Here is a 71,299-nt window from a genome sequence, read left to right on the forward strand (position 1 = left end):
AGCTAAAGGTACTGGTCATGGCTCCTAGCTGGGGACACAGTGGTCGCCACAGCCCGGCTATGCCATCCTGCTATGTGTTGGCCATGCCTCCCCACCCCCTGACTGCTGTGGGCTAGGCCATCATGCCCTGCACTGGCCAAGCCATCTCATGGCCTGGGCTGTATCAAAAGATGCATTGCTAGCAGGTCCAGAGAGGTGATTCTTCCGCTTTACTCTGCTCTGGTGAGACCTCACCTGGAGTATTGTGTGCAGGTCTGGAGCCCTCAATATAGGAAGGACATGGACCTGGTGGAGCGGTTCCAAAGGAGGGCCACGAGGATGATCAGGGGGTTGGAGCACCTCTGCTACGAGGACTGAGGGAGCTGGGGTTGTTCAGCCTGGAGAAGAGGAGGCTCTGGGGAGACCTAACAGCAGCCTTCCAGTACCTGAAGGGGGCCTACAGGAAGGCTGGGGAGAGCCTGTTTACAAAGGCCTGTAGTGATAGGATGAGGGACAATGGCTTTAAGCTGGAGAAAAGCAGATTTAGATTGGATATTAGGAGAAAGTTCTTTACTGTGAGGGTGGTGGAGCACTGGAACAGGTTGCCCAGGGAGGTGATTGAGGCCCCTTCCCTGGAGATATTCAAGGTGAGGCTCGATGAAGCCCTGGGCAACCTGGTCTAGTTGGGGGTGTCCCTGCTGACTGCGAGGGGGTCAGACTAGATGACCTTTGGAGGTCCCTTCTGACCTGGACCATTCTATGATTCTGTGGCATGTTGGCTGTGCCCCTGACTGCTGTTCTCTCCCAGTGCCAGAAGGGCTGTCAGGTGCCTGCCACACAGTCTTTTAAATGGCATCATTTCTTAAGGAACTTCGTCTCCAGTCTTGGCTCTGCTTATCAGCTGCAGCATTTAGTCTCTGCTCACGTTGTGCTCTGAGTGTACCTGGTCAAAGTGCCACCTCCTCCTTGGTCCAGGTTGCTTTTCCAGGCAAGCAGTGGCTGTCCTTATGCGGAGAAGTTGGGGGCTCATGAACAGGAGGGAGGGTGCTCCTGCAGGTCTGCTGCCTGCTACAAAAAGACTTACAGCTCCTGAAAGTGACACTTCTCTGGTATTTCTGCAGGCTGTGAAATCCAAGACGGGCCCTGGTGAGCACCTCCGCAACTCCCTGTGGCACACGGGGGACACCAATGATCAGGTCAGGCTGCTGTGGAAGGACCCCCGAAATGTAGGGTGGAAAGACAAAGTATCCTACCGCTGGTTCTTGCAGCACAGACCCCAGATTGGTTATATCAGGTAAGAGAGGAAAAGGGTAGATAAAGTCTGCCTAAACTGTTGTTTCACGACACCTAATTCAGATGATAATCTGAGAATTTATAATGTGTCTGGGATTTGCACTGATGAAGCTTTATAACAGCTTGGATTTTTGAAATTCAGCCTGTGATTCTTTTCCTAGGAAAGACAATTCCAAGCTAAGCCTGTTTGTAACTGAAGTCTTCTACCACCTGGCTGTTGTCACTATGCCCTACTCTAATAAGCCTTTTTCTGGCTTTTAATACCTTGTTTTCCAAGCTACTGGTGGCCACTGATCTGAAAACCAATGCATTTCCAAATTTCTTAATTTTAAATCTTTTAGAATATTTTTGTTGGAATTGTGATAGTTCATTTACATATTCTGGGATAACAGAATTAATGAAAGTTGTCCACTTAAAGGTTGTGATCCTAACTAAGATCAGTAATTATTCTGATGTGATAGATTTGAGATTACATAGCATATATTCAGAAAGTTTGTCAAAGTTATGTAATGTATGTTATCTATTCTTATTTTGTTATTTTTGGGGAAAAAAGAAGTTATTTTAAAAACAAATTGACCGTTAAGGAGGAAAGGTTTCACTCTGCAACCTTTCTGGATCAGCAGGAATTATACTTGCAGAGGAAGGTTGATGTTAAAATGCAAAAAGTAAACTGCTTTGGCATCATCAGCTCAGGTTTTGCAACCTTGTAATAGTACGGAAATACAGGTAAAAATCAGTTTTCTTCAAAAAATCACCACCTTGCTCTTGAGATGCAGAACATCATCTTCAGCGGTAATTGGAGTGAGCATGTTTGACTGTATGCTAAAATGGATTAAGAACATTTATACTGTCAGTTGTTGTGTCCCGGCCACGGGGCAGTAGTGAGTAGATCCTGGGTGGCAACCTTTCTTGAGACCAAGCTGTTTGTGAAGCTGCTTCATGAGTAAACATCTGCCCAATGTTGCAGTCTCTCTAGCCGGCCAAATTAATGCCTCCTGCAACTGGGAAAGTTAACGAAGTCAGTGTCACAAAATCCTTCAAAAACTAAAGGCAGCCAGGCCTAGAACGAACCCCTGCCAGCTCTCTGTCCACATCTTGCTGTGGTCTGTTCAGGCCCAGTGCCACAGACCATGATGTGTCTCGCAAAGGTTTTCCGAGGCTTCAAGGAAGCCTAGGAAATGTCAGCTTCTCCCATGGAAATTTGAAAGACAACAAGTTCTATTCATTGTACAGATGCTTTTGAACTGCCTCAGCAAATCAGGAAATAAACTCGGGAACATAACAGGAATTGGCTTTGTTTTTTTCTAATTTTATGAAAAGACACAGGAACTTTCTTTCTCTTCACAATTTGCTGTTTCCTTCCATGTCAGACCAGCAGCATGTCCTCATCCAAAACAGAGCCCTCCAGGCTCATCATCCTCTAAGTTGCTTGCCCAATACCCCAGGGGCTGAGGACTTGGTGTCGTTGGTGCTGTAGCAGCTCAGCAGGCTCCAGCCCTCAGCCCTCACTACGGGGCACAGGATGGGGAGATGGAAGGGTGCAGCCATTCCCACAGCTATTTGGGAATTTGCTGATGGCTTTTCTAAGATGCTAAATCATCAAAACTGTTCCTGGATTTAATCATGTTCGCATTTTTTAAAGAAATCTCACAGTCAAGCTTAAGATTCCAAATGGTTTGTTTGAAACTTTTCCTACTAAAAATAAAAAAAAAAAGAAAAAATGTTTAGCTTCAAACTGTGTGAGACGATATCCATCTGGCCTTCTTCAGCCCATCTAATCTGGTTCTCCCTTTCTCCTATAACCACCGACTGTAGAAATTTTCAAGAGTCAAAGCTCTCAGCCTGACTGACAGCAGGGGAAAAAAATCCAAGGCTTTTGTAGGATGTGTGAAAAAAAAACAACCAACCAACCAAAAACCAAAACCCAACCACTAAACAACCCACCTACCCTCCCTGCCCAGCTCTCACCAGTGTCCAGCGTTGCTCCAGCCCCCAGCCCACAGAGGAATTATCTTAACTGCTGCTTCTCCCCTGGGCTAGGAGGGAGATAGCATGTCCAAGGCTAGAGTCACCATGGATAATGAAATTACTTTTATGAATGTTGCAGTCCCAGAAAAGACTTAACAGAGCTTCTGTTTGCTTTCGTTAAGGGCAAGATTCTATGAAGGCTCTGACCTCGTGGCAGACTCTGGTGTCACTATAGACACCACCATGCGTGGAGGACGGCTTGGAGTTTTCTGCTTCTCTCAGGAAAACATTATTTGGTCCAACCTGAAATATCGCTGCAATGGTAACGTTGCTTTTATGTCATTTTAGCTAACAGCTAGCAAGGGACCATGAAGAACAGGTAGTGTGGCTGTCGGATTAAGCCATTTTGCGTCCTTTCCTTTGCTTTTCATTTACAAGTTATTCACAGCTGTGAAACACCTCCCCCGACACCAGCATCACGTTGCAGCCCAGCCAGACGGGAGCTCACACCTCACAACTGCTCCTCCCAGAGCAGCCACTCTGCTGCAGGGACTGTGCCAACTAAGCAGTATAGCTGTCATCAGAGAATTAGAAACGATATTTAAAACCAACCAACTGTGAGAGCTCTACACACACAATACACTGAGGCCATCGTGTGTGCAGGATGCCTCGAGCTCTGAATACAAGGAGGAATAAATCTGCCAGTGGGATCAGTCGCCAGGTCTCAGTGTCACCCACGCGCTTGCTGGTTGCTCCTGTCAGTGGTAGGAAAAGGTGCCCTTCCTCCCGTGGAGTGTCCCTTCTCAGGCTCTGTGGGAGCAGTTCCTCTTGGGCTAAGAGCCACTCAGCTTAGCCCTGATCTCCCAGTATATAGAATAACTCAAACCTTGGTGGCTCACACAGAAGCTGATTGTGTCAGGGTATTTCTGCCCTGGCAGCTAGCTTGAAGTAGGGCTGGAGGGGCTGCCCCCCTCCTCTCAGCATCACCCCCAGCTGACCAAGGCAGCCTTAGGAAAATGTTACCTGTCAAGTTGGAATAGTTTCCTTTTCTGCTCTCTGTGGATCCAGGAAGCCCATCCGAAGTCTGCAGTGGGCACAGGCGCTGCACAGCCAGACCCTGGCTCTGTGGATGCTTCTGGTGATGGACCCTGGTTCTTGGGCACTTGGTACACCCAGGCTGGTGCTGGCAGGTCATGGTTAAACAGGGGAACTCCTAGACGATGGCGCTTACACGTAAAAATTATAAGTCTCAAACAGTATGTAGTTTCCCAGAAAGCCTTTCTCAAAGCTGCCACTGAAGCCACAGATACTTTCCAGGCTGTGAGCAGGCAGTGGCTTTGCTGCCGGTGCTGCAGGAAGTCAATGAAACCCACTCGAAGTGGGAGCCCCCAAGTACCCCTGCTTTCATTTCGGACAAGTTCCTACATTTGCAGAAAAAGCTTGAACAGAATTTTCAAGCCTTAAAAAAAGAAATGATCAACAAAAAGTGAAGGATTTACCCCTTTTTTTTTCTACATACTGTATGTATTTATATAGTTATTTCTTTTTTTTTTTGAGTTTGGAGTTGCATTAGGGTGGACATAATCAGAGTAAAGCTGAGGTCACACAGTTGAGCTTCATTCCTGTGGCTCCATCTTTGGTTTCAGCTTGAGCTCTACGGTTTGTGGCTCTCCAGATAAAATGTTCTGGGAGCTGGCAAAGGCACACCGCAAGCTCAATGCTTCGGACAAACAGAACTGTAGTTACTCTGATGACATTCACCCATCTCCATTTCTGCCAATTCTGAAGTTTTTCTACCAGTTTCTGGTGGCCCTTGGGTTAGCGTTTCTGTCCCTTCTTGTGTCGTGGGAAACCATGACAAGGAAGTTGGATTAGGTTATGTGAGAAAGAGAGATGCTGATGCTACAAATGTGTCTGGGGCGCAGAGCGAGACAACCACCTTTATCTGCCTTTCTGGTCTGTGTTTATAAATAAAAACATAAGGGTGGAAGCCACAAAGCTTTTGGTTGGAAATGTAATTTGAATATGGGCAGTGCTGCATTATGGGCTGGCACTGCAGCACTTGCTGTCTTGGCCTCTCTGTGCTTTCCAGTATAGCTAAAACTAAAAACATTCCCAGTTCATTCACAGTGTTTAGACAAAGGGGAAAGTATGTTACCTTCAAAAAAAAAAAAAAAAGAGTACGTGGGTAATTCATTAATTTAAGTGCTCCTTGATTTTGTCAGAAGAGACTAAACTTTTGCATATTTTCCTGTTTTCAGACACCATCCCAGAGGACTTTCAAGAATTTCAAGCTCAGCAGTTTGGTGTTGGGGATATTTAAGAAGTAACGCCAAACTAACATTGCTATTGCAAACAATATATTTTAAATCCTTATATGATTGTTGTTGTAAGAGTGCACACCGCAGCTTGTTCTCATTGATGTGACTATGTCAGACTTTTTTTTTGTATAAAAGTGAAAATTAAAAGGAGACAAAATAGACTGGGGCTCCACTTGTTTTCAAATTTGCCCTAAAAACTAGGGAGCAGCATGTAATGGAGTGACAGTTGCTTAAAATATGCTCAGGAAAAGTTTGAATCTATTGCCATTTTGGGCTCAGTATTAAGCAGAGTGGGGAAGACAGTGCAATTTTGTCCCTCTGGAACGAGTCAGAAACAACAGGTTGCATCCAGGCATGAAGCAGTTGGGCGCTGCCTGGCCAAGCCAAGAGCTTCTTAATGCCTTTCCAGTCCTGCTAGGAAAAAGTTTTATCTCCTTCAGAACAGCAAACTCCTTTGGAGACCTTGTTACCTCTGGCAGACCCTCCTCTAAGAACTCTATTAGACCTCCCTGCCCTACCACTCCCAGAAAATGAGTAATGCTATCACATCCTGTTAAAAACAGAAAAGCTGACTGCAGGGCATTGCTAGTCACGTCTTATGACTTGCACGTGACTAAAACCAAGAAAGACACATGGAGAGAAATGCAGAATCACCAACAGAGAGAAAATAATCCTGACTCTCTCACACACAAAGCTTGGCTTTGACCCGCTGTCCCCACTCAGAGCACGTACTGCAATCTTAGGAAAATAAGTCATCAAGTTAAAAACCCGAAACACTGAATTAAGCCTTAGTAGCCATGGGGAAGGGACAGGAAAACAAAAAGCCAAAAAAAAAATTGCGTCACAATGTACTCCATAATTCAAAGTATAGAAAGGCGTTGGATGCTGTGTGGGTTTCTACTTCATTCTTTTTGAAAATGGAGCTAGGAAAGGAAGGGAGGACGAGCTCCAAGGGCAGCTGAAGAGAAGAATATTGCAGCCCTTAGGATAATTACTTTAAAAAGGACAATGGGAAACAGTACTTCAGCCTGGGGGAAGGGGGAGGGAGGAAACGCACAGAGGGGGAGTACAGCGAGGGTTTTAAAAATCAGAAGTAACCCTGAGAAAATGAACAGCCATGGCTGTTTCCCAGCACGAGAATACAGGGGAAATGCTGAGATAAATTATCAGGTGAGAGCATCAAAACAAAAAAAACCTCAAGTTTCCTGTTCTCAGTACAATAAAAATACCCTTAAAGTTTATGGTACTATCAGAGGCTTGGGCTACGGGAAGAGGCCTCACCCTGGGTTTGTCCACCATTGTCAAGGCTTCTGGGAGCAGCACGGCCTGGGACCTGTCCCACAAGGGGGAGTCCCACGGCAAAGAGTGTGAGGCAGGAGCAGACTTCTGGCACAGCTCGTCATCATGAAAGGTCCTCCGGTTTCACAGAATCACAGAATCACAGAATTGTCCAGGTTGGAAGGGACCTTTCAGATCATGTAGTCCAACCATTAACTTAACATTGACAAAATCATCACTAAAACATGTCCTTCAGCACAACATGTACCCATCTTTTAAATGCCTCCAGCGATGGTGACTGAACCACTTCCCTGAGCAGCCTGTTCCCATGTTTGACAACACTTTCAGTGAACTATTTTTTCTTAATACCCAGTCTAAACCTCCCCTGGTGCAACTTGAGGACATTTCCTCTAGTCTATTGCTTGTTACTGGGGAGAAAAGTCTGACCCCTGCCTCACTACACCCTCCTTTCAGGTAGTTGTAGAGCGCGGTAAGGTCTCCCCTCGGCCCCCTTTTCTCCAGGCTGAACAACCCCAGCTCCCTCAGCCTCTCCTCATAAGACTTGTGCTCCAGACCCCTCACAAGTTTTGCTGCCCTTCTCTGGATCTGCTCCAGCACCTCAATGTCTTTCCTCTAGTGAGGGGCCCAAAACTGGACACAGTGCTTGAGGTGGCACCTCACCAGTGCTGAGTGCAGGGCCTGGTCATTTCCCAGCTCCTGCTGGCCACGCCATTCCCGATAGAGGCCAGGATGCTCCTGGCCTTGATTTTGCAGTGATTCCTTTTCTGCAATAGTTGTCTTTACGCCCTCGTAGCTCCCTGGTGAAGAAATTCCTTTAGTCTCTCCTAATTTTCCTCCTCTCAAGGTGTCTACCATGGCGTTGACTTCAGGTTGTGGCAGCCTGGGAGGGCCAAGCTCCCTCCAGCAGCTCTGGCCACCCCAGCCAGGGACCTGTTGTGTTGCTCCAGGGCAGTGCCTGCTCCTCAGACACCCGCTTCTCCCCACCCGGAGTCGCCCACCCCGGCAGCCATCAAGCCCACGGCGGTCTGGGGTGGGCTGGGTTCTGCTGTGGAAGTGCCAGCGCCCGGGACACCCTCTGCTCTGGTCTTGCAGCTGAAGAAAGAAAGCTGGTTTCTCCTCTCACCCCCTGCACGTTGCTCCACGGGACACCCCTCTTCCTGGAGCTTCCTTACCACAACCTCGGCCTTAAGCTTGGAGCGGACCAGCCTCCTTTCCCCTTGGCATCACCAAATCCAACTCCACTCAGCAGGTTTCCAACAGAGGCTAGTTACTTTGGAGCAACACAGAGGTTGTTGTCAAACTACGCTTAAAAAAAATGAGAAAAACCCCACCATCTTTCCTCCACACTGTGGGCACACCACGGCTGGGGTAGACTTGGCCTGCAGTGCATGCGTTTTGCACCAGGGGGACGTGGCTCACAGAATGATAGGGGGTTGGGTTGACAGGGACCTCTGGAGATGATCTAGTCCAACCCCTCTGCCAGAGCAGGTCCACCTAGAGCAGGTTGCACAGGAACCTGTCGGGGCTGGTTTTGAACATCTCGAGAGATTAAGACTCCACCACCTCTCTGGGCAGCCTGTTCCAGTGCTCTGACACCCTCAAAGTGAAGAAGTTCCTCCTCAGATGGAACTTCTTATGTTCAAGTTTGTGCCCGTTTCCTCTTGTCCTGCCACAGGGCACCACTGAAAAAAGACTGGCCCCATCCTGCTGGCACCCACCCTGTAAGTATTTATAGGTGTGGATGCAACAGGCCTGGTCCACCCTGACCTGCCTGTGGCTTGTGCTGGTCACAGCTCGACATCATACACCAGCTCCATCAGGCAACATGACCACAGCTGGCCTCTGAACCCCTGCCAGCCTCCAAACCCACCCACCCCCACCCTCCCCTCTGTCCATTTGCCACCTTCAAGCGTCCCCATTTCCAGGCTCCCTCCTGCTGTACACCACAGCCACTGGCCGCTGGAGGCTCTGGCTCTTGTGCTGTCAAAGGTAATTGCACGAAGCAGTGAGCTTCTAACCACCCCCAACAGAAAACCTACTGCTTGCTCAACTGGCGGCTGCAGAAACCAGTCCCAGCTCAGCCAGCCAGAACTTTTGTTTCAGAGGGTGCTGTTGGACCTTAGACTGGGAGGCTGGAGCTCACTATGTCTGTTGTGTTGCCACACCAACTGCCTGGAAGCCTGCAAGTTCAGGAACAGGAAAGTCTGGTTGTTGCAGACCAAGATTAGCCACAGGGTCATAGTCCAGCCTCGGGAAACCTCCTGCCCCTCATGTTTCCATCAGAGACCGTGCAGTCCCTGTATGTGTGTGTTTAAACAAGCTCCTCTTGCACCACCACCTCTTTCTAGACTATTGTGCAAGACAGACAGAGCTCCATGTGTGGTCTCTGGCAAGTGAGGAGGCTGCAATCCCACATCTTTGAAACCCAGCGTGTAGTTCTCTCTTGCCCCCACCGCCTGCACAGCTGGGCTGCGCTCAGCTGGAGCACCAGCTGCATCTGCTTTGGAGTTTAGAGCCCTGGGGCTCCTGCAAACGTCTCACCACAGGTTAACTCTTTCCTGGGGGCTACAAACACCACAACAAACACACTTCAAATGCTTCTGTTCCCTGAAGTGGAATAGAATAGAGTATTTCAGTTGGAAGGGACCTACAGTGATCATCTAGTCCAACTGCCTGACCACTCCGGGGCTGACCAGAAGTTAAAGCACCTTGTTAAGGGCATTGTCCAAATGCCTCCTAAACACTGACAGGCCTGGGGCACCGACCACCCCTCTAGGAAGCCTGTGCCAGTGTTTGACCACCCTCTTGGTAAAGAAATGCTTCCTCATGTCCAGTCTTAACCTCCCCTAGTGCTGCTTTGAACCATTCCATGTGTCCTCTCACTGGATCCCAGGGAGATGAGCTCAGCACCTCCTGTTCCACTTCCTCTCCACAGGAAGCTAGAAAGAGCTCCTCACAGGACATACCTTCCAGCCCTTTCACCAGCTTTGTTGTCCTCTGGATCCATTCAAGGACCTTTGCATCCTTCTTAAATGGTGGGGCCCAGAACTGCACACAGCACTGCAGGTGAGGCTGCACCAACACTGAATACAGTGGGATAATCACCTCTTTTGACCAGCTGGTGATGCTGTGTTTGATGCACTCCAGGACGTGGTTTGCCCTCTTGGCTGCCAGGGCCCACTGTGACTCCTGTTGAGCCTGCTGGCCCCAAGCACCCCCAGGTCCCTCTATGTAGAGCTGCTCTCCCACCACTTCTCTCCTAGTTTATACTTGGGCCTGCCGTTACTGCATCCCAGTCGCAGGATCAGCATTTGGACTTGTTAGATTTCATCCCATTAATCACTGCCCAATGCTCCAATCTCTCTAGATCCCCCTGCAAGGCCTCTTGTCTCTCAAGAGAGCCAACAGCACCTCCCAGTTTGGTACCATCAGCAAACTTGCTAACGGGGCATTCAACTCCCTCATCCAGATCGCTGATAAATACATTGAACAGAACTGGCCCTAAAACTGAGCCCTGAGGAGCACCTCTGCTGACCCCCTTCACTACAACCCTTTGAGCCCGGCCACCCGCCAGTTCTTTGCCCAGCTCACTCTGAACCTGCTCATCTCCGGGCTTGACCACCTCTTGGTTTGAAACACCAGAAGAGCAGATCCCGCTGGGATGCTGCAGGGTGGGGTGAAGGCAGGGGTGGGCAGAGGGGTGGGAGGCTGCTGGGTGAAGCCGTTTGGCTTTTGCAGTCCCTCAGCGAGTTCCCTCACCCCTCAGAAACTGCTCTCTGCCTTGCACCTCGGCCAAAAGGCACGGCCTCCCAGCTTGGTGCACCAGAGCTGCGTGGAGAGGAGCAGCCACCATTCATTCAACCCTTTGGAACTCAGTCAGCAGTTTCTCGTGACCACAAGGAACCCGTGTCCTGGTGGGTCTGGTCAGTGCAACCAGCGCCGGCAGCCAGAGCAGGGCAGAGCAGCTGGCAGGGGATAGAACAGGACTCCATCACAGCCCGAAGGAGGATGGTGAGAAGCAAGAGACCAGGACCCATGGAGACACAGTGCTTCTGACTAGGTGTCAAGTTCAGCAGCTGCCTGCTCCACCATCTGGGCAAATGAGGAAGGGAAAAAAAGAAAAAAGAAAAAGATCAGAGACCCTTGTTTCAAACAACTGCACGGGCTGCAGGGCTATACTTGGCCTGGAAAATACTTTACTTGCACTGTCAGAGGCATCTGACACATCTCAGAGGCCTGGGCTGGACTGTACAGAGTAGACGACGCCACAGACAAATCTGTGCAACCTGCCATCTTCTGAGATCATGCTCTGGAGGAGTACAAAAATAGCATGGACAGGGAAGCCATGTAATGTTCCACAGGCCAACATTTTTTTTTGGTAAACACATACAAATGTAGAGAACAAAAAAGGTCAACCAACTTAGTTTTACTGGCTCAGTAACTGCTTAGCTCATATATTGATGTATTTCTGAAGTTCCTCCTAGAATGAGTCGACTTTCAACTTTTAAATATCACAACAGTTCATTTTAAATGTAAGAAAATCTTTATTGGTCCATTAAACATTAAATCTGTAACAATACATTCACTCAGTATACAAAAGGAAGTATCTATAAAAACCATTAACATGCTTCAAAAAGGCAAAGCTGTTGACTATTTAACAACTAAGATCTTACAATTCTGAAATCTTTACCAATCCTTAAAAGTCAAAGTGTTACAGTTACTACAGATCACAACACTCGCAGAAAATGTTAAATAAACTAGCAAACCGCCACTTCACTGGGCTACAGCTTAATAAAATAAAACCACACAAACACACCAAAAAGCTCCCTTGAGATATTAAGAACCTTGAAAAAGACTAATTAAAAACCCCTCACCATTACAAAAAAGTGTCTACATTTTGACTACTTTGCATCCAGTTTTCAAACATGGCATATACAAGACCAAACACCACCCATTGGTGGTAAACAAAAAGCTGTCAGTGAACCTACATGTTCCTAGTAGGTATTTTCTCATCTTGTATATGACAAGTTGAACAGTTTTCTCTCAGAGTTAATTTTTCTCTCTAAGTTTGCACGGATGTCCAACGACACCTAAGCACCCGGACATCTATCAATAAGAGGAAAAATAGAGCTACAGTATCAGTAACAAGACATATATCCCCATAGGTTTCCAAAATTCTTCTTGGCTTCACAGCGAGGCTTCTTTGGCAAAAGCGCGGCGGCGGCGATGCACCCCGCGGCTCTGGCGAGCAAAAGCCCTGGAAGCTTTAAGCTGCTGGAGCAGCTTCAAAGCTGACGACTGTGGCGCTGAAGAACTTTGTGCAAATGGCTGTACGCTACAGCCCTGGCAGCTATCAGACACTGGCAATCAGGGGGAAGCCAACGTGGCTTATATCTGAAATAAATTCCAACTTAAAAAAACATACCATTATTGAACAGGTGTGGAATGAGTCAAAACCAGATTTGAGAAAAGAAAAAAAAAAAAACAAAACAAAACCAAAACTGGATTTTTAAGATCTACTTGAAACCTGCTGAGTTTATTTGGGCATTAGAAAGCAGCCGTCATGCCAGTCTCCCAAAGTTTCGCCTTCACACCCTGGCCAGTGAGTCTGCATCCCCATCCGGGGGCACCCCGGCACTCTGCTGCAGTCAGGATGTTGAAAAAGCAGAGACAGACCAGTTCCCAAGCTACACATATCCTGTTACAAGCACAGAAAGCCAAAGCTTTCTAAGCACTTGACCCCTGGCGTTCCCTCGTGCAGTCATGTGAGACACTCAGTTCAAACTACTGTTTACAAAACTGAAAACACAATGTAAAATGTCAGGGCGCTGATTATGTGTTTTCCTCCCACAAGAACTTGTAGGCCACTTCAGCAAACAAAGAAGCAGTTTTCACAGAGGAAAACTGATCCATGTAAGAAATTACGATCCTTGACTTTGCTTCAACACTGCAGGTTGTCCTGCTATAAAAAGGCAAGGATTGACAAGACCTGGCAAAGAAGTCTTTGCTAGCTTCTAGCACCAAAGACATCCAGCTTGACAGGAAGCAGAATGGGAGCGAAGCAGGTTTGAATGCCTTTAAGAAACAAATCCAAGGAGAAAAAGGCAAATAAGAGGAGGAGGTACAGCCCACAAGCACAAGACATTGCTTCTAAAGCCCAGAAGGAAAGATGAGAGCAAAATTTTAGCTGCAGATATTCTTGTTCATCTATCCACACAGGTGGTATCTTGCTTCATCAACTTATTTAGGAGAAAAGCCCAATAGTTTATAGCACAAATTCTTTACATCATGTTTGAAAAGCAGTGGGTTATTTTGTTACCAATCTGTTCAGAGACGCCTGTGATAGTGCGGGCTGCTAGCCAAAGTTCAAGCAGCGCTACCTTGAGTTCCACAATTTTCCCAATGCATTGGTCAACACCACTGAACTGTTAAAAAACAGCTTTTTTCACAAATGCAATGGTTGCTTCATTAATAGCAACGTTCTAGCCCAGAAATGGCTGCACCAGTGGCTGATGAAGCAGTTATATGTGCATACCTTATAATCTCAAAGCGCTTCTAGATTTGTAAAAAGGTGCTGAAACACAAAATAAATAAATAAATAGACATGCAGTGTTTACGATCCTGGGAGGGGATAAAGCCCTCTCTCTGGACTACGCAGACATTAGCAACACTGAATTACCCGTTTCAGACAAAAGTGGCCCAACCCAGCCAGGATTTACCGAATTAGCCAGGCAAGTATGAGATTTTTGAACCCCATGGAAATGCTTGAAGTACAAAGCTAAGAGTAACCACGGACGCGCAATAACTCTGATGTGTGATCACAGTGGAGTTCCTTCGTTGGCACCCAGCTGCCAGGGCTGCCTGCATGCTTTGAGGAACTAGGTGATAAACAGCAAACGAGCATAACCATCTGCTGTCCACACATTCTTCCTAAGGGTTTGTGGTCTCATTCATTAGTCCAGCTATTTGGATTCAGAGCCTTGCTCTCTGAGTCCATCCTATTGATCTTACCCCAAACGAGAACCAGTCATGATTGTGGCTCCCAGTTGCCTTTATAAGAAAAACTAGAATTGTTCCAGCCTCAGACAGCAGTGCAGCAGAGAGGTTCCAAATAAGCTTTCTTGTGATAGCAAATTTGAAAAACTAGGAAAATGCCAATAAAATTGTTTCACCTTCGCAGCAGAACTAACTTCTGCTAACAAGGTCTCTTTCTCCAAGAATTCATTAAAGGATAGCGTTAGTTTGAATTCAAGTTTAACTACAGGAAACTTAGTAGAGGACAGAGGGCTTGTTACAAAGACAGGAAGAGTAGAGAACAACAGCTTCCTCACATCAAACAGCCCAAAAATACTCGGAGCCAGAAACGCTGCACCGCTCACTTAGGCCTGGGGACAAACTCAGAGAAGAACTGTGGCACAAGGCGGCACAGACACCGCACAGCCAACCACCACCTCACGCAGAGCAGTCGCCTGCGCCGTCAGGAACGGGGACGGACAGCTAACCCTTCACAGCTGAAATGTAAATGTCAGCAACAATTAGTCACTTATTTACCGAAGCATCAGGCCATGTGTGAGTTTTCCCAGTTCATCTTCCACTGTGCCGTAGTAACTGAATCAGCCTCCTCCCCAGAGGTTTGTCACGCACAGATGATTTGGTCTGACCGTGCCTTGCACACACCGGTGTAACGTACAAGGCAGCAACACCCAGTCACAGGCTCCCTCCACGTTTTCCAGTTCCAGTGCCACCTGGATTATTAGCTGTCACAGCAGTGGGTATGAAGGCACTTCTGAATAAAAAGGTTTTAAAAGCTCATTTGCCTGAGCTGTTTGTAATCTATGAACTGGGCACTGAATCCTAGACCTCAGTGGAGGATTTTACTAAGCAATTGCACGTGGAAGTTTACAGTACAGATTTTACAGTGAATGCTAAGGCTGTGACATTTGCCTGGCCAGCAGGAAGCCGTGCCTCACTGAGGAACTAGAGGCTTTGCACACCCAGGTGCCACCAGTTACTGATTCCTTACACAGGAATCCTGTGATCCTCCCAGATCCATATCTGGATCTAGGGCCACAGCATGGAACATAGGTCCTCCAAGTAATTGTTAGGGTCTTCTCCCACAATGTTTGCTCAGAAGCAGACAAAGCAGTGTGGTCAGGCACTGCCTCATTCCACCCTATGTACACCCACAGACCTAGATGCTTAAGGTCAAAAGTTGGTGGAGGAGAAGGAAGGAGCAGCTCGGTGAGGCAAGTGCTGTGTATGAAGAACGGACTCATGTCTCATTGTGGACCTTCCTCTTACAACCCTGTTTTCCTCTGTGCAAAACCTATCTCCATAAATACAAACTATAAAAAAGTGAGTACAAGGAGGCGCAGAAAGTCCCTATGCAGGCAGATAATGCCTACACAAAATAAGTGTTTTTGTAAACAAGTGTGAACATCCATAGGCCAACGTAAGTATTAAGATTAGTTAGAAGAAAGGATGCAGCCAGAAACTGACGTATAATGCTAATCAACTTCTGGCTTCGTGGCTGGTGCCATCATGAGGGTTTCGTCTTTTATGACAATGGGAGATTCTTCAATGACTACAGCCTGCTAAGTAGGGATGGGATCCACCTGCCTAGAAGGAATAGGACTGGACAGCTTGGTGAGATGGGCTTTAAACTAAAGGACTCAGGGGAGCGGGATCCAAAGTGGCAACGCTCACACCATTGCAAGCAACTGAGGAAGAAGCCAGACCAACCAGAGCAGCAACAAATGGGTCACTTAAGCAAGATTCAGATCAAAAGAACCTGGTTCTTATGGGTAACTTCAACTACACAGACATTTGTTTGAAGAAAGATACAGCAGCCCTCATGTCATCCATCAAGTTCCTGGAACATGTAGAGGACTGCTTCTTCATACAAGTGTTTGATGTGCCAACCAGGAATGAGGCTGGACTTGCTACTCACAAACCAAGAAAACCTGCTTTTTAATATCTGGGTTAGCGATAGCCTTGGCAGCCATCACAATATTGCAGAGTTTGGGATCCTGCTGAGCATGCTGAAGGTTAGTAAAAAGAAACAGATTTACGTTTTAGAAGAGCAAACTTCGGCTTGCTCAGAGCTCATCTGGCAAGGATTCTGTGGGAAGCTTCCATGGAGGATAAAGAAGACAGTGAGCGCTAGGAGTTTTTCAATAACCCTCTCCTGGGAGCACAAAAAGAGTCCCTCCCCTTTGGAGGTAAGGGAAGTAGGTGGAGCAAGAGACCCCCTTGGCTAGTTACACAGTTAACTCACAGTTAACTAGTTACTCAGTTAACTCACAGTTAACTGTGAGCTTCTCAAAACCAAAAGAGAAGCATACCAGAGATGGAAAAGCAGACCAGTACCTGTGGAGAACTACAATGGCATTGTGAGGACCTGCAGAGATGCAGCTGGAAAAGCAAAAGCTCATCTTGAATTGGAATAGGCCAGAGATGTCAAAAACTCCAGAAACAGAAGGAAAGTACTGGCCCGCTGTTGATGGGAGAGTCACCAACAATGCTGAAACAGCATAGGTTCTCAACACTTTCGTCACCTCCGTCTTTACCAGCACTGTTGGGCCCCAGGCCTTGGAAACAACAATCCAGGTTGATGCAAACACAGACTCACCACCAGCTGCTGCGTGAACTATTACAGGAGATTGACCTCTACAAATTGATGGGCCCTGACAATACCCACCTAAGTGTGTTAAGAGAACTGGCTGATGTTGTTGTGAGGCCGCTCTCCATAATCTTTGAGAAGCGATGGAGATCTGGGGACATCACAGAAGACTGAAAAAAGGCTAATGTCACCCCCATCTACAAGAAGGGCTTAAAGGAGGGTCCTTTAAACTATAGGCCCATCAGTGTCACTTCAGTCCATGGGAAAGTTACAGATCCAATCCTCCTGGGGGCTATCACAAGTCAAGTAAAGCAGGCGATCGGGAAAAGTCAGCACAACTAATCAAGGGCAAATCATGCTTGACAAACCTGATCACCTTCTATGGCAAAGTAACCTGCTTGGTTGATGCAGGGGACATTGTCTACCTGGATTTCTCCAAGGCTTTCCATTTGGTTCCCCACAGCCTCCTCCTAAAGAAATTGATGCCTTATGGTATAGACCAAGTGGTCTGTGCAGTGGGCGGGGAGCTGGCTGACAGGCAGCACCCATGGGGTGGTGGTAAATGGCTGCTTTTCAGACCAGCAACCTGTCACAAGTGGGGTTTCCCAAGGATCGATATTGGGCCCAATACTGTTTAATACCTTCATAAGTGATCTGGATGATGCAATGAAGGGTACCCTGATGAAGTTTGCTGATGACACCAAACTGAGTGGGGAAGTAGACTCCTTGGAAGGGCGAGCCACCCTGCAGGAAGACCTGGATAGGGTGGAAGAGTGGGTGAACAAGAACCTTATGAAGTCAAAGACACGTGTAAGGTATGGCACTTGGGAAAACATAATCCAGGACTGCAGCACAGGCTGGGATCTACCCAGCTGGGGAGCAGCTCTGTGGCAAGGGACCTGGAGATTCTGGTGGACAACAAGCTCAATATGAGTGAACAGTGTGCTGCTGCGGCTAAGAAAGCCAACAGGATGATGGGTTGCCTCAACAAGGGAGTCACCATCAGAGATAAAGAAGTCATTATCCCACTCTTCTCAGCCATTCTCAGGCCACACCTGGACCACTGTGTTCAGTTTTGGTCCGGGCTATGCAAAAAAAGATGTGGACAGGCAGGAGAGGGTCCAAAGAAGGGCCACAGAGATGATCAAAGGACTGGGAAGCCCGCCACATGAGGAAAGGCTGAGAGAAATGGCTTTGCTCAGATTTGAGAAAAGAAGGCTTAGGAGAGACCTTATCACCATGTTCCAGTATTTAAAGGGAAGCTACAAAGAAGATGGAGACTCCTGTTTTACAAGGAGTCACATGGGAAAGATGAGGGGTAATGGGTACAAGTTACTCCTGGGGACATTCCAATTGGACACAAAAGGAAAATTTTCCACAAAGAAAACAATCAGCTGTTGGAATAATTTCCCCAGGGAATTGGTGGATTCCTCAACATTGGACGCTGGGTGCTGGGCCATCTTGTCTAGGTGATTTTAGCCAAGAAAGGTTTGACCAGATCCTCCTTGAGGTTCCTTCCTCAAGGTATTCTGTGATCATCCACACTTGTGATTGGGATGCCTGCTATCAGAACCAGAGAACAGTTACCATTCCCCGCCTTATCACTTGACATAGTGCATGCCTTCTTCTTTAGAGCTTCTTGCCCAGATTTATGTTATAAAAAACATGCTTGGTTTCTCACAGTACGACACATACAGCACTAGAAAGCAACTCCTGTAAGCCTCTATACTTTAGGGAACAGCATTCACCAAGGCAGGAACAAGAGCCTGGACTATCTCAACTGCAGCTCACAGCTCTAGCTCTGGATTGAGATTGTTTGTTAGAATTGCTGCTATGAGTTAGGTGGGACAACTGTTAGTCATCATTGCACAGCCCATAAGCTCTTATCTTAGAGATGGGACAGATAAAGGCTTCTAGATTGCAAATGCATTAACAAAGGCCTTTCTCTGCTGTAGAAGGATCTGCATGGCTGGACTCCAAATGCAGTCAGAGACATACTGACAGGCCCCCATGGTAGCAGAACTTTTGGCAAGATCAGAACCTCCCAGCAGAAGCAAAAGGAAAGGAAAAAAAAAACCACTGCCTTCCACTCTGGAGCTATTTGTTGCTTTTCTAACTCAATGTCAAAGCTAAGCTCCAACTGCTTTCTTTCCCCTAGTTGCAAACAAGGAGAAGAGTAACAAGAAAGTCACCTCTGGACAGGCTCCTCTTTCCCTCAGATCTCTTTTGAGGCTCCTAATCACAGGGGTAGGTGGCAGAAGTATACAGGACTGCAGACCTGTAGATTTTGTTTGAGGTATGCGTGCATGGGGCTGGGAAGATTGCACCCCTAGCAAGCTCCAGGCAGGACAGAAGCCCTAGGATAATACAGCAACAAGCTAAAAACGGTAATGCACACAAGAGCAGAACTGAGATCTGTTACGTTAGGATTTCTCACCAGGTGTGCATTAGACATCGATTATTGCAACAGAACAAATAAGGCATGCAGATGCTTTGGCCATCTCACTGGCCTCTATGTTGTGCTTTTCTTTGCTTCGCAGAAAGCATTGGGTGAAGACTTAAGGCTCAGTCCTATTTAAAAAAAAAACTGCTAAATCGGCTGATTTTGTTAATATCCTGCATATGTCACATTGTATGTATGTATATATATAGAAAGAGACAGAAGACAGAACCTCTGGGACTAGAATAAGTTATAAATTCATCCCACTGGAATGTAGATAATTATAGTAGGTTCAACCTTATTCAGCACTTAGGGCATCTGAGCTGTTGTTCTACCACCAAATTATCTGCTTAAAGCAAATAAAAACGATGTGGTACGGTTTAATATTGTCAAGTCAGTCATTTGTACTAAGGCAGCTGCTGTTACATTTGCGTCTTCTGGTTTTGTATTTCTGACTGCTTATCCCACTGCTTGGAATAGGAGTTCTCCAACAGAAGTTTAGTCTCCATTAATGGACTGGTTGGCTAACTCCCTTCCCAACAGCAAAACATCAACAGAGGAGTATAAAAATATAGCAGTTAGAAAGAATACTTTCCAACCAACACACGGGCAGAAAAGGAAGATGACGCGCTATATATAGTCCTCTTCTGACCACCACTGCATTTAAAATATTATAAAATTAGTAATGGAAACATAACCGAAAAACCTGGGAGATCTTTAGACACAAGCTGAAACAGCAGGGCAGAAAAGTAAATGAGCACTCCACTTTTAAATTTAACAGCAACTGGCAGTGCTCCTCTCATATAGCATTTTCTCAACACCAAACATTTTGAATAAAGAATGTACCGTATCTTAAATCCCTGTGGCAGTACACACAACTTGCAGTTTAAGTAAGCTGGCAAAGCAGCGTTGGACAAAATTCAGAGTTTAAGAATTTGTATGTCGAACTCCCCTTCTGTTAACAACTGGACCAGATCTGAATTGCATAAAATATTCAGGTGCCTTTTAAAGTTATAATAGAATAAATACTCTAATATCATTGGTACATTCCTTTCTCAATCTAGGTACACAATAACTTAATATATTTAATATTTAGATAAACGATTTTTAGTAGATGCTTTGGCAGTCAAATTCTTACATATTCTCTATTTCTACAGAATATTTAGTTACGTTTTCAGAAAAAATTATCTGGATACTACTTAGAGGAATTATATGCTGTACAAAACAGCAGTCCAAATCATCACTGCAAACCGTAAAAGACACAGTTAATAAAAGAGTATAAAAAGGAATGCATATTTGCTAGAAGATACCAAACATTCAAAGGAAGAAGATACATCTGCACCATGAGTTTTTCTTTTCTTGCCAATGAAGCCAGAGAAAGATTGTCAGTTATTTGAAAAAGATTCCACTTATACCATTTCATGCAATAACTGTGTTTCCTACACTCCACACATCAGCGTTACAAAGTTTTGGAACACATTTGTTCCCTTGGGCAATGCTTGTTCATGACAGTTAAAAAAGGTAAAAAAGTCTTTGATCATTTGTTTAGTCTGACTAAAAATTTACTAACTGGTACATCATGATAAGTGGGCAACAGGTGTTTCCTCATTACAAAATGACTGTTGTATTTTATGTTTAACAGAAAAAAAGAAAAAAGAAAAAATAAAAAGGCAGAAGGACCTTCTGAGTGTTCACACTGAGAACTCTCTGGTTGGGCAACAGAGTGGAGCAATAAGAGTCCATAAGTACAGACAGACACAAACCCAACAGGAGACCATCTTAATCCAGAAGATGGACCAGGTTCCGGTGAAGAATTTTTCAATCTGAGCGCTTTCATAACTGTTAAGGAAAAAAAAAACACAACAGCAATAAACTCACTATTTGTACCTCAGACTGCAGTATCCCCTCTTTTTCCAAGTGGGTGACAGACTTCAACTAGGTTCACCCAGACATGAAGCAGGGGAGAGCAGCCCTTTATAGAGCAAGGTCTTTCTCAAGAATTGCCTGGGAAAGACTTGAAACATCTCTTCCAGCTTCTTACTTAAGAAGAGGAGACACACTAATGGCAGAAGTTCCTGTTCATATCTCCCCGTCTCCAGATAAGACATTAATTCCTCAGCTTTAAAGAAATACACTTACTGGAACCAATGAGTTACTGTCATCATCACATAGAGCGAAGCCAAGAAGAAAACAAAGTGGAAGAAGGCATAACTGTACACTGTGCCTCTCTTCTCATCGTAAATCACAGTCTGGCCTCCCCTTTTTTCAATGCGTTCTTCAGCATCAACTGTAAGAGACAGGAAACAAGAAGGCCGTTGCAAATTTAATGAGAACTGAAAACAGCAGCTGGCTTAACGAAGAACAGCGTAAAACATCTATGGTGTAATTTAGGAAAAGTGTGATGCAGAGCAATGCCTGAATATCCCTTGCCCTCAGGGCATGGGCCTAAAACCTTTAGTAAAAGAAATTGGACCACCACTGAAATCCTGCCTTGTATCAGCTTCCTGGACTATTGACTAGTTTTTGAGCATTTGGGCCATTCAAATTGCTCTACCTGTACAATATTCTTCTGAGAAGTCCAAGCTGATAACCTTGATTGTACCAGCTCTGCAAAAAGGACACTCCCTTCCTTACGCCTGCACTGCAGTCTCTGCAGACCTGCTGAGCCAAAAATCCAGCAGTCAGTCCCACCCACAAGCACACCAAGAGCAGAGATTACTCTTTGTATTTTGAAGTAATTGAGTGTCCTTTAAGGAATTATTAACTAGCCTGTTGTTTTAAAATGGTATTGTTATATCCCTTGTTTCCTTCCCTAGCCTAACTTTGATCACTTCAACAGCTTCAGTTTGATATGGTACAGAATGAGGCTACAAGCAGCTCTGCATCTGCAAACATGTGCTCACTCTCTTGGCTTTGGTGTGAAAGCCACAAGTGATGTAAACTGTGAAAACGTAATTACCGTCTCCGTCGGGCAGGCAGCAAAAGCAGCAACGAGCTACCTGTGGGACAGACAACAGGAAGGGTAAGAGTCTGTGCTACAGCGAAGAAGCAGAACAGTTGGTGAAGGAAGGTCTGTTTATGTCTATGTTACAGACACTAATTTAGAGAAGTCTGGTTTGTATTTCCAACCAGCATAAAACTCAAATTAGGATTTGCCAAGTTGTTCATAACAGCAGTTTCTCCTAAGCTTCGGAAAAACCTAGTCAGTAAGATTTGCAGCAAATTTACCAATCTTGAAGAATTACTCTATCCATTTTACATAACTCAAGGTCAAACACTGGTGCAAATAATTATGACAAAATCCTGTTCAGAGGGGCCTTACTTCTTCACACTTTTATCTAAGTGCTTTTTAAATAAAAAAAATTCTTTACTGAAATGAAAGTATCACTAACTTTTAAAACCCTGCTGCATGGACTGGAAATCACAACTGCACAAGTCAGAAATGTACTTATCTTTGCAAGAATTTGCTGAAATGGAGCCAGAATGAGTACAAGCAGAATAAGTAAAAGCAGAAAGCTGGTTTTACTGCTTTAGTTAAATGAAGGTATTCCTTTTTTTTAACTGATGGAAAAAGGAAAGCTGAAATTGACACTTCTTGTGTTGAGGTGTAATGTAAATCGGAAAATGGTGCTGAGCATCCAATAAACATATAAGTAAGTGCATTTTCTGCAAAAGACCAGGGTACAAGTCAGCACTTTCTGTAGTGCATCACCAACATTATTTGCTCTGATAAAATCCTGTTCTGAGATTTATTTTGCCTGTGGTCTGATGGAGATAACGAACCCCGTTAGGAAAATTCCCTTTCCTAACCAGTATATCAATCAGTATGAAAATTGTATTAATTCTGTTAACACATATTAGTTCACAGTATACAATACAGGGTAATAAAGTAATGGAGTTTTACTGGACTTTGGTATTTTTCATGCTTAAGTAAAACAAACTAAAGGACAGCCCTGCCCTGCAAATAAGGTCTTTGCTTCTTGGAAGTCTAGAGCTGTCCACAAATGATACAAGGTACACCTGGACAATCCAGACAATGACAGCATCCTGGCCCCTCTAACACATCTTTGAAACCCTCCCAGCAGCGTAGATAAGTAATTATCACAAGACTAACTCCAGGGACATTTGGATCAATAGAGAAGAAGCAAGAAAGCTGCAAAAAAAGTTAAGTTGCTTTGCAAAGTTTTACTACGACTACTAAACGCTGGTGTGGGTGTTAGTGATTAACCAAATCATGCTATACCTGAATGCTTGAAGGGTATAAGCACCCTGCGCAAAACCACATTCGGGGTCCCCCAATTTGGCAGGAACACCTCATGCGCAGGAATAAGTATTTACCCCTGTAATTCTGTACTTTGCATTCTAGCCTCTCCCCTTGGTCAGCACATACCAGTTGCAAGTTTTCTTAACACCCTCAAAAGTCAGACAGCATGCCTTTAAGGTAAAGTGTCCAACAGAAACATCAAATGGCAGCTTTTACCCTGCATATCCACAATTACATGTACTCCATGAGAAGCCAAGAAAGCTCTTTTTTTTTTTTCTGAGAGACAGGCTGTGAGTTTAAATAAAACCCTTATTCCCTATCTCTTTCTACTGCTGTTCCAGGCCTCACCGACAGAGCCAGCCTGAGCTCCCCTCGGGCCACACTCTCCTTCTGAAGCAGATGCTGCCTTCCCTCAAGCTTTTTTTAATCAGTTGCGATTAAGCCCTTGCACACACAGAGTGATGCAATTAGCAACGCTGGCGCACACACCACTAGCCCCTCGCAAGGCTCAGTTGTTTCCTGCACAGAGGCCGACAAACCCTCTGTGCACCACAAGCGGCTGCAGAGCTACGTTCCCCACTCCCGCCCAGGAGACAAAGGCCCTCTGCGGCCGGGAAGGCAATCAGAGTGCAATTAATTGCTCTTCAACAGCCATTTCTTTACATTCGGGTTCAGCGGGCTCTCGTACCGCTCTCTAAAACCAAACGGTCTGGAAATAATCCCCTTGGCAAGCACTGTGGCCCGGGAGCCGGACCCCTGCCCGCAGCCCTTCGGGAAGACCTCCTATGGCGTAATGCCGCAGGGTGGGCCCGATGGGCGGCTGCTTTCCCTCCGGTCCCTGTCCCGGCCTCCACCTCCTCAGCACAGGGCGGGGAGGCCCAAGTCTAGCCCCCATCACCAACTGTTACTGAGCAAAAAAAAAATACCCTCACTCATTTCCCAGTGTTTCTGGGTGTTCCCAGGATAAAGCGGCCAAGAAACAGGCAGGTGGAATGAAGAAACCCGCACTGCTGAAACGGGGACAATAAATACAATCCGAGATTAAATTGCAGGCAAGAAGAAAGGAAGTACTTGCATGGGGAAATAAAAATAAGGGATAGGAACTTGGGATTATAGTCGGTTGCTATGAGAACAAAGGCAATCAGGATTCAAAATGCTCAAGAATTCCTCGGCTTCTCTATCTGATAGCTTCCCGGCAGTCTCTTCCTCTAAATGAGAGGACCCGAGCCTGTGTGGAGCACAAGAAGATTTACAGGAAGTCTGCAAGACATTAAATAAACTGCAAGAGCAGCAAATTACTTCAGTACATAAAGGCACCTCCATGGGACCAGCAAGAGCTGCAGAAGTGCCAATATGGACAAGAGTCCTAGTGAGTCCATACCCAGAGGCACATAGCATGCATGCTACGAATAAGCTTTTGTTTTCCTCTAATTACAGATTACTTAGCCATGAAAACAACAGCAAGAAAAGCAGATGAGGAAGTCTGCACAGAAATCCTGTGGGAGGAAGCAGAACTCACTTCAGTTTCAGGTGTTGCATATATTCCCCTCAGAGCCTCTGAGCTTGCACGTGTTGTTGAGGTCAAACTAGGAGCAAGAGAAGACAGTGTCAAAACCCTCGGCTTAAGTATAAGCCCAACAGGGCAATTTTTCAACACCACAGCAAACGTAAATAGTCTACTCCCTTGTCTAAGCTAAGCATTTGCCTGGATATAGCACCAACACTAAGCATGTGAAAAGTTTGTCCTGCACGAGTACAAACCAGCCTGACAGACGGCCACTGGCCAACTCAGACTGAATCACCAGCTCAAAAGTAGGTCACTCCTCATAAGTGGTGAATTCATCACCATCAGACAGGGAGCAAACAGCTAAGTGCTCCAATTTGCAATTCAGAAGAGGATCTCCCCGGCTGTGCGGAACCAATGCTTTTATATTAACTTCACATTCACAACTTCGGCTCAGTATTTCTGTGAAGACTTTGCCAGCAAAGTAACAGCTCACTGGCAGCAGCCAGTTTTCAAAAGTAAATTACCAACCACGATTGTCAGTGTACCAGTGCTGGACATCACTTCATTGCATGATTGTAGTTGCGTGTGGGGTACCCTTTCTAGTTTCTTCTGCTTAGAAACATTTCTTCCCAGTCTTCCCCTTTCAGCATGTGTAATGCAAAGTTCCCACTACCCACGGGGAGAGGTGTGTTAATGCTTTGCTGTGTACATTGAGCCTTAGTAAGCAATACTTAATATTACCCTTGAAGGCCTTCTTATCTGCCCAGCTACCTGATGCACTTCCCCTGCAGGTTACGTGAAGGTTGCCTGCAGTCCAGAAACACCTTTCTGAGGCACTGGAAGTACTGTTCTAATGGGAAGTAGACCCATGACACGAGATACATATAATTGATGTAAGAATTAAATGGAACGCGTATGCATATTGGATAGCAGAAGAGCAGCTGTGGTACATCCTCAGAAAGTCTCTTGGTTTCACTTCAAAATTATGAAGGAGTTTCCACATGCGAATTTTGAAGTCAGAAACAGAATCTGCTCAAAAACACACAGCAGACAGGTAGTGCTGTCTCCTGGCAACCCGCACAGCCAGAACAAGCGATACATCACCTTTCAATCATCAACAACTCCCCCACTCCCTGTCCCGGAGCATGACTTAATTTACTGATGTGAGCTGCAATAATATAAGGTGAGCATCACAACTATATGGGCACAAACAGATTTTTTAGAGCAGGAAATTGCTGGCAAATCCTGATTGCGCTACTGTGCTCATCACTTGTTCAAAGGAAGCCTTAACCTCTCCCAAACAGTTTTGTTTGTTTTAAAGACCCTCAAGCCACAGCCTCTGCCAGGAGGCTACAGAAACTTCAGATAGCTTTTTTAGATGGACGTAACTTCATGGAGTTTTTCTTACAGGAAGAGTAAATACAGAATCAAAGCACCCTGAAACTGTTTGGGATCATGGACAGTTGGAAATTTTTTTCCCTCCACCTCTAGATGTAAATTGCTCTATTTGGTTTTAATGAAACACATTATTTTCATAAATTATATTATCTTGTTGAAAGTATTTGGCTAAAACATCTAACCATTCTGAAACTAAGGAGAATCTGAACCTCCCAGCTCAGTTCTATTCTACTTCTCCCTGTTACTTTGTCTGCACGAGGCCTGCTCTAAGCCTTCGCTAGTTGGACCACAGCTTTGCATTTACAGAGAGGTAATTGCAAACCCCCAGACTTACCAAGAATATAAAATGCAGCCAAACAAAATGGTAGTACCCAGGCCAGTAACCAGGTTTTCATCTCTGTGCAGGCCTTGGCTAAATTCAGGGACGCAGATTGTGATGTTCTGATTGTTTTCATCCAGGACTTCACAAAACAAAAGAAACAAAGAGAACAATTAGCAAAGCTCATTTCACTGCATCTTGAAGCAGTTTTCAGGCTGACAGTTTTCAGCAAAATATTTTTATTACTTCAGACACTGTGTAGGTACGTTTCAGTGGTTTCTATCTATCTTTTAAGATCAAAAGAAAGAAATTATGTAAATCTGACCTGGCAGATTCTGTGTTTTGGGCAAAACAAAAAAGCAACTTGGTAAGGTACTAAAATTTCTTGTTTGACGAGAGCAGACACAGACAAACATGGAAAAAGACTGTCTCATGAACTAAGAAATAATAAGTTGGAAGTTTACCAACACTTCACCCAAGACTACAGAGCTATATAACACTGAGATAGCACAGACCTGAGACCACAAACTTCTTAGACCGCAGGGGTGCCTTGGGGACAACTATGAAATGCATAGTGAGTGGAAAATGGTGGTGCGTAGCCTGCCTTGTTCTCAGACTGATGTACAGAAGACCAAAGAAAAGGAGATGCATCAGTTAAAGGCAGATTTTATCTCAACAGCTACGAAAATACTAATTTAGGTCTGTGAAATGAAACCAGTTTAGTTGTAGATGTTCCAAGATGCATCTAGCTTTTTGGTGCCTTCCTGGGGTCAAAGCAAAGCAGAGCAGTAGCCCACAGCATCACTTCGAAACAAGAGATTACAGCTGCACCTTATCTCAAATAAAAAGCTTTCTGAGACAATGCTGTTTAAGGCAAACTGTGTTCCCAACTCTTCCTTCCTTCCATCATCCACTCTGGGATGGCACAACTGTTTGCAAAGGCAGAGGGCAAAACACAGCAAAGGCTACTCGCAGGTTAAAAATAAACTCCAAGTCAGTCACCTGAGCTGGTGGGGGAGGACTTTGTGAAGCCCTCCAGGGCTGCACAAACAGCAGAGACTGCGCAAAGGTGGGAGCAAAACAAGGAGTAACAAGCCTTTATAGAATCATAGAAGCATTTAGATTGGAAAAGACCCTTAAGATTATATCAAGTCCAACTGTTAACCTAACAACTGCCAAGTCCCCCACTAAACCATGTCCCCAAGCCGCATCTACATGTCCGTTAAACACCTCCAGGGATGGTGACTCAACCACTTCCTTGGGCACCTTCCTGTTCCGATGCTTGACAACCCTTTTGATGAAGAAATCTTTCCTAACATCCAATCTAAACCTCCCCTGGCACAACTTGAGGTTGTTTCCTCTTTTCCTCTCACTGCTGATTTGCAGGATGGCCAATTTGGAAGTCCCTCCTTGAGGAATGAGTCAACATTAGGTAAGTTCATGGCAAATCAGAGTGTCAGTGCATGGGACACCTTAGTAAGTGCCAATACCCCATACATTCTCCAGCACATGTCACTGCAAAAGCTGCACAGGCCAGTATAAGAGTCCTTATCACACAGACAGGGGTGAAAGGAGCCTCTGTGACAGCAGATGACAACAAAGACAGTTCTCTGGCTTGGGAAGACAAGGAGAAATATCTGATTCAGGAGGTCTGAGAGAGTGTGTGTGATGCATACTCTGACAAATGCAATAACCACACTTGCAATACAAAGAAGAAGAATCAGAGTATTCACTTGACTGCTTCTGAAGGCTTTGACTGTAACAAGCATGAAATAGCACAAGACCAATGATTTAATACCATACATCACTTTCTTTCCCTTTTTTCTTCATTTTTTTTTACACTGTGCCAAGTCTTATGAGTAATTCAGATGCCTCTAAATTAACTTCTAGATTCATTCAAAACCACTGCTTAAGCTCTGTAAGTAAATCTTCCATCTAATTACTGTCTGATTTTCCATTTTAGCTCTAGAATACATTTGTTTATGTGTGTCTATGCATACACAAGTGTGACAGAGAGATTCTTTCCCCCCATCTCTTCCCTTTCTTCTTAGGAGGTATCTGTAAAAACTTCTTTCGGCCAACAGACTTACTTTCCTCTAATTATTGTTGTTTCAACTACTCAAGACTAAAAGTTGAACAATAATAGAGTTTTTTAGCATTACTAATTTGAACCAGAAAAGTATTCTGTAAGTGAAAAGAATGCTCCCTCTCCAAATAGGTGACTTCAATGGTTACACAGGAAAAGGGAACAGTTTGAGCTGTGCTTTTAAAGTCTTGCTGTGGTTTTGTAGTGTAAAGAACTTAAAAAGTACGGAGTTCCCGACTTGCAAAGCCAACGGTTAGAAGGCAAGTAGAGTACAGGAACTCCGCTGAAGAAGAGCATCATCTCAAACAACTGCAACATAACTAAGTCTTTAAGGTACACGGAGAGTGTCACAATTGCATGGTCTCTCTGCAGCACATTTATTTTAAGTTTTTTGCGATTTCTTCTGCATACACCAGAACAGAACAAACCCAGCACTCCTATATCCCTGAATTTGTTGATTCAGGTTTGCTAAATTCTTGCTTTTAATACATGGCTTGACTAAAAGAATGTACGTACAGCATTAGATAACTTACTAGTTTCTGGTGGCTTGCTGGATAGTGCTGAGAAAGTGAGGTACATAACATAGCAGCTGATAACTCCTGACTGTAGCAAACCAGAATGGGGCTGGCCTTTAAAAGAAAGAGGAAAATAAGTGATTTTTGCAGACGTTTCAACAAATTGAAAAATTCTTGTCCCTTAGGAAACAGAACACTGGTATCTTTCAGAAGAGAAAAGTATCTTTTACTTTTTCCTTAAAGCAGTTTGTAAGTCTTTGAGGCAGTTTAGATATATTTCCACTGGCATGTAAAGAGAAAAGAGTCTGTCCTTTAGTTCTGCCAGCTATTTTAGAAAGGCATTAAAGATTACCACGTAAGTAAAGAATCACCACTGTGCTCTTGCCAAAAGCACCAGCTTTCCAAAAGCTATTGACCAGCTGCCATGATAGTTTTATTTGCCTGTAAAATTTGTGTTAGAGTCACTCAGATTACTATTTCCAGGCCCAATGTATGCAAGATGCTAACAGCACACATAAAATAAACCGAAGGATGAAATACTACTGTCAACTCCTCCAGACCCAAACTTCACAGATGGTAAATCACAACCAGGCAAAAGTAAATGGTACAACACTGGTGAATGAGTTTGACAGCTATTACCTCAACTGCTAGCATTGCAAGAGTTGTGCGAGTTCCACAACACGTTACCAGCCATCAGCACGTGAGCCTTCTTTACACTACGACTGTCTGATGGGACATGCAAAATGTTTCACACCTGCAGTATTAGCAGCTGAGCTGATGACAGCACTTCATAGTCTAGATTAAGGGACAGGGGCAAGAGCTCTGAAGTATCATGAGACTTTCTGCCTGGAACATGGCCCAGCCTCCAGGTGCACAACTGTGGCAGCACCAGAAACCTAGGAGGAGAAGAGGTCAGTGGACTCACGATTCTGGACACAGGGCGATATGGCCACCAGCGACACAAAGAGGCACAGGCCACCGTTCACACCGATCAGGACCTTGTTGTACATGCAGCCCTCTGAGCGTGTGTAGAAAAGAGCCATGAGGACCAAGGCTGCCACAGCAATGGAGTACAAGATGAGAGTGACCAGGGCCAGCAAACCACTCCACATCTGCTTGTGGTTTGCACCTGCAGTCCTGGGGAGAGAGACAGACAAGCACGTTATCTTTGTATTCCCTTCCCCTAGTAAAATTCTAATAGCGCAATAGTTCCTATCTGCAAACACAGGAGACAGCGCTCACTTCCCTGAAGCATGTGTACGTCACTACACCAACACAGGCCCTTGCACGTTTCCTCCCATGAAACAGAGGGAAACATTCCTTAGCGCTAGTGTTTATCCTCAGTATTATCTTGCCCAGCTGTTTCTGCGGTTATAGCCCAGTGTGACTCCTACAGCTCCCAGTCTCTGGGATCAGCCCCATCAGCGCATCCCAGCTCAATGCTTCACGGATTTCCTCAGTGGGAACTGGAGAGTGCCCCGGCCTCAGCTGGTGAGTGGCTCTCCTCACTCAAGGACAGCAAAGGCACATTGTGCGGCGTGGCATCTCCTCTGCCCCATGTGCTACACTGACAGTTTTACTACCCTTTTGCTCAAAAAGCCTCCTCTCCATGTGGGTCTACCTCGTCAATCTCCCTCAGCTAAAGCATGGTCCATCTTGTTTTCCTCTCTTCACCTTCCAAACACCTCTTGTAAAGATCACTGGGTTTTTTAGGAGTAGCAACTAAAAAAGTTGTTTTGGCACAAAGGGCCTTTTGGTGTACGGAAGGCTTTTTCTGGTGGTGGTGTTTCACTCTGTGGAAATGTGGCTTATTTTAAAAGAATATCTAAGATAGAGAGTGCTAAAGTTAAATGCCACTGCTGGAAATCTTTCATCCATAGAAAAGCACCTACTGTAATTAGCAGTAACAATACCTGTGCTGTAAGGAGATCTCACCCCTACTCCCTGGAAACAGGTATCTAACAAAGCCCAAAGGTTTGTTAAGACTCTTTCTTAGTAGTCAGTATGCTAACTAGAACAAAAGAGGATTGCAAAGGTTGATAGAGGAAGAAATGAGAGACAGAGAGGGTGGAGGTAGGAGTTCCTGCATATACGTGGGAGGACAATTTAAATATTTTAAACTGATGAGAGGCTAAGGGCTAGGAAGGTAGGAGCAAACATGCTTAAACCAGAAATGAAGTCAATGCCAGAATGGGGTATATGTGGGTTCATAATGGAATCTTGCATATTTAGATGAAAGCAAAGAAGTTGAACAGAAAGTAGTTCTCATGTAGAGAAAAAAAAAAATTAAGCTGACACAAAAAAGCAGGATTTACCAGTTTACATCACTGCACTGAGTTTCACTGCTACATTTTGCAAATCCAGTTTTATTCTCTTGTACCACTCTGTTTCTTAGCAGGCATATTGTCATATAAAATATAACACAACTTCAAGTAAGAGACTTTTGATTCCCAACATGCTTGGAAGCCAAACAATTCGGGTTAAGAATAAATAAGCAGAGTAGAAATGAATAAGGAAGAAGCATCTCCACTGGGGAAGAAGAAAGTGGCTGAAGCAAAGATGAACAGCTCTAAAAATTGACATTAAAATATCTTCTTTCAGAAAGTACACCCATACTACTTTTAAATTCTTTGTTATGACAAAAGTATTGTTCAGGAGTCCACCAGAATTTTATGTAAATAAGCACTTGCCCAACACATACCAATTTTTATTCCATTTGTGTGCGAACTCAACAAGCAGGATGAGCTGAATGGCAATGAAAAGGAAACCTCCTGTTGCTCCCACGTAGCGCCAGGCTGCAAGGCAGAGGGGCAGAAAAAAGGTCAAACTGCAGTTGCCTTTCCCTTGAGATAAAATGGAATTATTGTCTATGCGGTGAAGCCATTACGCAGTTTGAATATCTCACAGATGCAGCAGGAGATGAGAGATTTCAGCTAAAAGCCCAGCCCAGCCAACTCAAGATTAGCTTCCTGATGAATTCAGTATGCAACTTGCTACACTTTCAAAGCAAGCCTGTTAGGACATTTACTGAGTTTCCCTAACCCAGAGAGTTTTTATGGAGCTTGAGTTACTATATTCATACAGAAAATACTGAAACCTTTATTTGTGAATGGCAGGAGGGAGGTGGTGTGAAGGCATTTCACAGGAATCTAAACCCCTGAAATTGCAAGGTACTGGAAACCTGTACTAAAAAGGGCAATTTCTTCCCTTCCAGATTCCAGTACCACAGAAAAACAAAGGTGGGGCTTATCCATTTACAAGTGCTGTCCCCAGCCACTCCCAAGGAGATGGGAACAGTTGGTATTCACTGACTAGGTTTAAGACAGGTTATTTGACTACTTAACCATTGACCTACATAGACTATATTTGTGTAGCTGTTTGGACACTTGGGACAACAGATCTCTTATGTGCAACACCCGAAGCCTCTGAGGAAATACAGATACCTATTAAAATGTTTAGTTGTGCGTGCAGCTTGTGCTGCTGTGCAGGGCATGGCCTATAAATTACTTTGGGTGTGCAGCTTTTTGGGTGTGCAGATTTCAGTGAAGAAGACCAAAGAACTGCATTAGCGAAGTTCAGCCGTATCCTACCATTGCGTTTTCCTTTAAAAAAAAAAAAATTGTATAAATGAAGTGGAGGAACAGACCAGTCAGGACACATTATCCTTAGCAGATGATGTAGAGATCTTTTTTTTTTTCCTACTGTGCCATGAGCTCATTATTTGAAAGTAAGCAAAAATGCCATTTGTCTGGTTTTACTAAACATATTGCATGCACTGGATAAGCATGCTGTTTTTCAACAAACAAAACAAAAAAACCAGAAAAAGTTACCATGTAAAAAAAAGTATAAAAAACAGGCTGGGAACAAGGTTTCCATGTGTGTTTGGGAGAGGCACAGTAGGAAACAGCTCGCTAGTGGAGTGAGCAATGAAATAGCCAGACTCTCAGGATCTACCACTGCCACAGGTGGGACACTGTGGGCTGTTTTATGGATCCATCATAGATAAAGGTTAGCCTGGTCAGTGTGGATTTAACACTACAGCCCACACAAACCTAGAGCTTGCATGTAATACTCCTCCTCCATGATTAACAAACTGCTAAGCATGGGAAACATGGAAAGAGCTTTTTTTCTAATTTTTAGAAAAACTAAGAAAGTTGGGACAATGATCAAAAAGCAAAAAAAAAAAGTAGACAGTGCAAGTTTCTTGATTGAAGGAAAAAATAGAATGGGGAAAAGAAATCACACAATACACAAATTATCTGTAAGTCTCAAATTTAGGGTCTGACTGGAGGACAATTTAGCGGGATGTGCAGAATACAGTTTTAGACAGAAAACTGAAGAGCTAATTCTGGGAAGAACGCTTGTTAGGCTGTATCTCCACACTAGATTAGACTGCTGTTGAAAAACAGCATTCTGATCAGCACAAAAAGTTCTGTTTCCCCTTTTCCCCAAACACTTCATTTCTTGATGGCTTTTCACCATGAAAAGGGTCGCTTGCGAAGATAATAGGCAGTCTCGCTTGCTGGTGAGTACAATGCATTGCACTGCTACGTCTTTCTAATCCAAGCAGCAATTAGATACTAAGGACAAGCACATACAGCCATCTGGTGACTTTACAGAGGGATAAGGAGCCCTTCACTTCTGGGGCATCAGGCTGAACCAGGACCAATCAATCAGCTGGTAAGACCAAGAAGCTGAATTACGCATATCAGTGGTTTACCTGACATGGTTTTTACCTTAGTTTCCCTCAGCACTGGGCTCATAGTATGTCTGCCCAATCTCTCCTCTTTTCCCATGTTACTCCTTCCTCTTCCACTTTTAAACACCCTGGCTAGAGGGGATTGGAGTTGAAAACACAGGCATCTAGGCAAGATTTAGTGGACACAGGCGGCAGTCACAACTTCTCCTTTGCATTACTGGTTCCATCCCTTTCCACCCACCCAGACTCAACAGCTTTAGGGCTTACAAGTAGCTGGCAAACTGAAGAGCACAAACTCTTCTCGGTATTACTGGCCCACAAGAGGCCTGTGAGAAGTCCCTCCCCAGTGCTGGCATTTAAGCACCAGGCCAGTACCAGCATTCCAGTGCAGTGCCACGGTGTCTTCCAAAACGGGGAATGCTTCAGGCACGGCAGAGTGCTCAGCAGAGCACTCGCAACATGCCCCAAGAAGTCTAATTTTACCTTAGTGCATTTACTCCACCAGCCTGAAAGCTAACAACATCCCAAATTCTTTTGTGTCTCTGCAGGTTTCCAGGCAGCCACCAGCAGTGCCCAGCAGGTCAATGTGCCCCGCTGAGCGCCGACACCTCTCCACCACGCTGCAGGGTCCCCGGCTGCTGTGCTACGGCAGGGCCACTAGCACAACCCAAAATAACAGGAGGCTCTGAGCTCTTGAGTGAACACTTTCTTGTGCACCATTACAGCTCTTAAAAAATTTGCAAGACAGCACCGCAGTGGTATTTTTAGCTACCCAGCTGGTCCACTTTTGGTCAGAAAAAAACCCATGCTCTTTACTGCACATTCACATGGAGACCACACGCTCTGTGCACACAGAGTTCTCCCCCAACAACTCTGAATATTCCTTTTGCACCTGGACTATACTGGCTCTACTTCAAGAAATACGGCGATATTCACGTTGATCAGACCTTTAGGATCTGTAACCACACACAAAGTAGCAAGGGAGAAAGCACCATAACAAAACAAGAAGGACGTACCATTGAGGAAAGTGTCCTGATCAGGAATGAAGAAGGCTCCTGAGCACATTGCTGCCAGAAGTATGAGTTTAATGAGCCAGAATCTGGACAAAAGGAGGAGACAAAAAAAAAAATCACCTGGTTGTAATAGGAATTAGAGGTCTTCAACTTAAGTACCATGAGAAATCTCTATTTCAAGCCCAACAAGAGAAAAAAGAGCCTATGATGACTGATGGCCACTTCAGTTAGTTTTCGCTTGATTGCATTATTTTTGACAAAAGCAGTAAAATCAACTTTTGTTTTCTTTTGTGGGTTTTTTTTGGCTAGTACTACACCCAACTGGAAAGCAGGCAACACAAACCTGTAAAGAGAAGTGGGAATCAAGCAAATACTCACCCATTATGAATGTATGCTCGGCAGCTTTTGCTGCTGTTAATTTTGATGGTGAACAAGAAGAAAAAAAAGAAGAAACAGGCCATTCCAAAACAGACTTTGTACACCGCAGAGTATCCCACCAACTTCTCGCACATCTCGCCTGCCTGAATGCCCTTGCACAGCTCTTTGTAGAAGGGAATCTGAAAAGCATAACACGTTACAAACTATCAGATAGGATGCAGGGCTCCTCGTAACCAAGTATGTCTATGTCTACGTCCCACCAACTTTTCACTGGCTCCATTTAACACCTTTCACTTTTGATAGCCCTCAGCTTGGATTTAAGGGTTCAAGGTACGCAAAGAAATCTCAACCACAATGGACTGGAGTTTTCCAGAGCCTCCACCCTCAACTCCTTCCAGATGCTTTGGGGTACAAGTCCACCTACCTTTACTTCATCTCTCTTAGCTTAAGCCATCCCTGCCCCTTACTGCTTATCCCCTCACCCCGGGACCCATGCTTTACAGCAAAGACTTTAATTGCTTCAGGTATGGCTCCAGTTTACGTGAGCCATACCAGTGTTTTTACCAGCCGAAGGGGCATGAACGGGGCTGCAGGGCATGAAACTCTGGCTCGTGCTGCCCTTGGTGGAAACGTAGACCGAAGCACATCCAAGAAGCACAGGGGCAGCAAGCCCCCTCCCCTCCATCATGCTCTCTGACAGGAAGTTGTGCCAGTTGCCCTGATTTTGTTTTATATTAACAGAGAGGCAGGAAAATTCCACCTCTCTCTTGACTCATTAAATATTTGCCTTTGAGGCCTTGCTCTCGCCACAAGGGAAAAGCAAACAGCTGCAGATTTTGGCTTCAGTTTCACCAGACAGACATGATGCTGGACGCTCAAAAAAGCAGGTCTATGTGGCCAGGACCCACTCCTGTGGGGTGCCTCTGTGCAGACACTCCCCCCTCGCTGCTGGAGAGCCATTCAGCTGCCCAGAAATACAGGCGTTTAATTAGAAAACCAGCGTTCTTCTGAAAGAAAGAAGGGCCTCTCTGTACGCTCAATAGCCCTCAGCTGAGGCTGGTGAGACCAGTCGAGCAACACGTCAAACCCTCTGGAGCTGATCACTGCTACCTGCACAGGTAACTGGAGAAGGCAGAAGACAATGTGTGCCAGGACACAACATGCACGAATAAATAACTTGGTCGAAGGAAATGTGAATTGGGATTCAGAAAGCACTCAGCCAGGCCAGATTCTGCTTAGGAAAAATACACAAAGATTGTGGGCAACACCATCCCTGAACATTTCCAAGAAATTGGCAAAGGTAGGAGTCTCTTCTTCCTTCAGCATGCAGGTCAGTACATGAAACCAGGACAGTGAGAGAACAAACAGGACCCGAGAGCAAGCGATCAGGCAGCGTTCCCAGCTGGGTAGAAAGCCATCTGAGATGCAGGAAAAAAAGGGATAAACACATAAACTGCTGGCTTCCAGCCACCAGGCTCTGAAAGCCTGCTTCCCCCAGCAGGACATGCAACTTCCCTTCCCCTGCCAGCAACTCAAGCCAGTCAGGAGCTCAACAACCCTCCTGGCAATTTCCCTAAAAGAGCAAATATTTTAGCAGCTCACAGCAACACCGAGTAGCTGTGCTAAGGGCATCAAATCTAACTATGGTAGCGAGCTGATCCTAGGTGAGCTAGAACCAGCCCAGGAGATGAAATGCAGGTCTCGATGCAGCTATATGGTGTTACAAGAACAGATTGAAGCTGGGCCACTCTGAGATGCTCTCTCAGAAGTAACTCAGAGATGAGTACTCACTGTGTGAAAAGTTGGACAGAGAGCAAGAAGCTGTGACTAACTTGCATCCAAGAGCTTTTAGAGAGCTTCTGAGAAACTGTTCAGGGTATCAGCCATGCCCTTCACAGCTCTTGAAGGGCAATGAAACATCAGATCGCACAAACGTGCCAACATTCAAAACGAGCAAATGGATTGACTGGAATAATCGAGACCTATCAATGCCACACTGATGCCAGGGCAAGCCAAGGGGCCACAGCAATGCCAGGCAAAGCAACTGGGCTATCAATTAATGCTTTCCAGTTCTTTGCCTAAAATAACCACCAGACAGCAGTGATTAAAAAAATGCATAACATTGAATTAACAATATTTCTGAGAAAATCAGATACTTGTTTAATATAGATTATAGTACTGACCAAGGAGACAGATTTCTGTAATATCTGTACTTGGTACCAAGCAGCATTTTGCTTATGAGAGTTAGAGAACAAAACAAAAAAATACCATGGAACTTGATGAATCAACTAGCTAATTAAAAACAGATCTCTGGGTAACTGTAAATGGGCATCTTCTTTAATCGCATAGGTTTCTACAGAGATCTGGATGGGATTTTTGACCCTGTATGTTCTTTTCTCCATTTAGCAGTAATTTCCTTACGGATCTGGCTGAGAGAAAATGGATGGATTCACAAGAACAATAGCTCACTTTGTGCCTACATAAGCAACAAAGGGCTCAGCCATCATGTAGTACGCACAACACTATGCAGTAATAAGCGATGTCCACAGGAACAGCCCTGTGGGATTGAATGCCCTTTTTGGAGACCCATGATCCTGAAGGAACAATACAAGAATAAACCCAAACTCTTGGGGACCCCAGTAGATAATAAACATAAGCACAATGCTGGGGACAAAATGGCTGATGTAATGAAAAGGGCATGTTTTTGTGAGAGGATGGTCTGCTGCTGGGAACAATTTATCAAGGCTTATGTGACTTCTTCACTGAAAGTTAAAAATGACTAATTTTTTAGGGTTTAAAATTCTGTATCTCTGAAACGTATCCAGCTGCTGAGCAACCTGCCCAGCCTATGTGATTTACCAGATTTTCCATTTGCTGGGTAGTTTTGCCAGCTGTGAAAAGTCACGGATTAGTTATTTGCCAAGTTTGATATTGCGGAATATCTACTTCTAACCTTTAGAAGCAACATAAGCTGAATTCTTTGGCCTCTGCATAGGGGAACAAAACATTATTGCAGCAGAAACTCAGTATCCACTCAGATAATGTAAACGCTTCGGTGGCTGCACACGCGATGCCCTTATCGCAGCAAAGTCAGTAGCTTTCCAAGTGCAGTGAAACCCTTTGAGACAACAGCAACATCTACAGAAACAGGGACAGGCTGCCTTGAACGTGCTTTCCGCCCACCGAGAACTGCAGGTACCTGAAATAAATGCAGTGCAAGAAGAGAGCCCACACAGCCACACCGTGTCCAGGCTCCAGCCATCTGGGGCTTGGCCACCTCTGAGGCTGGGTCTGTCTGCACCCAAACGTGTGAATGCAGGAGCCCAGGAAATAGCACCAGCAGGGGAACAGAAAGAAAGAAATGTGTAGAAATGGGCCTGAGGAGCACGAAGGAGACTGCTTTTGTCTGGATGTCCTCATCCAACAGAGGGAGAACGTGGCAGATGAACTTTGCTACAGAAACAGAGGAAGCATGAAAGAAAATCTGTGTAGATGGGGAGACAAGGGCAAACAACCCAGGTAAAACTGCCTGTTTTCAGCCGCTGAGAAACAGAATAGAAAAACAAAAAACCAATCAGATCAAAACCCAATCCATCTTTCAACTATGGCTACATTCTTATCAGAAATAGACAAGGGCATCTGCCCTTAAAAAACTCTTTTTTGGTAGCAAATTTGGGTTTTAACATCATATAATTCAGTTCAGGGACAAGATATAAACCTGGCAGGGGAAACAAGCCTGAAAGCGTGCTCTGCCAGAACATGTAATCACATAGAACTGAAATGCTTTGACACAACTGAACTGGTTTTTACTGGTGTTTGTTTTCCTGAAAACATCTTTTTAATTTTTCCTTTCATTATTTAAGTAGGACATGGATATTTTCAGGATGAAACCACTAGTTTTGAAACAGCTCTAACATTAAAAATTTAATTTAAAAAATAATCAAAACATTATTTCAACAGACCAAAAAATTATTTCCCTTTTCTTCTCTCAATTATCCTTTGAAAGCCTGTGAAATATAAAGTTTTGCTTCAACAGAACATTTGTGAGTACAGCTGTACCTAGTTTTCAAAAAAAACAGAATAACTGAGAGAAAAAAAAAATGGATCAAGGCATAGAAGCACTTCTTCAAGTTGGGTCCCGCTTTGTTTCAATTTTGGAACAGAGTCAAGTCTCTAAAGCATTTTGTGTAACTGCATATTGGTCTTTTCTGTCTTTCTGTCCCCATCACTGAGGCTCTCATGTCTTGATGCACACTCTACTCCATCTTTTGCCTTGATACACAACCTTGCTGCTCTGAAATCTATTCTACATCCTACTATTCAAAATATTTTCCTGGTCAAAGCCATCCACTCTTTCCCTATGATCCCGCCACTGACTCTTGCTTCTTCCCCAGAGATCAAACGTAAATGCCTTGGTTTCTTTGCACATTTTTCAGAATTTAGCCCTTAGGGGGTCTCTCTCTTGGTGTCCCGTGGGCAGAGGAACAGCTCTGGAGATGGGGAAGAAGAGTGAAAACAACAGCGAACCTCCCTCCCTGCCCCTGCAAAAGGCCCTGTTCAATTCCGAAGGCTCAGCAAAAACCACAATGTCCTCAAAACGCTGCTGGTCAGATTAGGAACCAAGGTTTTGAAACCAAATACTCCACAGGTACTGTGTCCTCCCACTAAGACATGTTTTCATCTACCTCCTAGCTTTGGGGAGGATGTGGAAGTTCAGCTCCCTGGGACAGTGCCTCACTTTTCCAGCCATGTTGCAGGGCACAGAGCAGGTTCTCAGCTCTGGGCTGGCATCTGCAGAGTCCGGTACCTCAGGAACTCAAAAACTGTCTTAAACATGTTTTAAGAGACAGAATGCACAACCATGGGGGTAGATAAATACTGCAAAACAAATCCAAACGTTTTTTAAAAGTTTCTGTTTAAGGTGTTCACAGGAGATGTACATTTGCTGTTGCTTCCTCTCAAAATTACAATAAATACTTTTAGAATTACTTTAGACTGGGGAAATTATAGCCAATCAACAAAACCCCTCTCACTGACAAGGGGTAGATTCCTTTCACAGAACATCAGCATAAGTATTTGATCTCTAAACGGGTAAAGCAGACACACGGTTCCCTGCCAAGATTACCTCTCCACAAAGGACTGCACTAAAATATTAAATTTTAATTTTTTATTTTAATACAAAATTTAAAAAATTCTAATTAAAATTAATTAAAGTTCTCTCTCCTCTCAAGAGAGGGTGGGTCCTAGAAGCATTATGCAAAGTGTCTGCTTACAGGAGTGTCTGGCTGCAGGAGCTAGGAACGCTCCACGATCCAGCCAAAAGCAAAGGAATCAGTAGGTGCCCAGCACTTTCAAAACACAGTTCATCATTGAGAAGCTGAGATTGGTAAGTCTGAATAAATATTTTGAAGGTGCGCTCTATTACAACTGGGCTGAATTAGCTTCAGGAGTCTTTGAACTTTTAACAGCCCCGAACATAATTATTAAATTAGAGAGCAGACAAAGAAAGCCTACTTTCAGATGGTCCATTTCCCATTCAAAGACATCAAATGCTCTAAATTAAGAGAGTGATTATCTTTCCACTTCGCACTAACAACTACTCTTTGTGCCATTTCTTCCCACACTGAGCTTTCAAGACTATGAACTGGAAAAGAAATTTGGCAATACTGAAAAGCATGTTGTTGAAGGCTTCTTGAATCATTTGCCTGTTGGATAAAGAGCGAGTATTTTTTGTTAGGGATACAAGCTGCATTAAAACCACATTACTGATGGAAAATGACTTTATGAAATTTGGATATGAGCTCGTAATTTGTCTCCCACACTTGAGTTCCTTGGGTTATTCACTTTATTGCCAAGCTAAGCATCTAGTGAGTCAAAGTAATTACTGGCAAGCAATTTCAGCATGCGCATGGTGAAAAAGACCGTTCACCATGTCTGTAAGGCAAGCACCATGTCTGTACTGGGTGCTCTTACAGGGCTGCCACCAACTTCTGGGTGCTGGGGGTAAGAAGGTGGATAACTCAAGCAAAGCACTACGTAAATGAAAGAAAATTAGGACGGAACACACAAAGAGGGTGCAATGGGAAAAAAGAAAGGTGACTGGCAGCAGAGTGAGGAAATCCTCAAACTAGCCCTGCTGTAAGCCCTTTGGTTCATCTGTGTTGCAGGCACAGGGGTGGTACCACCAGCTTCTGGATCCAGGCGGCTGGGGAGGGAAGTGCTTCACCGACAACTGGAAGTCAAGCACAGAAGGTAAGCAGCTTGACCAGTAACTGGTTAAGTGAGGACACAGCCCTAACTGTGCACCCAGCGGTGCTCCTTCTTGGGAGGGCAACACAAAACAGCCAGGTGCCCGCAGGCAATGAGGGAAGACACCTGAACCTCCAGGGCAAGCGCATTCACAAACTGAAAGCAGGCCTGACACCAAGTTTGGTGCAGAAACTTAATATTGAAGAATTGAGCAATCCAGCCATTGTTCCCTCTACTTGGAAACAGATTTCTCATCTTGTAGTTTGTAGAGGCTGAGAGAGAGGATTTGTGGTACTGAGAGCAACTTGGGTGGCTTAAGAAATCAAACCAAAGATGTGGTGCAACAGGTCTAGTGTGTAACTGCAAGCAGGTTGGTGAGCATTTAGCTTAGGAAAATTATATTAAGACTCTGAAAGAATGTCCAGTTTCAAAATCTAGTTTTAGCCACAGCTCCTTTCATGCTTTTGAAGCTTTTTAATTAAAAAGACAATTAGAGATGAACAATATCACAGGCCATGTGAACAGGATGACTCAACACAGACTGAAGAAAACTCCCTGTAAATGATCTGCAGCACTGTGCGTTGCAGTAGTTTGTCACACAACACCAAGAACACAGAATTAAAATTAAAAATGCAACACTTGAAGAGTTATTTTCTAATTTGCCGCTTCTGCTACTACAAAAAGTTGCCAGAGATGAACTCAGCATTAGACTGAACTGATTTGTTCTACTACATCATGTTCCCTAACAGCCTCTAGTGACACTGCCCACACAGCGGACCTGGGACGGGCTGGCTGCAGCGCGTTTCCACACAACGAAAGAGGAGGAAGGCTGCCAGTCCTGTGATCCTGGACCCTTCCTGTTGTGAAACACACTCGACGGGTGAGCAACCGACAGGAAGAGGCCGGGCACGGAAAATCATCCCATCTGGGTTTGGAAGAGGACGGGTGGAGGGAAGTGAGCGCTGCCATACGTGAAGAGTGGTGGAAGGAGCCCCCTTTCCTTCCAGGGTCAGGGGGGGGTTGGGCTGTCTTACTTACGCGCGTTTTCATTTCGTTGGCTACTGTTGTTGACATCATGATGCAACAGATGACGGTCACCAGGATGAAGTAAAGCGCATACATGAAGCGGGTGCTGGTTGACTGCTTTATCTTGGGGCAGCATTTGCAGCACAAGGAACAAGCGGCAGTACCACAGCAGCAGGCCAACTGGAAAGTAAGGCAAAAAACACAAGTCATTCTACCACCGCCTCTAGGTTTCTGTTGCAAAAGTCAGACACGGAAGTTGGGAGACTTCCTGTAAAACTCCAGAATTTCTTAAGTCCTCTCGTCCCAGCTGAGCAGCATTTAAGTGGAAGCAGACTGTCTTGTTTATCAAAAGTCATTAGTTTCTCACATCAGTTTCTCACTTTCCCACACGCTAAGGATAAGAGTGAAGAGGATGAGGAGGAACCCTTCCCAAACCCTTAATCCTGCTCTTTACTACCTCTGTGCAGCTCGTGGTCCTGACATGTTTCACCCAGCAGAATTGGAATTACAGTGGCAAGGCTCTACTTCCTGCAATGCATTCTCCCCTCTCCATGGTAAAAAAAAAAATCTGCACAGGAAGGGCACAGACCCCAAAACTGCTTGCTTTTAACACACAGACAAAACTAATTTGTTTCTAAGACAAGCTGGAGGTTTTGTTTTAAAACAAGCTGTGCTGATCCATTTCAATTCACCAGAACCACACTGTCCTTTTTAATGTACCCTTTCTGGTACCCACACAGACAAAAATTTATTATTATTATTATTATTATTATTATTATTATTATTATTATTTGCTACAGAACTTTTTATACTACTAAAGACTTCGAGCAAATTAAAGTGGGGAGGGAAAACTGTTTAAGCCATACTTCAGCATGGTTGTGTTGAAGGCTATATAAACAGACAACAACTACAAAAAAAAAACCAAACAAACTCAAAACAACAAACAAAAAACTACAATAACAGTTCTAAATATTGTGGGCAGTAGGGTAAGGATCTGGGAATACTGTAAACAAAGCAAAAGACAGCTGAACTTGAAGGACCCAAAATACACCAGCACCATCTTGTACTGAAGAAAGAGAAGAAATGTAACTTCACAGTTATGTAGACACACTTTGCAAACGTGAAAGCTGGGATTCCCCATGCAAGATGGGCAAGGAAAAAAATTCACAGCTGCAAGGCAAATAATACCAAATCATACTTCAGCAGGTACTGTCTCCAATTTTTAAACATTATTAAAGACAAAATTCCTTATGTACTTTAGTTCTTTTCTACTTCTTGGTGAAACTGAGAATCCACCAAGATGAAAACCAAGAAGCACAGCAAAAAGCACATAATTGCTCTATTCAACAGGGGAAAAGGTACTGAATAAATACTGAAAAGGATCCAGCTGGATGCTCATTATTTCCATGCTGTCAACAGAATTGTTAACTTTCAAAGAAGCTGCATTCACCTTCCCTGCCTTCTGCTTTTAGAAAAGCCATATGTAAAAATATAAATATAAGCCTTACTTTTATACAAAAGGCCGCCCTATCCTTGGCCAGGCCCTTCCTTGCAATAGGCAGCAGTTTCCTATGGCCCCCACGCTTCCCAGCAGGCAGCCAGGAGCAGGGATCTTCTCTTCCAGGTCTCATTGCTGCAGATCTGGGGCAACGTCCCCCCTCTGTACTCCCACGTTCGAGGGGCTCCCTGTGGCTAGTGTGAGTGCAGGGGCGGTGTGCTGGCAGTAACAGGGGCTCAAGCACACCAAGAATGCTTTTTCCTGGTGTTTCCTCAGCCCTTGGAGGGGCTGTGGGGATCTTCAGAGGACCCTCCTTGCTTTCTAACAAGCAGTTACACAAGATGGATGGATTCTCTTAGCCCTTGCCAAGAGATTCAGAGTGCACAAGTGGCACATTTGAGCCATCCAGGCAAACTCCACTCCCTTGTATGTGCCTTCGGGCACCAAACCATCATGTGCCATTTTCCTCCCAGGTCGCTGCTTCTTCTAGCATCAATGACTGACCGACCTGCAGAAGAGGGTTTCACATATGTGTTTGCAGACACACACATCTGATAGAACTTCACGGAGTCTCACAACTAGACTGGTTGATCAAAGACCCCAAATCCTTTTGAAGAAGTGTCTTGAAAAGACTCACAGCTTATCATTTCCTTGCCATGACTATCTGCTGCGCTGCCCAAGCACAGGCTTCCTGCCTTCAGGCCCCGCAGACAGGGGTGTGAAAGTCACCTCGCCCCGCTCCACGACAGCTCTTCAGTTTGCAGAAGGCACAAAAAGGGGGACACGCCAGCACTGCTCCTACTCTGCCCTTCACTCAGTTCACCATGGGATCTCACGCCAGAGGAGAGGAGGGCCACAAAGCACGCAGCTGCTAAAACTGCTGCTGCTGCAGAACAGAAATCCTCCCCAAAACACACAAAGCTCCCACTGTGGGCAATAAACAGAATGGGCTCATGTTGGCACCAAAGCTGGAAATTAAAAATACTATGTGTATACATATATCATACAAGTATACTTTCAAAATAGAAGGCAGTGGTGAATGAACGGCAATTTTATTTTTTATATGTAGCGAAATCAAGCTAACTTTTACAGCTTCAACCACAAGTCCAAGAAATAGGGAAGCCATGGCAAGATACCGACTCAGCAAACAAATGGAATTATAACATTTCAAAACAAAAACATACCAGAAAAGCATAATCCCTGCCCTTCAGAATTATAGAAAAAAAAATTTAAAAAAGTAGGACTAACGGTTCTTTCAATCTGTATCAGCCCGATCCAAGGTATCCATGATGAACTTCAACTGCTGGCCATACTCACCATAACATTAAAATCTATAGCACAGCAGTAAAAAAGTATGCAGCTTTGGCATTTTTAAGGGGAACAACATTTTCCTAAGCCAGGTGCTAGAGACCTCTGCCAGTGAAACCTCATCTGCGTCCAGCAACGTGTCTGCTATTCCAGTCCTGGGTCCCTGGAGCTGCTATTTAAAGCAACAAATACTTAAATAGAATGTACAGCTCATTTATGATAGTTTCTAATACTGAGCACGTACCATATAAATTGGCAATATTTGTGAAAAATACCAGTGTTACCATCTTTTTCAGAGGCACTCCTTTAAGCACTCTGAATAGTTGTGGAAACCATAGAAAGTTGGTCAGGTTATTCAGCCACAGACCCAAATTTGATGGTTGGTTGGGTTTTTTTTTAAACTCTGGTTATGACTAACTACACTCGAGGGTGGGCAGCAATCAAATAGGTGTTACCCAAAAATAAATGAACACAGTCTCTGTCCCAAGGAGTAAGATGCTGGCCCACAACCTTCTGACCAGAGAGGTTTCAAAGGGTGTTATCTTTGGGTGACAGACTTCAAAGCCCATCTCTACAATGAGTTCTCTGTCAAAAGGCTGTGGCTGATGTGCAGCTAAACTACATGGTCCCCCTGATGCCACATGCTTTACCGTGGCTGTGGCCCATCCCACCTCGTCTCTGCCTTTGGACCGTGGTGAGGGTCTGCCCAGGGGCTCGGGACCCACCGGTGCTGGAGAAAAAGCTGGTAACAAGTTCTTCCCACATTAAAAAACACAAACGGGCTGTGAAACACAGCAAGTAAGGTCATAAATCTTTAACAGATTTAGGTTATCATTAAACAAAAGCTCCTCCAAAGGAGGGGTTGTGCTGAAGGAAGGCGCTGTGTGGTTTTGAGGACAGAGACAACCCAGACAGCCCAAAGTCTATTATGGCTTCTGGCAGGCAGGCCTTGAAAACCCTGGTCTGGACCTGCAGAGCTCCGTCCAGGTCTCCTGTGATCCTTTCTAGTCCTGGGTCCCCAAGAACCCAGTGCATCGGCACCTGCAAGACAGACTGCTCTGGCAGGACCCTGCAGTGCTGCAGCAGCTTCTGGCTTCCAGTCTTTCTCACCCAAGGGCTCCTACAAGTCAGGCAGCAGGTACAGCACCCCTGTATGAACACCCCAGGCTGACAACAATTACCAGCACTACGTAAATACTCATGCTCTTCACAGATACCTGCGATCAGCCTGACACTAACCCACCGCCACGCCAGGTCTCCACAACATCGGAGCCTCTTTGGGAGCCCCAGGAGGGTGCAGTGCCAGCCTGCCTGTACCCCAAAACCTGACAGCCTACTGCCGCTGAGAACAGGCTGCGCCGTGATTTGGCCTGCCTGGACAATGGCTGGCTTGACGGGGCTTCACAGCAGCAGCTGTGGAAAGCTGTTTGGGAAATCCTTCTGTTAAATATATTCAAAGTGCAGTTTCACAGACAGCTCTTCTGGTAGCCAGGCTGGCTTAACAGCCTTTCTCCTCAGCAGGTCACTCACTCACTCCCTGCTACCCTGGCACCAACCCTCAGTAGCCCTGACAGCTGTTTCTGCTGCTAGGAGTGACCAAACAAAGCGAGAAGAAAACTTGCAAAGTCTTCAAATGGGCAAAGAAAAAAAAAAAATATTTTTTAAAATTTATTTATTATGATATGGCCAGAACAATCCTCGGTATCAATACGGACTAGGGGGTGAGGTATTAGAAAGCATCCCTGAGGAAAGGGACTTGGGGGTGCTGGTGGATGAGAAGCTGGACATGAGCAGGCAGTGTGCACTTGCAGCCCGGAAGGCCAATCCCATCCTGGGCTGCATCAAAAGAAGTGTTGCCAGCAGGTCCAGAGAGGTGATACTTCCGCTTTACTCTGCTCTGGTGAGACCTCACCTGGAGTATTGTGTGCAGGTCTGGAGCCCTCATATAGGAAGGACATGGACCTGGTGGAGCGGGTCCAGAGGAGGGCCACTAAAATGATCGGGGCGTTGGAGCATCTCTGCTATGAGGACAGGCTGAGGGAGCTGGGGTTGTTCAGCCTGGAGAAGAGAAGGCTCTGGGGAGACCTAATAGCAGCCTTCCAGTACCTGAGGGGGGCTTGGGGCTACAGGAGAGATGGGAAGGGTCTGTTTACAAATGCCTGCAGTGACAGGATGAGGGGCAATGGCTTTAAGCTGGAGGGGAGCAGATTTAGATTGGATATTAGGAGAAAGTTCTTTACTGTGAGGGTGGTGGAGCACTGGAACAGGCTGCCCAGGGAGGTGGTTGAGGCCCCATCCGTGGAGATATTCAAGGTGAGGCTCGATGAGGCCCTGGGCAACCTGGTCTAGTTGGGGGTGTCCCTGCTGACTGTGGGGGGGTCGGACTAGATGACCTTGAAGGTCCCTTCCGGCCTGGACAATTCTATGATTCTATGATTTATTATGCAGCAGCAGAAACAGTTTTACCACTCACTTGAGTGAGGGCAGAGCAGGGAGAGCAGAGGTGAACGCCTCGCAGCAGTCCCGCATGCTTTGGGCCTTCTCTGAACAGACGTTTCAGTGGCATTTTCCTACCAACTCCTTTGATTTGAGTGCAGGGGAACAATATTTTTTACATCCGCGCAGTAAGAAGCAGAAGCAAGCAGACTATATAACAGATTTACCCCAGTGCAAACCCTTTTTCCAAGTACAGGCAGGCCTGGGCATATTTGCACACTCCCATCTCATGCCAGCCTGGGGAGTACCTATGGTTAAGAAGAGTTAGACATGCTAACAAAACAGGGTAAAAGCAGGTTTACCAACTTGTGCACGTCTTATCAGCTCCCGACAGCAAATACTCCACCGATACACACTTAACATCTGCCACACATTCAAGCCTCGATTTTTGCAAGCTGCGATCCAACCCGATAAATCAATGGAATGGGGTATGACGGTAACGTTAAGCACACATAACTGTTTACATACAAGACTGGGAAGTAAAGTCAATGGTTTTGTACAGACAGTTACATTTTTAGAAGGTACTTTCCAAAGACGTTTCCAAAAAAATCTCTAAGGTTGTAGGAAATATTTGGCGTAGCCATTAAAACAAAGTGAGGAGTTTCAGGATCTCTGCCCAAAATAGCTTATGGTATTTTTAAAACACACAAACCATAGGGAAGTATCAACCTTATCACAACAAAGCACTCTTCTTTTTGGGAGTCTTCAGCAGAAATGGTAAAAATCAAAGGGAAGAAGAGCACGCTAAAAAAAAAAAAAAAAAAAAAAAAAAGCGACAACAATTAAAGATAATAATAAAAAAACTATATATTGAAATCCCACTGGACCTTCTTGGACGTAAAAAAAAAAAAAAAAAAAAAAAAAAAAAGGTGCATACTTAAATGAAAGACAGACTTAGCAGTGTTTCACCTCCTCCCTCCCAACTGGCCACCCGGCCGGTGGTGTGGCGAGGAGACCACATGCCTCCCGGCCTGGCCGCCGAGCACAGGAATGTGCCTTGCTGAAGCTTCTTTTCACGGGGGGCCTACAGCGGCTTAGCTGTTCATGCACTGCTTGATTACTTGACTGCCAGCATTATCTGGGGCCACAAGATCTGCAGATAACGCGGTCACTGAGCTGCTAACGGCAACGCCTATCAAAAATGCACCCCAAGCCCTACCCTTGCTCGCAGCTCCAGGCAGGCTGGAAGAGCAAAGCAGCCAGCCCTGTGTGAATTACGCCCTGAAGGGGCTACACACCTGCCCTGGGACTTCTAGTTTTCAGGGAAGAACCCCTGGGAAGCCACAACCTTTTCATTAGGGTGCTGCTTCATGAAAAACAACAGATGCCTGATGCCAGGTGTCCCAAGCGTTAGGAGCTGGGCTCAGGCTCCTCTTGAGAACCCCTGCTGTTACCCATACGCGTTCTGCAAAGGCTTCTTCAACACGGTAACACTGTGGTTTGCCCCTGTGAAGCCATCAAATTCACCCAAGAGGCTCTATTTTGTCCTCTTCTCTGACTTATCTGGCTTCTCACTGCTGCTTCTGTCACACTCACTCACCACCTGGCTCAAGCCGAGAAGCTGTGCGACGTACCACTTAATCAACTGGCGACCCGTTTTGGGGAGCACACCTCAGGCTCCGTGCAAACTGTGCAAAAATCACAACCCACTTCAGAAGAGCACCCTGCGGCAACACCGCTCTCCAGAGAGGCTCTCTGGCCCCAAGCTGAGCTTCCGAAGCAAAGGGCTTGTGCCCGGCCCCGCGGGGCCAAAGAGCCACCCAGCACCAAGCAGCCCAAAAGTCAGGTGAGAAAAGCAGCCTCCAGGACAGCCACACCAAGAGCTGGAACGCGGGAGGAGCTGAAGTTCAGCTGAACTGAAGGCGGCGAGCCTCTGCCTCCACGCTCAAAGATTACTACGGGGTGACTCAGCTCAGCTCTAGTTGGGATAATGTCACTGCAAAACGTCTCAATTACAGGCTGCCCAACTGCTCTTCTCCTGATGATTTTGGAAAAATCAAGACAATTTTTTTCAGCCTGACCTGCGCCTCGTGGTGTGTCACACCACCCAGCTCCCCAGCTGTACCACCATTTTCCATTGGCTAGACCGTCTGGATTTGACAGCAGCATGAGGCGGGCAGTCTGTCTCCCTGGCTACTTATATCTATCATTAAAGACAGCAAAAAAACACCCCACTTCTAATTTGTCTGCCGCAGTTTCCAGGCTATTGGAGAGGTATCCTTCACTAACTGAGATGGCCTTTTAATTACCTGGTCTTTTCTCCCTGATCATCAAAGGAGGAACCCAAACCATTTACCCTCAGACTCATTTGAAGGCTTTAAGGCTTTTCCTCCAGCAACCTAAGCTGTTCGGGTGGGGTTTTTTTCCTGCATCCCCTCAAATTTCCCCAGCCCCTCCCCCAGAATCATGGCAGCATCATTAGCCCGGCAGGTCACACCATTCCTCTCCCCCGTGCAGAGCTGGAGAGGGGGTGAGACCCTGCCCTGCAGCACCCCAAGCACTGGGATCATCCTGCCCTCCCTGCACCTCGCACCTACAACCAGCCACCTGGCTGTACTTTATAGGAGTGTATTTTATTTGCACTGAGGTCATGCTGTAATGAATAACTGAAGAAGATTTGTTGCTGATCAAATCTTAGGATTGTCCATTTCTGTTGTACATAGTGTAAGAAAGTCCTGGCTTACACAAACTGCAATGCTATCAAAATGTGTCTATGTAAGTGAATGTTTATCTTTGTACTAACCAAATGCATGTAAGAGATGGCACAAGCTGAATATGCCATCACCACTTGTAAAACTCGCCTGAAGCCGGATTGTAATTTACTGATCAAACAATTTAAGCAAGAGAAAGGAGCCCATTGTGGCAGTCTTGAGAATTTCCTAACGAGACGTCCACTATATTATCTTGCTAAACTACATGGGAATGTCCTGTTTTGACAAGATAGGGGGGGAAGGGGAAGGGTATGAACTAATTTACAGCCGACATGGTCTTGAAACCGCCTTGAAGCAAGACAGACCAGATGGAGTAAAGATAACGGAAGAAGCAGAGGGGCGTACTGAAGGTGTCAAACCCGATGACCTCCGTGAGGATAAAAAGAGGTATTCAGCTTGCCTGAATTTGCGAGCCCTTGGTGAAGCTGTGACTCCCCGGCCACCCAGCACTGCTTTTGCTTTCCTACCTTAATAAATATTTAGTGAATCTATTTCGGACTTAGTCTTTTTTTATAACAATGCCACCTGGGTTATGCCACCTTCAATAGATCCCTCCACTCCCCCAGTCCTTCCATGACACCTGTGGGCTTTCAGCAGCAATTTTAAATGTCCCCTCAAGTCACTGATGAAAACAGGCAACTGTTTTCATCAGCAACCCGATCCTGAAGCTCCTTTGCATTGATCCCTTGATGTTCTTCACCAAAAGCAACCTCCACTGGGTGACAGGCTCAACTGTCCTTTCCTGTAATTTCAAATGTCATGCTTTTCTTATCTGCAGGTTGTTCCAGCTCATGCTGCAGCCACTTCTCTGCCTTTCAAAGCAGAGGTGCTACTAGCAGAGCAACTGGAAGATGAAAGACAAGTCAGCAATGGCAAAGTCTGACAATTTGAGGCCATCACTTCCTACAGCCAGCAGATTTTCTCCAGGTTAGCTCTAATGTTGGAGACCAGGACTCTAGAGACAGAATGGCACACATGGATGCAATGTGGTGCCTCGCAGTGCAGGACAGTAACTGCATAAACCCACACGCCATAGGAGTGAAGAAGCAGTTAAAATGAAATTTCTGTATGTGTTGACTTAAAAGCATGTAGCTTGAACAGCTGCTTCACTTTTCAGTAAACTGACAGCTCTGAGCTGTTCCACAAAGATGTTGTGTCTTTAAAGGGTACTTCTGATACTGAGTAAATACAAGCAGACTTTAAGGCAGGGGTAAAAAGATATTAACACTTCGTACAAAGTGACAAAAGCCAATAAATTTATACCAAACACGAACTATTTCTTGCCATCTCTTGCATAAGCCATCTCTAATTGCTGGAAGTTCCAATCACTAAACTGCAAACATCAGTCCCAACATAGTTATCACTAATTAAAGCGATGATGAGATTGCTAGGTGTGTCAGGACTCACTCCCTTCAAAACAAACACGGAGCCACCTTCCCACAGCTGCTGTCACGGGTAAATGACGCAGTCCCCACAGCTCTGGCTGGCTTGGTCCCTCACTGCCTCACGCTGCAGCACACACAGATGTTGAAGCCTGTGTCTTGGGTGACCTGAACCCAAGTGACTGAGTGACCAGTAGGTCAAAATTCAACCAGTAGACTGGTCAATCTCAGTCCAAAAAATCTCGAAGGCCAGGCATTTAACATGTCAAAACATATCGGAGCCCCTCACAGTTGTAAGAAAGAAATGGAAGTGCCATTAACTTGGGTATGAAAAGAACCTTGGAAGCAACTTAAGGTCCAAGCATCTTCACATGGCTAAACTGAGAACACCATCCAGCCTCAGTGTGTGTTTGGGTGACAGCAACTTGACAGCTCCAGATGTGACCACCAGCTTCTACTTCAGTCACAGCTCATGCTTTCATTCAGCTGTTCCCCTGAAACAAGTATGTCTTGTACCTGCAAATGCTTCCATTGTAATAAAGCTTCAGTAACAGAAAAAACACCCTGGAATACCTATACCTGCAAAAATTAAAATAAAAGCAGCAGTAGGATTTATATCTTTCTGCAGAAGAGTACCCCCTTGCCCTTGAAAGCGACGGCACTGCTCTTGTACTGCCTTCACTCCACAGCTGTAGAGCCATGGGTATTTAAGCTGTTTCTTAAAACCCACAATGCAACCAACTTGTGGGATGTGAGAGGAAAAGGCTAAAAAAAAATAAATTAGGCAGCAATGGGAAATTAAGCAGATATGAGAAAGACTATATTCTGCCTGAAATGAGAAAGAGTGTCTTCTGCCTCTCACACAGTGCCAGGGAAAGGATTCCAACCCTGCAATGCAAAAGTAAAATGATACAATACTTACAGGATCTCACTGTCTTTTGGTTGCTTTCCCTCCCTTTCTAATCACTTCTGGATCCAGCAGCAAATTTTATCCAGCTATGGTACGCAGATGGGGGCCTCAAAAATACTGCTTTGTTACAACATCCTTGAAAATAGGCAAAAGGTTTAGCAGAGAAAAATGATATCTCAACCCTGAGCGAGGAAAAAGCTGCACCACAAGTTCAGTATTTATTAGAAAGGGAATCGACATAAGATACCAACGTCAATGGACAAAGCTGCAGAAAACGAGGCTTTGCTAATTCAGTTGTTCAGGCAACCATTTGTTTAAAACAAAAATTCCATGTTTCTGCCAACAGGGAAAAAAGTCCTTCCCCAGTCTGTTTTTCCTAACTGCATTTTAAAAGCGGAGTAGACTAGAATACTCCACATCAGACCTCAGACAGCTCGTTTCATCTTCAGCCATGATTAACAGTGGAAAAGCAGCTGTGAGATGGGGGGAAGACCCACAGCTAAATTTCTCTTTTTTTTTTTCTTTTTTTTCCAACTGACCGGCTCAGGTTAAACACAATAAACCAAACCCCTCTCACCCAGGAAGACCATTTGCAGAAGGAGAGACGTGTCTTGGGGAGAAGGACGCGGAGCGGAGCCAGTAATGCCACCGTCACCATCCCACCATGCTGCAGCACATCACAACACGCACGTGCCCCAGCACCCTCAGAGAACACAAACCCAGACCAGGATGACACCGTGTGATGAAAAGAGGAGACGAGGAGGATGGCTGCAAGCCCCCTTCTCAACCTGCAGATGCAGACAGTCAGTGCCAGGGAGGCAGGCAGCTCCGGAGCGCATGGGGGGCTTCTTTCCCTCGCTCCAAAAGCGACGAGCCCCAGAAGTCATTGGCTGAGGCCAATCTTACCAATAAAACTTTCCTTTTTTTCTTTTTTTATTAAGCCCCTCGGAATTGGAGGTCTGGGTGTAAAATGAAAAGCTGATACTCTAACTTGCGGCACATCTTACTGCATTTACTACATCGTATGATTTCTAAGTGCAGAACAGTATTAAAGAAAGCGCTCAAGATTTAACAGACCTACAAAAATAGTTTTATAAGCTTTAATAACTACCAGTTCTAATTGAAAAATCCATCTTCTTGAGCCGCCCAGCTACAGCATACTGCCCCCCAAAAATGAATGTCAACTATCTAAATTACATTTATTTAACTCTGGAAAAAACATATTCATTGTAATAAAGATTTTCCGCAACAGCTGCTTTTCTTAACCATGATCTCAACTTTATTCTCCTGAGAATAACTACTGAAGAAAAGCCAAATGTAAAGTCCTGTTTCCTGTCAATTTAAGCAGATGTTTTTATGTAATCAAAAGCATTGTGAGGGCCTGAGCCAAACTGTATTCTCACTGCATTCTCAAAATAGGTCTTCCAATGAAACCCTAGCAAAAGAAGAAACGTTCAGCAAATTTACTACAGCTCAGAAACCTAAAATTTGCAATTCTCTTCAAAACAGGGTTGTAAGTTGCCTGATAAAAATCCACTGCAGAAATTAAAGTTTATAAATGGCCAGATTCCTTGAAAGCAAGTTCCCAGGGTCTACTGGGCAAGGATACAAGTCACACAGTAATGTTAATTACAATTATTTAAATAATTTTTGAGTGTAAAATCAGTATAACCAAAGTACAGTGAAGTTTGGCAGCTTGCCGCTGTATCCTTTAACAACAGGAATTTGAGCTGCGAAACCTGAATGTATTTATTCTGACAGGCGCCATCAACTAGATGTTTAGCATGGTTTCAGCCAAAAGCAAAAGTACCCATCGCTCATTGTCTACTCCACATCAGGAAAATTTGCTCCTGTTATGAGTGGAGAAAAAAAGGGTAGTTAATTGATGTTAAGTCACAACGAAACTTGGATACCAGGTACAGACATCCACACACAATAATCACACTTTCACAGCTCAGAAGGACAATATCAAAGTTCTCAGTCAGCTCCAGGAAAGCAGATCCACAGAAACAGAGGCAGATATAAGACACATACAGGGCAAAAATACTTTATCCAAAAAACTCCCACCCTTTGGGATATCAGACCCATTAAACTAGCATATTTTAGGGGAAAGAGGAGGGACCCAACATCAGTGTTGTGTTTCAAGACTCGCATAAAGTTCCATCTTTCCTGAAGCACATCATCTCTGTCTCTAGAGGCAGGGCTAATTTCATCTTCAGGGGAACATTTAAGGAGAGGCCAAATTCCTTCACAATTTTCCAGCTTGATTAACAATACCATTAAAATGCCTGAGAGAGGGCTGGGTTGAGGCAGAAAGAAGAACTTCTATCCCTTTTGTTTTTCTTGCATATTAGTTTTGTTAAACAAACATCCCCTCATCAAGGTTGGAATAAATCAAGTCATGAAGGCAAAGACCATTTTTCCTTTTGAAAAATTTACACTGCCTGCTGTTGAGACCTTTTTTTTTTTTTTTTATGCCATTTATCATCTTAGCCTATAAAAAGTTTATCCACACTAAGTTTTCTGGTATAACTCTAGCAATATGCCATATTTAGCACAGATAAGTCTTACATCAAAAATAGCGCTTGAGCCAGCAGAATACACGTCCCCAGGGCATTGCATAATTTTGGCGCTACAACTGCATCCACTTTAGGGCTTTTGCTTTGGCTCCAACATCACTAAGGAGCTCAGTTTATTTACAGACTCCGAAGTGCCACATCAGTGTCAGTAAAACACGTTACTGCCAGATACTACTACGCGGGGTTAGGAGCAGAGGCTTTCAGAGTGTCGCAAAGTTCAGTCACGCTGAGGCCATGCAACCACACAAGTCTCACAATGGTTTCATCCCCTTGGTATTGACTTACTTCTCCAGGAGCTACACCACAAAAAAAGCAACGAGGCTGCAAACAGCCACAAAACACTGCAGTAAGAACACCCCACTCATGGCACTTCGTTGAGCCGCTCCAAAACTCGTTCCACACCCTGCCAAAATGCACGTTGAAGCAGCAAGTCAGGGAGACCCCCTGCTTTACTGCTGTCCCCCACGACCGCCCGGGGCTGTCTGGCGAGGCGCAGGGGACCTCCCAGTAGACAGGCATGTGGAGGCACGCTCAGGAACCCTCCCGGCCCGTGGAAGATTGAAAGAACTGCAGCCAGAAGACCAAATCTAGGCTTCAAGCTTCAGGGAAGAGCTGAGATTTTTCCCAGGTGGTTCACAGAAAAGCAAGGCGTTCACACAATAATCAGGTGCTGAGGGTGGGCAGAGCGCCCAGTGAAGAGATACCAATAGAATTAGGGCCTGTAAGGTGTTTAAATATGCAAAACAGCAGGAATTAGCTCACTGGCTAGTCTGTTGCAGAGAGGACAAGTGGTAACAGGTTTCTATTGCAGCGGTGGAGATCTGGGAAAATGAAGGACAAAATAAAGTGCCTGGGGGAGGTGTGGTCTAACACCAGGCTAGACAGACAACTGGTAGGAACCAGAAGTGCAACCAAGGAGGAGTGCAAGCCTTGAGTGCAGCCAAGGAGGAGATCCAGACAGGGCCTCGCCACCATCCTTCTCCTCCAATTCCACGGCCCTTCACCCATCAGAAGGGACTCAGCCTGTACCATGGCAAGACGTGGGGCACCAATTTGCCTCCCCACGGGTGCTGAAGGGTGCAGGTCCTGCACCACCCTTCATCACCGCTTGCTCCCATCTCTCACTCTCTCTGCCAGCACCTGCCAAACCTTTCCACAAGCCAAATTTTACAGGAGTTTGTGAAGGGGTCTGAGGAGTGCCAGGCGGCCAGCAGCTAGGAGAGAAGTTAAGACCCACTCCACCTGTTATACCACGGAGCCTCATCTCCCCACCACCAGCCACCAATGGCAATCAAAATAACCGCCTCTCCTAGCTTTAGGTGACCTGTCCCCCCTGTGTGAATCACTCCTTGCAGCACAGGTCTCCAGGAAAGCTCCCCTCCACATCCCCACCTTCCCCCGCATCCCACTGCCCCAATGCAGCCCCCGTGGGGCAGACCCTCTGGCCAGAGCGACCCTCTGCTGCCCGCTCCTCCTCCAGCAGGAAGGGAATGGGGGAAATCATCCTGGGTACTCCAGCAGGAGGGGAATGGGGAATTCATCCTGGGTCCTCCAGCGGGAGGGGAACGGGGGGGATTCATCCTGGGAGCCCCAGCAGGAGGGGAATGGGGGAATTCATCCTGGGAGCCCCAGCAGGAGGGGAACGGGGGAATTCATCCTGGGAGCCCCAGCAGGAGGGGAACGGGGGGAATTCATCCTGGGTCCTCCAGCGGGAGGGGAACGGGGGGGATTCATCCTGGGAGCCCCAGCAGGAGGAGAATGAGGAGGATTCATCTTGGGTCCTCCAGCAGGAGGGGAATGGGGGAATTCATCCTGGGAGCCCCAGCAGGAGGGGAATGGGGGAATTCATCCTGGGAGCCCCAGCAGGAGGGGAACGGGGGGGATTCATCCTGGGAGCTCCGCCGGGGCACCGGGATAAACGCTTACAGTGCCGAGCTTCCCCCGCAGCCCCCCCGCTCTGCAGCGCTGCTCTTATTTGAACGCCTCCATTCGCCCCGGGGGAACCCGACCCCCCCCTGCCGGGGCGAAGGGGCAGCCCCACCGGCCGGACCCTCTCCCGTCCCGTCCCGGTCTCTCCGTTCCCCGCGGCGTCCCCTGCCGCCACCCGGCCCCGCGGGGCGCTCCGGGGGGGGACGACGGCACCGGCCCCCGGGGGCTGCTGCTGCCGCCGGTGGGCCTAGGCTGGCGGCCTGCCCCGGGCCGGGGGACACCCCTCCGCAGCTGGAGGCGGCCGCCCTCGCTCGGAATGAGGGAACTGTCAGAGCTGGAAGGGACCTCTAGAGACCATCTGGCCCAGCTCTCCTGCCAGAGCACATCACTGAGCGCTGCATCCAGGAGGGACTTGAAGGTCTCCAGAGAAGGGGACTCCACACCCTTCCCGGGCAGCCTGTGCCAGGGCTCTGTCACCCTCACACTGAAAAAGTTCTTCCTCATATTTGAATGGAGCTTCCCATTGTTATAGTTAAAATAAAAAAACTAAGTCCGAAATAGATTCACTAAATATTTATTAAGGTAGGAAAGCAAAAGCAGCGCTGGGCGGCCGGGGAGTCACAGCTCCACCAAGGGCTCGCAAATTCAAGCAAGCTGAATACCTCTTTTTATCCTCACGGAGGTCATCGGGTTTGACACCTTCAGTACGCCCCTCTGCTTCTTCCGTTATCTTTACTCCATCTGGTCTGTCTTGCTTCAAGGCGGTTTCAAGACAATGTCGGCTGTAAATTAGTTCATACCCTTCCCCTTCTACCTGATTAATTAGTACAGAGTTAAAACACGGATAACATTGGGGTTAAGCTTATCTTGTCAAAACAGGACATTCTCATGTGGTTTAGCAATATAACATTGTGGACGTCTCTTCTTGTTAGGGAGTTCTCAAGGCTGCCACAATGGGCTCCTTTCTCATGCTTAAATTGTTTGGTCAGTAAATTACAATCTGACTTTAGGCAAGTTTTACAAGTGGTGGTGGCATAATCAGCTTGTGCCATCTCTTACATGCATTTGGTTAGTACAAGGATAAACATTCACTTACATAGACACATTTTGATAGCGTTGCAGTTTGTGTAAGTCAGGACTTTCTTACACTATGTACAACAGAAATGGACAATCCTAAGATTTGATCAGCAACAAATCTTCAGTTATTCATTACACCATGTTCCAGCTCGAGCCCATTGCCCCTCGTCCTGTCGCTGGAAACCACTGAAAAGAGTCCAGCTCCATCCTCCTTCAACCCTCCCTTTAGGTACTTGTAAACATAGATAAGGTCTCCCCTCAGCCTTCTCTTCTCCAGACTAAAGAGCCCCAGCTCTCTCAGCCTTTCCTCATAAGGGAGAAGCTCCAATCCCTTAATCATCTTGGTTGCCCTACGTTGGACTCTCTCCAGTAGTTCCCTGCCTCTCTTCAACCGGGGAGCCCAGAACTGGATGCAGTATTCCAGTTGTGGCCTCACCAGTGCAGAGCAGAGGGGGAGAATGACCTCCCTCGACCTGCTGGCCACACTTCTCCTTATGCAGCCCAGGATTCCATTGGCCCTCTTGGCGACAAGGGCACATTGCTGGCTTGGTGGCTCCAGCTCCAGCTGTGGGATGCAGAGTGGGTCCATGCGGGTCACCCCCCACCCTTTCCCCAGGCTGCCCAGCCCTCAAGGACAGCGGTGGGATCGCCAGCCTGCCCATGCACCCTCTGAAACACCTGTGTTTTAGCGGCTGGAATTTGACAAACTCACTGAATCAGACAAATAAACATCAGACCAGCCACTGTAAAAGACCAGGCATTAAGCGTGCGTTTAATCCTGCAACACATTGAACCCCAGGTTCAAGCGGCTTTTCCGAGTCCCACCTCCTCCACCTCCACCTTCTCCACCTTGGTGGAGAAGTGGTGCCCATCCCGAGACCAGCTCCAGGGCTGTGCTGTCCTGCAAGGAGCCAAGGTCTTTCCCGGTGCTTCTGAAATCCTTTCTCCAGCATCCCTTGCCAGGAACCAAGCGTAGCACTAGGTGGTCACTGAGGACTTCTCAGCTTCCTACATGATGGCGGGATTTCTTTGCTATTGTGGACACAGCCACCGACAGCAGCAATGAGTGTCTGGGTGGAATGGCTCCCCTCTCCCTGTTGGCTTTGTTGCCGCTATGTGTGTGCACTATAAATATTTAAGATGATAACTATTCAGAACTTTATTTCTAGTCTTAAACTGCCCTCGCTTCAGGAACTGAGTGCGACCAGGAGCTATTGACCTGCGTACAGGCACACGCCTGCGGGTAACGTAGCTACACCCACCAAGAAGGAAACCAGCGTGGATTGCAGGATGTACCACGTAAAACCGCTCCTGCTTTCCTCCTGAGGGCAAACGGACAGAAAGCTGATGCGTTAGGAAGCGGATCATACGACGAATCACCTCGAGTACTGTGTTCAGTTCTGGGCCCCTCACTACAGGAAGGACATTGAGGTGCTGGAGCGGGTCCAGAGGAGAGCCACCAAGCTGGTGAGGGGTCTGGAGAACAAGTCCTATGAGGAGAGGCTGAGGGAACTGGGCATGTTTAGTTTGGAGAAGAGAAGGCTGAGGGGAGACCTCATTGCCCTCTACAACTACCTGAAAGGAGGTTGTAGAGAGGTGGGTGCTGGCCTCTTCTCCCAAGGAAATAATGACGGAACCAGAGGAAATGGTCTGAAGTTGCAGCAGGGAAGCTTTAGATTAGATATTGGGAAGAATTACTTTACTGAGAGAGTGGTCAGGCACTGGAACAGCCTGCCCAGGGAGGTGGTGGAGTCACCATCCCTGGAGGTATTTAAAAAACATGTAGACATGGCTCTTCAGGGCATGCTCTAGTGCCCAAGAGTATTGGTTTGTGGGTGGGTGTGATGTGGTGGGGTGTTGCGGGTTTTGTTTTGTTGTTTTTGTTTTGTTGTTGTGGGGTTTTTTTTTGTTTGGTTGCTTTTTGGTTGTTTTTTTTTTGAGGTTGGACTCGATGATCTCAGAGGTCCCTTCCAACCATGATTCTGTGATTCTGTGAATCGGCGTTACATAATTTGGTGTTATACTGGGGACTGGAGAGACCGGAGCTACCACAAGGGAGGTTCTATGAAAAGCAAAAATGTGCTTTATTTTTAATGGTGCTCTCGTGCCTGCATGTACTCATCTAGAGACAGGGTATTTACCACTGTCGTTAAGATTAATTCTGTCAACCAGATGGTGATTTAGCAGCAAAGGACACCAGCTTGCGGGCATCCTGGACACCACCTGGAACCCACCACAGCTCAGGCACCAATGCAGCTGACGCTCCTGCTCTGTAGGAGCAGCAAAAACCCCAACCTCAGGCGGGTGAGGACTCCTCAAGTGAGGACTGGGGGTTGGGGTCTCAGCACACTTTCTCTGACTCAGAGCACCCCAGAGCCCTGGGACGTGCGCCTTGGCTTTTTGAGTGAAAAATCTGTCACCAGAAAGGCTTGAACTTTCCTGCTGTGTTGCTGGCAAGCATCAAGCAGGCCAATAGCAAAGCAACGAGCAGATGTTACTGCATGAAAAGAACTGTCACTCTGAAACCGTCCATGCATTTAGAATAAGGTTTACCCATCAAATACATATTCTGAAATCAGAGAAGGCTGTTGTGTTCCCCTAATCTGATTTACTGGCCAGAAATCTTCAAGCAGTAATTCCTGCCCCAAACTGTTCCTTTTGGCAGGGTAAAGAGTGCCTCTTTTGAAGAGATGCTAATGCTGATTTGGGGCTTTCAAATGATGAGGAATCCGTAGCATCAGTAGAGAAAGGCAAGATGCTTTGGCCTTGCTCTGTATAAGGAGTTTTACAAACACAGATTTACAGATATACAGGCAGAATAGGAGGAAAGAGTGGCCCTGTAGGAAGTAGGACAGCCAAGGAGTACCTGGGAATGGAGTTAAAACTCTGGTCTCAGTTCGGGTGCTGGGGAGCGAGGAACGAAGGGAAGTGCTTGGTTAGAAGTTGTAACCGTGTGGCACTTCTCAGAAAAAAACCCTGGTGAGAAACCACTTGTGCCCCGGGAGGAAGCCACTCTCCCTACTCGGTGTGCAGGTGAGCAGAGTAGCACAACCCGAAGCCCCAGAAGCTTGTTGCTCCAAGCCACTTTCCTTCAGGCAGGCTGCAAAGCTCTGCCTGCAGGACATCCAGCCCTCTCTGATACACACCAGTGACCTGCTGTGGCACGTCAGCTTTCCTCAGGCCACCAGGAAAGGCATTGCCCTTGGATCCCAACCACAGTTTCACTTGCAGATGTTGCACCTCTACTCATTCCCAAATCATTTCTACATGAATTACTGCAGCAGAAGCAGAGGCTCTCACTGGCCCCCCTTCATTCTGAGAAGAACACAGTATTACTACCTCTACAGAGAACTCAAAAGATGTCAGTGGTGAAGCAGAAAGCTTTTTGGCAAAGCACGGGGAAATTGTAACTTACCAGGAATGCTCAAGGACTCCGTGCTTCCCCAGTACTCCTGTAGTATGAACCAGCTCAGTGTATTTTAGGGTAAAAATATTAGAAATGGTGCTGTTTTGTTCACACCTTCTGAAATGAAGCTGCAACTTGGAATGCTGCTTTCAATGTTCCGTAATTTCAAGATTTTTCAGTAATTAGCGGATTTTGGTTTGTGCCAACTGGCAAAGAAAAGAGCACAAAAAGTCTGTATCCAATGAGGAGAGCTCTACCACTTGGCTGTTTTTCAGGTGAAATGAAACACAGAAAATCTTTCCAAATGTAAATGCAATTAGAAAGAAAACAAAACCAGATTGTTACACATCATGGTGGCCACTTACATAAAATTAGTTCATTTTTATAGTGTAAATTTAGACTTTATATGCCTGTTAAAATATAAAACATTTAAAATTGATTTGTAGGTAAATGTACATCTTGCTCAAGCCCCGTAATTAGACACCAGTCAGAAATGTGGTTATGGGAAGGAGGGGAAATGTCTGTACACGTGCATGCACGTGTTCTTGGAAACCACCACTCAGCTCCAGACTGAACCTCTTACCCAGCTAATGACCTAACTGCTGTGATGTTTGCTGGAATGGTTTCCTGTGGAAAAGGTTTCCCGGTAAAGGGGAACACCATGCAAAGGTGTGATCAGACAGTAAAAATAATTTATTTACCACCTAGGAGTTTTACTTGTGTGCAGCTGCAAAGACCATCCTGCAAAGACCTAGGAGTTTTACTTGTGTGCAACTGCAGCCACCTAGACTGCAAAAGTTCTTGCAGTCTAGGTGGCTGCAGGCCATAATAAACTCATGACTTCCTCAGGTTTTTTTCCAAGTATGCACCAGAATCTGGAATACAGCTTCTCCCCAGATCCTCCTAGGGAGCCAAGAGCTTCCAGAACCTTGGGACTTCTTCTAGAAGTCAGAGTATCTAGGACTAGCTGGGTCCTAGATCTAGGACCTAGATCTGGTCCTAGGTCCAGCTGTAGATCTGACAGGCAGCAAGGAGGAGCAGCTCCGACAGACACCAAGGTGCATCGTGAGCAGTCGCAGCATCCCAGAGTGTTTCAGGCCTTGCCTCGGTGCAGGAAGCCCAAGGGCAGGGCCCCTTCCACTATCTGCCAAGAGCATCAAGGATGGAGTTCTTGGCTGCTACGCCTTACTGCTTTCCATCTCCAGTTGCTATTCTGCTTAAAAATAAATACGTGAACACATTACAATAATGGCTGCAAAGAGTCCAAGGACAGTTAGAAAACAAAGTAACTTTTATGCCATCTTTTGATGGCTTAAAAAGCCATCATAAAGGTTTGACCTTTTAGGATCTAGGCTCTCAAAGCTGCCGTTAGCCTCTCTAGGGGCTGGAGACCACATCTCCCAGCAGCAGCTTTCGGAAAAAGCATGGGTTGGCTCGGGATCTAGTAACAGACTCACATACTGCTGTATTCACTACTGCTGTAATGGGATGATCACCTCCAAGGTTGTGTGTGGAGGGTGGAGGGAAGCACACAGAGCACCTGTAATAGCATGGGGTGCAGCGAGTGACCTGCCAGCCCCAGGCAGGAGCAACCTGTCACTGTACATCTCAGATGGGGCCAGACACGCATATGCAACTGGTCATTCCAGAATATCAGGTTGGTCGAAATGCTAAAGGGTGGTATCTTCCACTTTATCTTTACTACTGTTCTGTAATACACATTAATCTTTTCTAGCTAGCACTAGTTAAAAAAAAACAAAAGGAAAAAAAAAAATAATCCACACACTGGTTAGATTCTGATCAAATGAAATGTTTTACATCACTTGTTGGATAAAATAAGTACTTGAAATAAACACTCGAAATAAAGCGTTTCATAGCATTTGAAGATGATATTATTAAAAACCCCACAAGGCTGGTAGTTCCAGGCAAATTTACTTAAAAAACCCTTTATTTGAGAATGATAGTTTAATAAATTGGTTGCTTAGTTGTTTTTTCACTCCAATGCTAATTGAAAGTGGATTAAAATTTGCATTGTATATCAACGCAATGCACCAACGAAACCCTTCTGAGTAGATTAATTTTTGTGACCTGAGTACAAAAGAGTAATATTACACGGTTTTGCACTGAAGTCTCCAGCTGCTGCATTTGCACGCTCTTTGTTGACCCTTTTTAGCACAATACCATGTACCACCAATTCTAAATGTCATTCTTTCTGACCTCTTGGCAACTCTACGCTGTGCAGTTTTCCGTGCCTAACCCAGGTTTCTATTATACGATGTCTCAGGTTTTTTTAATCACAGCTAATACCTTTACCTTACAACTAAGTGCCACAGACATTTAACTCTGCTGTTAACTCAGCATTCCCCAGCCTGTTTGTGTGTTTCTGGCACTCAGGTAGGCAGCAGGGTGTCATCAGGTGCTGCTGCAAGCCACCGAGTCTCACTGGAGTTAAGGAGGGACAGACGGAGGAAAGGGAAGCCCGCGTGCCTCCAAGTTACTAAAGTTAGGGCAAAAGTTCTTATTAAAGAAGTTCTGCGAGAACATGAAGTTGAGCAGCGTGCTGAGAGGCAGACCAAGTTCTCCATCCTTACAAGGAGCTTCGAGCCGGCAGCGATGACTCTGGGAGAGACAAGTGTTGGGTGAAGATCAGACAGTTGTTACCGCACCCGACCATCTGCCTTATTTCTCTGTCAGGCGCTGCCTCTTAGTGGCAGGGAAAACACAACCGCTTGTAAATCAGCCTTTCAGCTCCTGCAGGTGACTGAAATTGGTTTCTACCATCACATACAGAGATAAAAAAAACATGGTGGTACTGTCTTTCTGCACTGCTGGCTTCCCGAGGATGCAGATGTGAGGAAAATCAAAGGAAGCTCCTGAACATATTGGGTTAAGTCTCACGTAGCAAAAAAATGACAGTATTACATTTGTCAGCCCACTAGTAGACATCTTCAGAGTTCCCAGATTGCAATACTTTAATTATCTGTTAATTTTCCTTGTCAGTGAAATTATTCCTTAAAAAAACCCCACAAACCACCCAAGAGAGACATTAATTTACGGATGGCATAAGTATTCCTTGAGTGTACCTGCCTACCAGCCTGTCTCAAACTGGAGGTTTCCCAAAACCAAAGCATGTAGCTCACGACCTGCTGTCAAAGTCAGCTTAGTGTAACTGTCTGTCCCTGCTGAAGTGGGACAAATCTCTCTTAGCACACAATAAACCACATTCCAGTAATGCTTTCCAACTAAGAGCGAAATGCCCTCTTCTCCTCCTCGCTTCCCTGCATGCCATTCTGTTCTTACCACAGTAGTGATTGCTGTTGGTATGAAGGTTTCTGGGCTCAGTATGAGCCAACAGCACTAGAGGAAACGGTCTCAACAGTGCTGGCCTCCGTGTTGCTGACCACACAGCGAGCCTCCCAGAAAATCCTCACGCAGGACCTGCCTGCCTGCCCGTGGATTTGATTCTTTGGGAGGACAAGACAGAACTCTCCCCCCCTCCCCCACCAGCTCCCTGTCTTTTTATTTGAGAGAATAAAACAGAACTTTTCTGAGGAAGTTTCTCACAAACAGAAGTTAAAAAAAAAAAAAAACAAACCAGAATTGAACACAGAGATGATATGAACCTAGTTCAATAGCATCAAAACTGAGATTTTATTCCAGCTCTACTTGTGGAAGCCTGAACATGAGAAGTTGGCATTACAAGATGAACGAAGTTTGGCCAAGCAGAGTTCTCAAGCTAGCAACCACAGAGCTGCTTCTGGAGCCTTCCCACTGGTGGCTACAAGAGGAACACATCTTATTCCCAGCAGGTCTTCAGGAAGGTAAGAATCAAGAGAAGACTCTCCTAGGCAGTGCTGTATTTTGGAGCCAGAAAGACACTGCACAGCCTTGCATGTCATTTCTCCAGCCTCTCACACTACTGGGTATCAGCAAGGTGTATGTCTTTTCCCCAGCCTGCCAAAGGTGTTCGAAGCACTTGGTTACATCTCCGAGGAGTTTCTCCACCTCAACTCGACAAGCTAAATCCAGACCTATCCTTGGTTTAGCCTGTGATTTTGTTACAGTCATCTGGAAAGAATATCTTACTTCAGAGACAAAGCTGACGCAATTGAGTATGAAATGCAAGAGGGAGCAGAGAGATTCAAAGAAAAACAAGCCCTTTTTGTAACAATCCCTCCCTTCTCTCTGAGAAGCAAATGAGTATTGAGAGTCATCACAGGTGAAAGCTGCTCTGTAAAGGAACAATTACATTGGAGCACATGGAGCATAAACATTTGTGCACCAGAAGAAATGGCCGAGTAGGAGTTCAGCAAACAGCATATTGAAGTACTGAGGCCTGACAATAGGCCTTGAACTAAAGTTGACCTCCAGATGAACCTCACAACCCAACAATATATCTAATAGGCATAGTACTAATCGCATATGCAACGTATTACTGATCTATTTTAGTATGAATATATATATGTACTTTGATGCTAATCTATAAAGCTTTGCTGTAACCAGCAGAACAATCTTTCTTTATTTAGAGGCATGTTACTTGTTGAGAGATATGTGGACAAAGCCAAAATAGATAGAAAAACTCTCTTGGGTTCCTCCTTGAGCCCTGGCCAGGCTTTGGGTGGAATCCAACAGAGAAGGCGACACCAGATGTTCCTACATTTGAAGTTTTGAAGCATCTTTATTATTTATTCAGCTGTATAAAAGCCGGGCCCTCTTGCAGCGACTTTGGAGACCTCACCTACAAGTGGACACACTGTGTAGGACCCCCCCAATTGCTGGGAAAAGTTCTCCAAATCCTCGCTGCAACCGGGGCTCCCCAGCGACTGTGGATCTGGATGATGGTAAGTATTAGCATAATTGGTGATATATTTTTCTTAATCACTATAGTTAACCTTATGTAGTAATCATTAGGTGCGTTACCTTGTTTTGCTTTACTCTCACTATATTATTTCATGATTAGGTGCATTAGTTGGCTTATTCTCTTTGCTGCCTAAAACTAGAGTATAATAAGCTTATTGTTTTAACTAAGTGCATTACCTTATTTTCGTCTTACCTTGAAACAGATAGTAAAATAAACCTACTCTTTTTGTTGGTGACTGTGTCCTTTCTCTTGAGCCTGTCAATTGGCAAAACACATACATGCATCAAGCCGAGAGAACAAGAACAGTCACAAAAGCCAAGAATGAACACAGGTAAAAAGCAAAGAACTGGCAGCGCTCCCTGGAGCGCTGAGAGCATCCCGGCTCCGCCACGGAGAAGAGCATACCACAAATGCAAAGCAACAACTGTGTGCTTACAACTCAACCTGGCTCTGAGCTGCCTTTGTCAAAACAAAAAGGCTGCAGGGATCTTGCAGCGTTGGCACCGATCAAGAACCAGGGAGACAAGTTGAGGATGTGATAGCTAGCCGTCCCTGTTCTCTGTGCCACCACAAGTGATCCTGGTATCTGTGAGAAAATGAAATCAGTTTTGTTTAAAAAATGAGAGCGCCTTCCCCTTCTGTGTTGTGTGATCAGACAATGGGTTTGGCTACATTTATTGTGGCAAAGTGGGAGGACAAACGGTATCAGGAGAATAGATGGAAGTTACTCAAGTTCCATTAGGTCCTGAGGTAAGAGCCATCAAGTCTGCAAAGAGGAGGTTCAGGAAGAAAGAGCAGTAACTCATGCTAAAAAGGTGGGTAAGGGCAGAAGAACTGTCTCAAGCCAAAAGAGAAGACATTTAGATTATATTCCAATTTACACAAGTGTACAACTTAGACCTTTGCACAAGCATGCACATTGCAGGCTCAAGACAAACCAACCTTTACTGTTGTGGTTCTGAACAGAAGCCAAGTAGACTGCAGAAGCTGTACATTCTATGAGTTGGTGTGATAAAACAGAGATTGTCAAAGCCAAAGCATGATTAAGCACGATATAAAGCTTACAAGGTAAGCAAGTCACAAATTAAATAGTATTTAGATGACTAATTGCATATTACTGCATAATAAGTTACAGTCACCAGAAGTCCCAAATATTCCTTTCAGACTTCTGACCCAAGTCAGAAAAGTTAAATCAAACTATCCAAAAGCCTGCGATTAAGAAAAAATATTGTGCCGATCCTTTTCTACTCTTGCTGTGATGTACAAACACTTATCTATGCACGCCACCACCATTGGCAACAGCAAAGCAATTTCAGTCCCTCACTCAGGCAGCTTCATTCATGAACTTAGCTGAAAACAAGACTTTCGTAAACCCTCAGTAGAATAGGACAGGCCCCAACCGTACCTGCAGTGCACAGCATGCCAAATGAATTGCGGTGTGGAAGCTGGAAGGGAACAGATCCTGAATTTCTGTTGTATAGAAGTATTGCTTTTTTTGAGCATCTACTGTGGTAAACACGTCTGGAAGAAGGTTAAGTCAGTAGCCTTGGTCACAAAATATCCTCTCTTCAACCCCACTCTTACAGAGCCCAGTAACTGTGCTCTATCCATTCAAACACTGACTGCCCATCTCACTCAGTACCTACTCTACAACTTTTGCCAGCAGGAGCTTTGAGAATTGCTACTTGTTCTACCAGAAAAGGTTTCTTTCGGTGGGGGGGTATCACCTGGGCATACGCAGCATTTGACAAGAAGCAGATGGTGTTACTCTCAAAGCAGAGCTGGCAGAACACTTAAATTGTCACTGCCTTGCAAACTCTATTTGTTAGATGCAATAGTTAGGACACTCACTGAAAAATCCAGTATCTGTTTCAGGGGCTGAAGGTTTCCAGGTTTTGAAGTCTAGTCAGAATGCTGCCCTAGGCAAGTTCAATGCAAAAAAGTTTACGGCACTCCTAACTCACTCTTCCCTATTCATATGAGCTTATTTTTGTACATACGCCTGTGAGAAGCAGGACTACTCACAGTGCCCCAGCCTGCATTCAGGATGATGATGCTTGATTACACGGACAGTAAACACTGCTGCACCTAATGTTATTTGAAAAACATTTTCTCGACACTGTCAATTAGATCTTAGTAGGAAACTGAAGTTTAATTTGCAACTGCCAAGAACCAACACAGAAGGATAATTGGGAGACTAGTAACTGTTCTCCCTTACAAGGCCAGCATACTTCACATTGTCTTAAAGTAGGAGTAAAATGAAGAAACATCGGAGCAAGAAGATGGGTGCTCTTCCTCTACAAGCCTCAAAGTCTTCTGCTTGCCACGTACATTGAAATACAGAATGCTGCAAGCTGTTCACAGGTGGGAAAATGACAAGGGCTCACCAGGTATCCCCAAGATCCAGCGCACAACAGGGGTGGGCATGCGGTTAAGCTGCATCAACAGCACCTGCTGGCTTGTTTCTCTCCAGTGCAGAAGTCTGGTTACCCAGCAGCCACTTTGCAACACAGCCATGCTGGAAATCAGGCAACAGAGCTGAGGCCAGCATCTGCACTATGAACCGCTCAACAGCCACAGGCTGACAGGAGGGCTGGTATAGTTTTCCCAGCTGCATCTCCCTCCATCTCATTGCAATCTTGAAGCTGTGAAGGAAAGAGTATTTATATGCTCTCAGATAATTTCTCCTGGAAGACTGGAGTCTGAAAAAAAAACAAAAAAACCACAAAACAAAAACGCAACAACCCCAACTCTTCACATTCAATGTGCAGATCATATTGTTTTCAATATAGTGGATGTGTCCTTGGAAAGCCTTAATGCATGCTGAAAGAGCACATGCAAACTCATTTGTTATTACACTGGCATATTAACTGGAACGAAAAAGCATCCTGCCCTCCCCTTAGAGTGATACACTTTTTTCCAACATTTATTATAGGGCTGGTATCTAAGCTCCAGGTGAGAAGGCAGCATTTGCAGTTTTCCTCTTTAGCGTGTGCAACTGTACAGAACAGCGTGTGATTCAGCATAAGGGTTCTGCAAAATTAGTCTGTGTAAATCTGTAGCCAGCAAGCAGTTTTAACAGTTACTACCTCAAAGCATGAGTAAAAGTAAGGAGACAGTAAAACAGAGAAAGGAATCTTCTTGTTTTGCTTAAAAACTTTTATTATAAAAAAAAGAGTAGGATTAATAAACCTCAGTTCCAGCAATAAAATATTAAAATCACATTTTACATATGAAAAAATTACAAAAAAACCATCCAGTGACTATTACAGCGTTTTTCAATGGTTGGGACTTGGGCCATTTTCATCCACCATCCACAGCAATCAAAAAATCAATTTTTTTGGTAATCCTGAAAAGTGTAAATCACATTGTTACCACAGTAGAGGAGTCTGAACCCCTCCTCAAGGTTTTAGTATTCGTTTGACACTATTTTTGAGATACATTTACTCTGAGCTGGTTAATGTTGTTTGCCGCTGCAGTAAGCATGATGACTTTTTCCAATAAATCTATGAAAGAGTGCTACAATCAAAGCCCACTTGAATCAGTACGTGTACTCCAAATGAGTCCCAAATTCTGTAATAGTGTTAATTGAATTTGGGATACATGTAAGTACTTATCTTTGTTAGTATAAAAAGCTAGCCAGTTAATTCCACTTTTAAACCTAAGAAAGGCAAGCTATTCTAAGGCTTAACTCTATCCCACCACACACAAATTCTTCATAATTTTTCTTACATGCTGTCCCTACCCAGCAATAAGTTGTCTTTAGGAAGTAATGGCCCTTTTTAGTCTCTGCTTCATTCTTTAACTGTGTCATTGTTAGTATCAGCTGCAAACATGAGGGCAGCAGTACTTTCCTGATTCTATTCCAGATCTTGTCCTCTCACTTCTTCATATGCTGCTGATTTATAATGTAGGTAGCTGCCTTCTGGGGTGGATACGTAGCTTACCATGAAAGGATTCAACTGCTTCTACCTTCCCTATAGGAAAAGGTCTCCTCTAAAATACGCTGACACTACATCATACCCATGAACTTTAAATGAACGCCCAAACAACACACATTCTTAACCTTAGATATGAACAGAATGTCGTTTTTTTTCCAAGCCAAAGTAGAACAGTTCTGAAATTAGACAGATTCCCTATGCTATGTTAACTCACTAAAAAGTTCAGTGCTGTGTCTTTTATATTCTGTTTTGCAAACTTCTGGTTCCACAGAAATGCAGACTAATGCAACTAGAAACTGGTGTCCTGGGAAAGACGTGCTGGTTTTGATTAAATGTTTGTCAGAGTGGAGAAGATGGATAATGATGTCATCATAGCATCAGTGTCTCCACATACCCCACTGATTAGAAATAAGTGGTAGCAATAGCTAGAAATGATGTACGTTTAATACTTTTCATAGACAGTCATCTGTCTAGGGATAGTCTTCCCCTGACAGCTAGGCGGTTGTTTTTTGAGAAGTACAGCTGCTGCATATTGAAGTTTGGGGAACACGCCCCACAGCTACAGGGTTTTGTTCTTATGGAAATGCAGCACTTATGGAAATGGCATAAATTATTTCTCCTGGCAGCCAGCCCCCAGTGCCAACATTTTATAAGAGGGTACCCCATCAGGAATTACTTAGTCCATTCATCCAAGATCCAGAGTGCTACCTCAACATGGCTGAGGAAAAGAGAATATACTATACTGTGCAAAATGAGAGCACAGGCCAGCCTAAGAATTTCAGGGATGCAACTTATTTTCCTTTGAAATTACTTTTGCACATTTCC

At 45.3% G+C, this 71,299-nt stretch overlaps 3 protein-coding genes across 6 annotated transcripts in view; 1 reads left to right on the forward strand and 2 right to left on the reverse strand.

Moving 5' to 3' along the window:
- THBS4 (thrombospondin 4) overlaps positions 1-5,718 on the forward strand; it is a 44,341-nt gene extending 38,623 nt beyond the window's left edge. For all 3 annotated transcript variants that reach the window (XM_014965008.1, XM_014965009.1, XM_014965007.1), the window contains exons 19-22: positions 1-8; positions 1,101-1,273; positions 3,423-3,562; positions 5,502-5,718. The exon at positions 1-8 is cut by the window's left edge and continues 189 nt beyond it. In XM_014965008.1, the coding sequence (XP_014820494.1) occupies positions 1-8; positions 1,101-1,273; positions 3,423-3,562; positions 5,502-5,563 (383 nt within the window). In that variant the 3' untranslated portion in view covers positions 5,564-5,718. The remainder of the gene's footprint in view (positions 9-1,100; positions 1,274-3,422; positions 3,563-5,501) is intronic.
- A 12,032-nt stretch (positions 5,719-17,750) lies between these two features.
- SERINC5 (serine incorporator 5) lies at positions 17,751-42,586 on the reverse strand. Its single transcript, XM_014964868.1, has 11 exons — positions 42,389-42,586; positions 35,102-35,280; positions 34,727-34,809; positions 31,713-31,806; positions 29,937-30,148; positions 29,030-29,125; positions 26,426-26,552; positions 24,706-24,772; positions 21,882-21,921; positions 21,062-21,209; positions 17,751-20,761 (listed from the first exon to the last, which is right to left on the reverse strand). The coding sequence occupies exons 1-11, from the start codon at positions 42,584-42,586 to the stop codon at positions 20,614-20,616; spliced, it is 1,392 nt and encodes a 463-aa protein (XP_014820354.1). The 3' UTR covers positions 17,751-20,613.
- A 26,073-nt stretch (positions 42,587-68,659) lies between these two features.
- The window catches only part of CDK7 (cyclin-dependent kinase 7), a 27,914-nt gene continuing 25,274 nt past the window's right edge, over positions 68,660-71,299 (reverse strand). The window contains exon 12 of one of the 2 annotated variants that reach the window (XM_014965038.1): positions 68,660-69,235. In XM_014965038.1, the coding sequence (XP_014820524.1) occupies positions 69,207-69,235 (29 nt within the window). In that variant the 3' untranslated portion in view covers positions 68,660-69,206. Of the gene's footprint in view, positions 69,236-69,674; positions 69,883-71,299 lie in introns of those variants that run through there. The other variant, XM_014965039.1, reaches the window with a different exon arrangement.

This window comes from Calidris pugnax, unplaced genomic scaffold (assembly GCF_001431845.1).
Source record: "Calidris pugnax isolate Ruff unplaced genomic scaffold, ASM143184v1 scaffold273, whole genome shotgun sequence".
Taxonomy (NCBI): domain Eukaryota; kingdom Metazoa; phylum Chordata; class Aves; order Charadriiformes; family Scolopacidae; genus Calidris; species Calidris pugnax.

What these genes read in the sequence shown, in the direction of transcription:
- SERINC5 (XM_014964868.1), bottom strand. Translation starts at nt 42,586, where the DNA reads ATGACTTGTGTTTTTTGCCTTACTTTCCAGTTGGCCTGCTGCTGTGGT. An exon ending in CTGCCTGCCCGACGGAGACG is followed by an intron (nt 21,210 to 21,881) that starts GTAATTACGTTT and finishes TGTCTCTTACAG; the next exon opens with TTGATGCTGAAGAACGCATT. An exon ending in ACAGTAACTCATTGGTTCCA is followed by an intron (nt 20,762 to 21,061) that starts GTAAGTGTATTT and finishes TTTCCTTAACAG; the next exon opens with TTATGAAAGCGCTCAGATTG.